Consider the following 72,089-nt stretch of genomic DNA (forward strand, 5'->3'; position numbering starts at 1 on the left):
CCCCCACATTCAAAGACTGCGGTGATATAGGAAAAACACAATACACAGGTAGATGACAGGATTAGCAAAAGGTGAGGCCCCCGCTGACTAAAATAGGAAAGGACTGGAAAGGGACTGATGGTGGCCAGAGAAAAACCCTGAAAAATACCAACTTCCTGATAGTACAAAAAGGCCCTCAGATCGCACGATCTGAACTCCGTCCTATACCAGGTGCCCTTGTCATACCAATGAACAGAAAACAAGAATCATAACAAAGTCAACAAGCCACAAACACATGGACCCAAAGGAGCTATACTCCACACAGAACTGCAGGGAGTTCCTCAACAATCCACTGAGGGGGAAAATCCCTGCATGCAAATAAACTGAAACCAACAACAGCAAATGACAAACCCAGATAAACAAAAGAGCCAGACAATAAATAAAGAGCAAGCACTTTTCTGGGGAAAATGTGGTGTAGAGCAGGATGAAGCAGGCTGGAGATACAAAGAACAACTGACATCCGGCAACAGCCTGCAATCAGACCAGAATTTAAATAAGCAGAGAATTAACAAAGGAAACACCCACTGCACAACACACCCGGTCCAAGTCCAAACCATTCCTGGCCACCAGAGGGAGCCTCCAAGCAGCCAAAACATAACTAACATTCACAACAGTACCCCCCCTTGAGGAGGGGTCTCCGAACCCTCACCCACGCCACCGGGTCGCTCGGGATGAGCATGATGGAAGGCGCGAACCAACCTGTCCGCATGAATGTCAGAAGCCACAACCTAAGAGTTATCCTCCTGCCCATAACCCTTCCATTTCACAAGGTACTGAAGCTGACGCCTACTGCGACGGGAATCCAGAATTTTTTCAACCTCATACTCCAGATCCCCTTGTACCAAAACAGGGTCAGGAGGCGCTGCTGCAGGAACTGCTGGCTCCACATGTTTCTTCAACAAGGACTTATGGAAGACATTGTGAATCTTAAATGACGCAGGCAGAGTCAAATGGAAAGATACAGGGTTAATAATCTCCTAAATCTTATAAGGTCCAATATATCTGGGCTTAAATTTAGGAGATGGAACTCTCATAGGAATATTTTTAGAGGACAACCAGACCATGTCCCCTACCTTAAACCGGGGACCAACAGTCCGACGCCGGTTGGCAAACTTTTGGGCAGTTTCTTGGGACTGAAACAATTTATCCACTACCTGCCCCCAAATCTGCTGCATTCTGTTGACCACCGAATCCACCCCCGGACAGTCAAACGCCTCAAGCTGCCCTGAGAGGAACCTAGGGTGATACCCAAAATTGCAGAAAAAGGGGACACCAATGTGGTAGAGCTAGCTCTATTGTTAAGGGCAAATTCAGCCAAAGGCAAAAACGAAACCCAGTCATCCTGATCCGCAGAAACAAAACACCGTAAATAGGTCTCCAGGGTCTGGTTAGCCCTTTCAGTCTGACCGTTGGTCTGAGGAAGAAACGCCGAGGAGAAAGACAGCTGAACACCCAATTTGGAGCAAAAAATCCTCCAAAACCTGGATACAAACTGCACCCCTTTGTCAGAAACAATGTTTTCGGGAATACCATGCAAACGAACAACATGTTGGAAAAACAAAGGCACCAACTCTGATGAAGATGGCAACTTAGATAGGGGATCCAAGTGGACCATCTTGGAGAATCTGTCACAGATCACCCAAATCACAGTCATTTTCTGAGAGACGGGAAGCTCTGAAATAAAATCCATAGAGATGTGCATCCAAGATTTCTTAGGTACAGGCTAAGGCAATAATAGCCCACTAGAACGTGAACAACAGGGCTTGGACCTAGAACAAACTCCACACGACTGCACAAAACGACGGACATCTCGGGACAGGGAAGGCCACCAAAAAGAGCGTCTCACAAGATCTCGAGTACCAAAAATGCCATGATGACCCGCCAAAACAGAGCAATGAACCTCAGAGACAACTCGGTCTCTCCATTGGTCTGGGACAAACAGTTTCCCTGTAGGACATCTCTCAGGTTTATCCCCCTGAAATTCCGCCAGTGCCAACCGCAGATCAGGCGAAATAGCCGAGAAAACTACACCATCATTCAGGATAGTAGACAGTTCGACAACCTCCAAAGAGTCAGCGCAGAATCTCCTGGAAAGGGCATCGGCCTTAACATTCTTGGTGCCCGGCAAAAAAGAGACCACAAAATTAAACCGGGTAAAAAACAAAGCCCACCTGGCCTGCCGAGGATTCAACCTCTTGGCCGATTCCAGATAGATGAGATTCTTGTGGTCCGTAAGCACCAACACTTGATGCCTAGTCCCCTCCAACCAATGCCTCCACTCTTCAAATGCGCACTTCATAGCCAATAATTCCCAGTTCCCCACATCATAATTCCGTTCAGAAGGAGCAAACTTCCAAGAGAAAAAGGCACAGGGCTTAAGTTTACCCGAAGTAGCGTCTCGTTGAGACAGAACAGCACCTGCTCCGATCTCCGAGGCATCGATCTCAACTTGAAATTGGCGAGACACATCAGGCTGCTGCAGAACTGGGGCAGAAGTGAATCGCCTTTTTAAGCTCCTGGGAGGCCACAATAGCCTCAGGGGTCCAATGCTCAGCTTCAGCTCCCTTCTTTGTCAAATCTGTCAGAGGTTTGACAATGGCAGAAAAATTGGCTATAAATTTACGGTAAAAATTAGCAAACCCCAAAAACTGCTGCAGGGATTTTAGAGAAGTCAGTTGCACCCAGTCGTAAATAGCCTGAACCTTAACTGGGTCCATTTCGATAGCGGAGGGAGACAGGATGAAGCCCAAAAAGGAAATTCTTTGCACCCCAAAGAGGCACTTTCACCCCTTAACGTACAGTGCATTATCCTTAAGTATCTGAAAAACATCCCGTACTTGCCCAATATGAGAGTCCCAATCATCAGAAAAAATCAAGATGTCATCCAAATACACAATCAAAAATTTACCAATAAGGTAAAAATATCATTCATGAAGGCCTGGAAGACGGAGGGTGCATTAGTGAGCCCAAAAGGCATCACTAGGTACTCAAAATGCCCCTCAGGAGTATTAAAAGCCATCTTCCATTCATCACCCTCCTTAATACGGATGAGATTATACGCACCCTTGAGATCCAGTTTCGTAAACCATTTGGCACTCTTCACTCTAGAGAACAGATCAGACATCAGAGGCAAAGGGTACTGATTTTTGACCGTAATTTTATTAAGAAGACGGTAATCAATACAAGGCCTCAACGAACCATCTTTCTTAGCAACAAAGAAGAAGCCGGCACCCAAAGGAGAAGATGAGGGCCGAATGTGCCCCTTCTCCAATGATTCCCTGATGTATGACCGCATGGCATCATGTTCGGGCACAGACAAGTTGAAAATCCGCCCCTTGGGAAATTTACAACCGGGCACCAACTCAATGGCACAGTCACAGTCCCGGTGTGGGGGCAGAGAATCAGATTCCTGGTCATTAAATACAGCACGGAAATCAGACATGCAGGCCGAAACATCAACTGCCTGAGCAGACGTGAATGACACGGAAAGGTCCTGATGCACACCTTGACAACCCCAACTAGCTACCGACAAGGATCCCCAGTCAAGAACCGGATTATGGGTCTGCAACCACGGAAATTCCAGTACCAAGGTATCCTGTAGATTATGCAATACTAAAATGTACAAGTTTCCTGATCCGCTGGTGCAACTCTCATAGGCACCTGGGTTCAAAATTGGGGTTTATGTTCTGCCAAAAGGATAGCATCAATGCCCCTTAAAGGAATAGGAGTTTGCAAAGGAACCATGGGGAAACCACAATCCCTAGCAAACCCAAAATCCATCAAATTGAGCGCTGCCCCCGAGTCCACAAAGGCAAATGCAGAAAAGGAAGACAATGAGCAAATCAATGTGACAGACAAAAGAAACTTTGGTTGCAAAGAACCCACAGTAACAGAAGTAGCCAATCTCCTTTCACGTTTAGGGCAGACAGAGATGTTAGGAGAAGCATCTCCACAATAGAAGCACAGTCTATTCTTCCATCTGAACCCCTGCCGACTAGCATTAGAAAGGACCCTATCACACTCCATAGGCTCCAAAGGCTGTTCCACAGGCACAAAACCAGCAGGTATCTTCCTGCGCTCACGTAAACGCCTATCAATCTGAATGGCCAAGGTCATAGAGGCATCAAGACCAGAAGGGACGGGAAATCCTACCATTACATCCTTCACAGCATCAGCAATACCCTTGCGAAAAAGAGCCGCAAGCATCATTCCATTTGGTAAGGACCGCCCACTTTCGAAATTTCTGACAAAACGTTTCTGCAGAATCCAAACCCTGAGTTAAGGACAACAAGACCTTTTCTGCTTGGTCCACAATATTGGGTTCGTCATACAATAAACCCAAGGCCTGAAAAAAGGAGTCCACATCACTGAGAATCGGATCATCAGACGCTAAAGAGAAGGCCCAGTCCTGAGGGTCACCATGCAGCAAGGAGATGACAATCTTAACCTGCTGTACGGGATTCCCTGAGGACTTAGGGCACAGGTCAAAAAAATAATTTACAATTATTTTTGAAGCTCAAAAATCTCGACCTATCTCCCGAAAAAAATTCAGGAACAGGAATCTTAGGCTCTGCAAGGGGAGTCTGTGCAAGATAAGACTCTATACGACAAACCTTAGCATCAAGATGAGCAACACGCTCACCCAATTTATCCATGCTAGAAAAAGTAATCTTCCACAGAACCCAAAGAAGAAGAGGAAAAATACCAAAAAAAAAAAAAATGTTTTCTCAGCAGCTTTTTTTCTTTTTTTTTTTTTTCCTTCTTAAGAGTACCCTTTAAATTTGTTGGCCGGATGTACTGTTATGATCCGGAACCATGGAAGACCACCACAAATCATTGGAAAAAGGGAACAAGAGCATTGGCAACTAATCTGGCCGCCATCCCCTTACTAACCATCACAACTAGAAGTAGCCGAGGGGTGAACTAACATCCTGTGCACCGCGAACCCAGCCGGAGAACTAACTATCCTAAAAGGTAGGAAAGATGAATAACTCTCTGCCTCAGAAAATAGACAAGAATAGCAAGCCCCCCACATTCAAAGACTGCGGTGATATAGGAAAAACACAATACACAGGTAGATGACAGGATTAGCAAAAGGTGAGGCCCCCGCTGACTAAAATAGGAAAGGACTGGAAAGGGACTGATGGTGGCCAGAGAAAAACCCTGCAAAATACCAACTTCCTGATAGTATAAAAAGGCCCTCAGATCGCACGATCTGAACTCCGTCCTATACCAGGTGCCCTTGTCATACCAATGAACAGAAAACAAGAATCATAACAAAGTCAACAAGCCACAAACACATGGACCCAAAGGAGCTATACTCCACACAGAACTGCAGGGAGTTCCTCAACAATCCACTGAGGGGGAAAACCCCTGCAAGCAAATAAACTGAAAACAACCACAGCAAATGACAAACCCAGATAAACAAAAGAACCAGACAATAAATAAAGAGCAAGCACTTATCTTGGAAAAATGTGGTGTAGAGCAGGATGAAGCAGGCTGGACATACAAAGAACAACTGACATCCGGCAACAGCCTGCAATCAGACCAGGATTTAAATAAGCAGAGAATTAACAAAGGAAACACCCACTGCACAACACACCCGGTCCAAGTCCAAACCATTTCTGGCCACCAGAGGGAGCCTCCAGGCAGCCAAAACATAACTAACATTCACAACACACTGGTGTGGGCCATCACCGAGCAATTCCGCCATTACCTAGCGGCAGCCAAGTTCATCGCTTATACGGACAATAACCCGCTAACCCATCTGGATACAGCTAAGCTGGGTGCATTGGAGCAGCGGTGGGTGGCCAGGTTTTCCAATTATGACTTCACCATCAAGTACCGAGCCGGCCGTAAAAATGCTAATGCAGACGCACTCTCCCGGATGCCCCACCTGTTGGGAGAAGGGCCGGATGATGATGACCTCAAAGAAATCGAGTTGCCTGCGTTCCACCGGCCGCCAGCCGAGAAGTTGCATGTCCATCAACAGCAAGTGAACTTAGATCCGCTACCCAGCCAGGGGTGGCAAGAAGCCCAGGACCAGGCACCTGCTGTCCGCTTGGTCAAGACCCTAGTGGAACAAGGCTCTGCCGGAATAGACCCTGCCGCCCCCGCCGAGGCCCAACGACTGTGTAGGGAACGAGCCCGGCTGTACCTGCACCAGGGGAAGCTGTATCGGGAATTGAGCAACCCGAAGACCCACGAGAAGGTTCGCCAGCTGGTGATTCCCCAGACTAACGTGCCCACTGTCCTGCGGGCATACCATGATGGTGCCGGGCACTTTGGGTGGAAGAACCTGGAGATGCTGTTGAGGGAGCGATTCTATTGGAGTGGGATGCGAGAGTCTGTGGAGGCCTGGTGCTGAGAATGTGGTCCTTGTGCACTGAGGAGAAGGGACGAGGCCAGCCAGAAGGCCCCTCTTACTCATCAGCTGCTGGAGCTGGTCGCCCTCGACCATGTGAAGCTTACCCCTAGCCGAAGTGGGTACACCTACGCTCTGACCATTGTAGACCACTATTCAAGATTCATGGTGGTTGTCCCAGTCAAGGACCTGACCGGCCTCACCGCCGCTAGAGCATTCCAGGCCTATTTCTGTCGACCGCATGGGTACCCGGAGAGGGTGCTTACCGACCGGGGCCCTGCTTTCGAAGCAGAGATGTTTCAAGAATTCTGCCAGTTGTACGGCTGCAAGAAAATTCGGACCACGCCTTACTATGCCCAGACCAATGGCATGTGTGAGAAGATGAACCATCTGGTCCTGGGTCTCCTCAAGACATTACCGCTAGAGGAGCGGAACCTGTGGCCAGAAAAGCTACCTGACCTGGTCGATATGTACAATAACATCCCTTCCAGCTCTACCAAATGTACACCGGCGTACCTGATGAGAGCTCGGCCCGGTCAGCTGCCAGTAGACCTAGAGATGGGTTTGGAAGCCCCAGAAGCCCTCCCTTCGACTGCTGGATGGGACACTCGGCGAAGGGCACAGTACCGACAGGTCCAAGAATACGTAGAAATGAACTTGAGTCGGAGTCGAGGACAGCAGGAGCAGTGCTTCAACAGGAAGGCTCCTGCAGGTCCCTTTCAGCCTGGGGATGTAGTACTGAAGCGAAAGAGAAGAACCCATCAGCTGGATGATTAATGGGAGAAGATCCCGTATGTCATACAACCCACTGAATGGGAGAATGGGAAGGCCTACCAGATCAGTCGTGACCAGGGGAAGACTTTGGCCATGGTTTCCAGGGACCACCTGAAGAGGTGCCCACCGCCATTGAGGGTGGCAACTGAAGCTCCGGTCCCCAGACCGGCTGGGGAGAAAGAGAAAGGGGTAATCCACACCATGATGGGCGATTTCCCGGCAGACTGGCCTACATAGAACGGCGCAGTGATTCTTCCGGTGATACTGTTCCCACAACCCATGGAGGAAAAAGAGATGGAAGTAGCTGACAACGAGCCAGTGCCCAGGGATGCGCCTGTGCCCAGTTCCCCTATGTCTCCGCCTGCCCCACACGATAGACGGGAAGAGGAACCAGTTGTTTTCTCTTCCCCACTGCTTGTCACCACTGACATTGGGCCCCGAAGGTCCACATGTCCCAACCTAGGTCGACCCCCGCTTAGGTACAGGGAAACTACCATTGAGGGACATTATGCGTTGAGTGTGTAAATAAGAGAACGAATGACTCAATGTGAATCAACCGAAGTTTTTACCTGATTGGCACTTTGATTGATCCGGCCGTTGCCGGCAAGTAGTCCCCGTAGGGACCGTTTGTACCGTTGCATAAGAAACTGCTTATGGACATGCCTGAGAACTTGCAGGGCACCCACAAACTGGTGGAAATGTAAATATGTTGGGCATGTTTCCGTTGCCGCCTCCGAAGAGGCTGATTTGGAGGATGGGCCTGGAGGAAAGAGATGGCCCAAGCCCGCCACTACCGCAACCGGTGGCGATCCTCCGGGGGTCAGGGGTCCCCCATGGACGTGGGGTCCCCTGAAGTGATAGTCGGGTGCGAGACACCGTACCCGTTCCCGCTCGGGCAGCCTGGATCTGGACTGGGGTCTAGGGGTGCTGCCCACTTCTTAGGGGCAGCATCAGGGCCAGGTTGTTTGGGTGGGAGAACGGAAGCCGACCATTATTAATAAAAATGTGTTTGTAACGTTAAAGTACCGTGCCTCCCGTTAAGGGAAGATTTATAAATATGCTTTGTTGAATGTTTTCACATGTTTTATATCTTTTGCAGTTGAAAAATAAAACCGGTGATGGACGGGCAGCCCGCGGACGGTCTGCATTTAACCAAGGGGGAATGTGGCGCCCTGGACTAGCCAGGTCATCACAGGTACTACAACATGCACCCCCACCCCGAGATAGCCAGACACAAAATCCTTGTTGCCTCCCTCCAGGGGCTGATGTCCACACCAGGTGGGGTGGAGCCAGGCGGTTGGCCCCACCCACTGAGGAATTCACAGTCCTGGAGGCGGGAAAAGGAAAGCAGATCAGTTAGGGAAGTGGAAGAGTGAGGAGTAAAGTGGTAGTAGAGGAGCAAACTGACTGTGTCCGGGTACGTGGCCCGGGCACCGAGAGCAAGGTTGGCAGACGGTGGTGGCCGTCTGCAGGAGAGGCAGATCCACGCGGAACCGTAGGACCGGGGACGGGTGGTGGCCTGCCGGTACCGAACAGGCTTGGAGTCACCGTTAAATAGGTCAAATCCATCAGTGACCGGAACCCCAGGGGTTTCCTAACAGCCAAGACCCGATTGAAGGCAACCGTTCAACCAGCAAAAGGAAATACAGCTACCGCCACAGCTAGAGTTCCAAGGGCCAGAGCCTTCGGGCAAAAGGGGCTCCTCCGGCACATATACACGCTGGGGAGTGGGTTACCGGTGAGAAGCCATCGGGACCGAACATACACAAAGGTGCAGGGAAAGGCAGCCACCACCAACCGTCCATGAGAAACCACAGCAGCCGGCTGCGGGACCCGTCCATCCAGCCGTTTGGTTTACCAGAGACTTTGCATCCATTTGTAGCTGAGTGAGTACTACCGTGCCATCCAGCACCGTGCTGCACAGTCCAAGCGACCCTGCACCTTGCCAACCCTGCCTCCCCGACACCTCACCAGGCCCCGGCACCACCAACCCCCTACTCACGGAGGGGAGAGAAACATCCCAGCTGCTCCCTACCATCGCTCCCAGGATCCCCGTCAATAGTAGCGGTGGTGCCCAACCTCACCACAACCTGTGGGTGGCGTCACGGACCAAATTCCCAAACCGAACTACCCCCCTTTCACTCACGGGCGAGGAGCGCCGCTCGAGTCCCCGGATCCGGCCCACCGCTCGAGCCACCGAGCAGCAGCAGCAGCGCCGGACCCGAGCATGGTGAGCGCAGCGCCCCGCCGCCCGCGACACCTAGATGCACAGCAGCTGGGACACAAGAGAGTTCAGGTGTTGTGTCCTTCAGATGTCCGTACGGGATATGGCTACTAGTCTAACGGTATCCGTGGGCAGGACGGATGACTGGAACCGGGTACGGGTGCCGAATGGTAGTAACCGACGGAGTCCGGGTCCAGCGAGGAGTGCAGGCTGATGTGGCCAGATGGACACCAGGACCGGTGATGAGTATAGGCTGGTGGAAGATGACGGGATCCATGGCTGATAGACACCTGGGCAACTCCTGGGAAACCAGCAGGCTGGGAACACTCAGGATGGCAGTCGGACACTGTGCACAGAGACAAGGTTAACCTGGGTACAAAGCACAGAGGGACCTGAATAACTAGCGCAAGAGGCAAACTACAAAAACACGTTGAACAGGCACCATTCACAAGAAAAAGGAAGTCTTATATACCCTATACCTGTAATCAGATATATCCTGTTTCAGCGACGCTGGCCCTTTAAGAAGAGGTGAGTGAGCGTGCCTGCACCCTAGTGCGCATGCGCGAGGCCCGAGCGCCGGAGATCAGCACAGGACACAGAGGAGAAGGCAGAGAAGATGCCAGGGAGCCAGAAGCTGAGTCCCAGTCCCAGACAAGGAGCACGGAGGACGCACAGGAGAGGGAGCAGGAGCAGCAGCAGCGGCCAGAGTGCCCGGGGATTAGATCGGTGAGTGACGAGTGGCGCTGGGATCCCGGGAGCGAAACAGTACGCCCTCTCTCACGCCCCCCTCCCTGCAACCTGGACAGGAATGTGCGAAGAAGAGGAGCAGCAATGTTCTCCCGGGGTTCCCAGGACCGTTCATTGGGACCGAATCCCTCCCAATCAACAAGAAGAACTGCTTACCCCTCACTCTCTTCATGGCCAAGATGTCTCTTACCTCATATGTGACACCCTGGACTAGCCAGGTAGTCACAGACACAACACCACACACACCCCTTCCCCGGACAGGTTACAACAATCAAACAAAAATCGTTGTTGCCACCCTCCACGGTCTGATGTCCACACCAGGTGGGGCGGAGCCAGGCGGTTGACTCCACCCACCGAGGAGTTCACAGTCCTGGAGGTGGGAAAACACATCAGTCAGAGTCGGAAAGAGAGAGTGGAGAGGAGAGGAGTAAGGACGTGGACAGGCAGACCTGGGACCCGGCCTGCCACAGACTGTCTAGGTGTCTGGGTCGGAGCCCAGGCACCTCTAGCAAGGTCGGCAGACGGTGGTGGCCGTCTGCAGGAGTTGGTGAACGGTCGGTGGAACAGTAGGACCGGGGTTGGGCGGTGGCCGGCCGATACCGAACCGGGGAGCCGATTGGAGCCAAGCACCAGGCAGGGTACTCAGACCCCGACTAGGCTAGAAGCCGCCCTGATAGTCGAAATTACTTAGGAGTCAAAAACTACATAACACAGGTGCAGGGAACTTTATCAATTCCACCAAACAATCACCCAAACCCCTGCGTGCACCGCCACTACTCCTTTCAGAGTGACGTGACCCCCGGGTCCATGAGAGGTTCGAGCCACCACCCACAGCACACGAGCACGGATCCGAGCGGCTCGAAGGCTGCAGCCAAGGCCGCGGGGCGGTACACATTGACTCTTCTGACATCACGAATAGGATCGATCCAGTCTACTTACCAGTAGAAGTGTGCCTTGCAGTTCCCGTCAGCGGCGTCCCGCTGAAAAATCTGAAGATCCGCCATTTTGGGCGTGAAAGTTTCTTCCCCGAGCAGTGAAGATGCAAAGGTGAAGCCCCGCCCCCAAAGAGAGAGGTGCTGTAGAAAGACCAAGGGGGGGAGGGGCGTGTGATGATCTGGCCCCATGTGACAACGGGGATAAGAAGAAGGGACGCCAAGACTCTGCATCCATCTTGTTCCTGGAACCCGAGCACTCTGCAAGATGTCCAACCCATCCAGCAACCCTGAAATCCTGCAGCCCTCGCCAGGAACAGTGGCGTGGGTGGAAGCCCGGACAGCGCAGATGTGCTGCCGTCTACAGGCCCAAGTCCAGTTCCTCATGGAAAGGTGGGTGGCCGAAATGGAGGAAGTATCTGCGGCCATGTGGAAACGCGAGGTGGAGGCAGTGTTAGAGGAGCGGGTAAGCGACCCACGTCCCTGTGTCCCTGAAGGACCGGCCGCTGCGGCTGAGAGGCTCGGCCTGCTCCTGCTCACCTTGGTGCTTCCCCTGCTACCCGCATCGGCTGCCGCCGCCCCGCCAGCTGGCCCGCTGCCCCCGACACCGGCCGCGGAAATCATCCCATCCGCCCATGAGGACGAGCCTGTGGACGCCGCCCTTGGATGACCGCTAGCCCGGTCGGCACCGATCCCGCTACCGTGGAAGGTGCCTGTAACCCGCAAAGAGCAGACGATCCCGGAAGTGACCATACCAATGGAGGTCCCGGCCCCGGCAGTCTGCCCGGCCAGGAAAAAGATGGATGCTGACCGGAAGGAGGCCCAGAAGGTAATGCTGGCCGCTCCCAGGTTCCAGGCCTTGGCTGAAGCAGTGGAATTTTTTCGCTGTGAGGCAGCAAGACAGGCCATGACACTGCGGGGTTCCCAAGCTAAGACACCGGTCGTGGCCGGTATGGGGGAGCTCCGGCAGGGCCCGACAGAGGGAGCATGCAGACGCTCCATACTGGGAGTGGCAGCTGAACCAGATGGGCCGGGAGATCGAGATCCGTGAGAAGCAGAAGGCCGCGGTACTGGCCCGCACCATCCGAGAGAAGGAGAATCTCCGGAATGCCACCTACCGGGTGCGGGGCCAGACCTATGAGGGCCAGGACCGGCAGTTTTGCCCCCGGCGTGGATGGGGGTTTATTTTCGAACCGGGCCTAGAGGCCGAAGTCTTCTTCTCCCGGCGGGACGTCTACCATCATCTTCCCCTGGGTCACCCGGATCGTGACCTGAAGGCCGGTGAGCTTGTCACCTACACCCGCTACTGTGGGGAGAGGGGCTGGTTCGCCCTTGATGTAAGGAGGAGGGTGAGCCACAGCGTTCTCAGGCAGCCCCAGTCCCCTCCCCTACCGTACGACTCCGAAGTACAAGTCGAGGAGGAGTACGAGGAAGGTGACCTCAAGTAAGGCAGCGGATTCCTGTTGCAAAAGATTTAGTCCCCGTTGGGACCCTACAGCAAGTCCCCGTTGGGACCTACAGTTTGTGTTATGGTAGCGGACCCGGCTACTGAAGCGCCCATCCCCGTTGGGACTGATGTTGTCCCTATCCCCCAAAGACAAGGCTGAGAACTAGCAAGCCACCCAATAACTGTTGGGCTTGTAAATAATGCCCCAATTGCCCTTCCCACAACTTCCAGTCTCCAGAGAGGCTGGTTGGAGGAGGGACCCATAGCAGAGCAGGCTGGGGTCCGGTCACTATTAGAACCGGTGGCCATCCTCCGGGTCAGGGGTCCCCTGGATGTGGGGCCTCTGAGTGACTGCAGGGTGTGAAGTACCATACCTGTTCCCGCTTGGGTAGCCTGGCCAGGTTCCTGTTTCCGGACTGGGGAAAAGGGGTGCTGCCCATTTCTTGGGGGCAGCATCAAGGTGCAGGTTGCTTGGGTGGGAAAGTGGAAGGACATGGCCCCTTTCCCTGTTATAAATAAAAATGTTCCTGTTGTAACGGTTCAAGTAATGTGCCCCCCGTAGGGGAAGAAATGAAAGGTGCTTGTTTGAATGTTTTTCAATTGTTTATATCTTTTTCATAATAATAAAACCAGTGATGGACGGGCAACCCGCGGACGGTCTGCGTTAAACCAAGGAGGAATGTGACGCCCTGGACTAGCCAGGTAGTCACAGACACAACACCACACACACCCCTTCCTCGGACAGGTGACAACAGTCAAACAAAAATCCTTGTTGCCACCCTCCAGGGTCTGATGTCCACACCAGGTGGGGCGGAGCCAGGTGGTTGACTCCGCCCAATGAGGAGTTCACAGTCCTGGAGGCGGGAAAACACATCAGTCAGAGTCGGAAAGAGAGAGTGGAGATTAGAGGAGTAAGGACGAGGACAGGCAGACCTGGGACCAGGCCTGCCACAGACTGTCTAGGTGTCTGGGTCGGAGCCCAGGCACCTCCAGCAAGGTCGGCAGACAGTGGTGGCCATCTGCAGGAGTTGGTGAATGGTCGGTGGAACCGTAGGACCGGGGTTGGGTGGTGGCCCGCCGATACCGAACCGGGGAGCCGATTGGAGCCAAGCACCAGGCAGGGTACTCAGACACCGACTAGGCTAGAAGCCGCCCTGATAGTCGAAATTACTGATTGCGGTCTGGACCTCAGGGGTTCATTCCCACCCAAGTCCCGATTGACGGCAACAGCCCAACCATCCCGGATAAGTGCCACCGCCAAAGGCAAGATATCCAAAGGGCCAGCGCCTGCGGGCAAACCGGCTCCTACGACACTTACACGCCGGGGAGCAGACTACCAGTGTCCAGGTACAGGAGTCAAAAACTACATAACACAGGTGCAGGGAACCGACAGCCATCACCAGCCTGTCCAGGGAGAACACCGCAGCTGGCTGTGGGCCCCGTCCATTCTACCGTTTGGTTTACCGGAGACTCCGTTATCTTGTGTCAGAGTGAGTACACCAGTGCCATCAGGCACCACACCGCGCTGCTCCGCGACCCTGCGCCCTGCACCCCGGCCCTCACCTTCCCGCGGGCTCCCGGGACCATCGCTCCCTTCCCACAGAGGGGTTAACATCAAGCTGCATAACATCGTCCCCGGGAGGCCTAGTCAACTGCAGCGGTGGTGTCCACCATACAATCACCACAACCCGTGGGTAGTGTCACGAACTTTATCAATTCCACCAATCACCCAAACCCCTGCGTGCCCCGCCACTACTCCTTTCAGAGCGACGTGACCCCCGTGTCCGTGAGAGGCTCGAGCCACCACCCGCAGCACACAAGCACGAATCCGAGCGGTTCGGCGGCCGCAGCCGAGGCCGCGGGCAGTACACATACACATCATCATCGGCAAGAGGAGGAGGAGAAGTACCGGTATCAGAGAAGTAGGGACTAAGGATGACTGGCTTGAGCAAAGAGATGTGGAAGGAGTTAGAGATGCGCATCGTGGCTGGAAGCTGAAGTTTGTACGAGACCTCGTTGATCCGGTTGATGATCTTGGAAGGACCGATGTATCGAGGTCTCAACTTGTAGGATGGAATCTTTAGCCGGAGGTACTTGGAGGAAAGGCACACCATACAGTATTCCCAGGAGAAAAGTGAGGAGGATCGAGGCGTCTCTTGTCAGCATGTTTCTGCATCCGAGCGAAATCACGTTCAAGAGAGGTTTTGACGGTACTCCATATTTTGGAAAAATCTCTGGACAGAGTGTCCGCAGTGGGAACACCAGAGGTAGAAGGTACCGCTAGTGGCACGGAAGGCTGAAGACCATAGACAATATGGAAGGGAGAGCTGGAGGAGGACTCATTGATGTGATGGTTGTAAGAGATCTCCGCTCAAGGCAGTAGCTTGGTCCAGTCGTTATGGTGGACATTGACGAAGTGCTGAAGAAATGAGTCAAGACCTGGTTGACGCGTTCGACCTGACCATTCAACTGGTGGTGGTAGGCCGAGGAGAAGTCCAGGGACACACCCAGGAGTGTACAGAGCGCCCTCCAGAAACGTGAGGTGAATTGACTCCCAGTGTCGGACACAATATGCAGAGGAAAGCCGTGAAGGCGGAAGATATGTTGAATGAAGACGTTGGCAAGGTCCGGAGCAGAGGGTAGTCCGACCAAGGGAATGAAATGGGCCATTTTTGAAAAACGATCCACCACAACCCAGATAACAGTACAGCCAGAAGACAAAGGCAAGTCCATGATAAAATCCATGGCTATGTGTTGCCATGGGACGGAGGGTTTGGGCATAGGCAAGAGACGACTGGTAGCCAGGTGCTTGGGAGACTTGTTGCGGGCACAGGACAGACAAGCTGCAACAAAAGAGATGACATCCTTACGAAGAGACAGCCACCAATAGTGACGGGAGATAAGGCCCCAAGTCTTCTTCTAACCCGCAGGTCTGGCCACCCTCGAGGAATGGCCCCAGTGAAGGACTTTTTGTCTGTCGACCTCCACAACGAAGGTCTTCCCAGGAGCTATCTGTGACAGAGTGACTGGAGCCAACGGAATGACCTTACTGGGGTAAATGATGAACTGAGCCCTCTCTTCCTCTTGTTCTGCAGGTATGAAGGACCGGGACAAGGCATCGGCCCGCACATTCTTGTCAGCGGGCCGGAAATGGGGCTAGAAATCGAAGCGGACAAAAAACAGGGATCACCGGGCTTGTCGAGGATTGAGGCTCCGGGCCGAATGCAGGTATGGTAAGTTCTTGTGATCAGTATAGATTAGGACCGGATATACCGCTCCCTCCAGCAAGTATCGCCACTCCTCCAAAGCCAACTTAATAGCCAAAAGCTCCCGATCACCGATGGTGTAGTTGTGTTCCAGAGCAGAGAAAGCCTTGGAGAAGAATCCACAGGTAACCATCTTTCCGGAAGACGAGATCTGCAGCAGCATGGCTCTGGCACCAATGGACGAGGCATCCACCTCCACCGTGAATTGTCTGTTCACTTCTGGTCAATGGAGAATGGGAGCGGAAGCAAATGCCTGCTTCAGGGAGCGGAAGGCATTTTCAGCCTCAGGAGACCATTCTTTCGGATTCGCCCCTTTTGTAGTCATGGCGGAGAGAGGGGCCGTCAGTGCGGAAAAGTGGGGAATAAATTGCCGGTAATAATTTGCGAATCCCAGGAAGCGTTGAATAGCTGTCAGTCCAGAAGGAGGAGGCCAGCTGAGAATGGAAGACACTTTCTCAGGATCCATCTGTAGGCCTCTGTCCAGAATGACGTAGCCAAGAAAGGGAAGAGACGTCTGTTCAAACAAGCATTTCTCGTACTTGGCGTACAGGCGATTCTCTCTAAGGGGCACTTTGCACACTACGACATTGCAAGCCAATGCTGCGATGCCGAGCGCGATAGTGCCCGCCCCCGTCGCAACTGCGATATCCTTGTGATAGCTGCTGTAGCGAACATTATCGCTACGGCAGCTTAGCTTCACATGGACTCACCTGTCCTGCGACCATCGCTCTGGCTGGCGACCCGCCTCCTTATTAAGGGGGCGGGTCGTATGGCGTCACTGCGACGTCACACGGCAGGCGGCCAATAGGAGCAGAGGGGCGGAGATGAGCGGGATGTAAACATCCTGCCTACCTCCTTCCTTCCGCATATCCTACGGAAGCCGCAGTGACGCCGGTAGGAGATGTTCCTCGCTCCTGCGGCTTCACACACAGCGATGTGTGCTGCCGCAGGAACGAGGAATAACATCGGACCGTCGCGTCAGCGTAATCATGGATTACGCCGACGCTGCACCGATGATACGATTACGACGCTTTTGCGCTCGTTAATCGTATCATCGAGCCTTTACACACTACGATGTCGCATGCGATGCCGGAAGTACGTCATTTTCAATTTGACCCCACCGACATCGCACCTGCGATGTCGTAGTGTGCAAAGCCCACCTAAGTCTTTGCAGGACGAGTCGTACGTTTCTTCTATGGGTCGGTAAGTCTGGAGAGAAGACCAGCATGTCATCTAGGTACATAACCACACAGACGTACAGTAGATTCCTGAAGACGTCATTCACCAGCTCCTGGAAGACAGCTGGGGCGTTACAGAGACCGAACGGCATCACATAATATTTGTAGTGCCCGTCCCGGGTGCTGAATGCCGTCTTCCATTCATCTCCCGGGCGAATACGGACCAAATTGTTAACTCCACAGAGATTCAGCTTGGTGAAGATGCGAGCCCCTCTCAGCCGATCGAACAGCTCCGGGATGAGAGGAAGAGGGTATTTGTTCTTAATGGTGATCTGGTTTAAACCCCTGTAGTCAATGCATGGCCGGAGAGATCCGTCCTTCTTCTTCACGAAGAAAAACCTGGCTCCTGCAGGGGATGATGATCTCCGGATGAATCCCCTTGCCAGGTTCTCAACAATGTAGTCTGACATGGCCTGGGTCTCGGCTGGTGACAAAGGATAGATATGTCCTCGGGGGAGAGTGGCCCCTGGCAGTAAGTCTATGGCACAGTCATATGGTCTGTGCAGCGGCAATACCTTTGCCTCCTTTATGTCGAAGACATCCACAAAGGACCAATATGTGGACAGCAGTCCCGGTAGAGACTCTGGTACCGGAGACTGATGGACGGGCCGGACAGACTGCAGACAGTTCTCATGACAAGACTGGCCCCAACGAGTAATCTCTCCAGAGCGCCAACTGACTACAGGTTCATGTGCTCGTAACCAGGGTAGCCCCAGAAGGATTGAGTGAGCCAGTTTCGGAAGAACGTATAAGCCAATCTTTTCAGTATGCAGTGCACCTATACCGAGTTCCACTGGGTTGGTGACAAACAACACGGGTTCGGAGAGAGGTCTCCCATCCACGGAAGCGATCACAAGGGGATTTGAGAGTGGCATGACAGGTATACGGTATTCATCCACCGTAGCCTGTTGGATAAAATTGCCTGCTGACCCCGAATCAAGGTACACCTCCGCCGTGAACCAGGTCTCCTCCATCGTCACTTGGATGGTCAGCGTTACCAGGGATGAGAGGGTTCCGGTGCCCAGGGTGGCCTCTCCTACCAACCCTAGGCCTTGGAGTTTCCCAACTTCTCAGGGCAGGAACGAATCAGGTGTGTATCACCTGCACAGTAGAGGCATAGACCCTGGGCTTGCATAGGTTCGGGAGTAGAGTAGCTGGGAAGCACCGACTGAGGAATGGCGGATCTCTGCAGAGTAGGGGCGTAACATGTTTGTCTCTTCTCCCGGAGCACTTCCTTGGACCGTTCCTGGAAACGGAGATCAATCCGGGTGGCAAGGGAGATCAGGCCGTCCAAGGTAGAAGGAACATCACGGCCGGCCAACTCGTCCTTGATGCAGCCGGATAGGCCCCCCCAGAAAGCTGCAGTCAATGCCTCGTTGTTCCATCCTCACTCAGAGGCAAGCGTACAAAAACGGATGGCATACTGGCCAACCATTAGGGATCCTGGACGTAGCCGAAGGAGCGAAGAGGCGGCCCTGGTGGTATGTCCAGGTTCATTAAAGGTGTTGCTAAAGACCTCTAGAAAACCCTGGATGTTGGTAGTCACCGGATCTTCTTTCTCCCACGAGGGATTTATCCAGGCCAATACTTCACCCTCCATATGGGACATCAGGAAGGCTATCTTTGCTTGATCAGAGACAAAGAATTGTGGGAGCAACTTAAAATGCAGCGAGCATTGATTCAGGAAGCCTCAACAGGTCTTAGGGTCCCCGGCGTAGCGGGGCACAGCAGCAAGGCAGAGTTTCGAGGCCGAAGAGGAAGCCACTACGGAAGCCTCTGTTGTGTTCTGATCCAACAGGGACGTCCCCTGAGGAAGAAGGTGAAACGCGCGTTGGGACAGGCAGGTGTTGCGGTATCCACTCTACTGGTCAGTACGGGTTCAGCTCTTTGACGTCTATATGATTTACAGGGATTACCTTCTAGTTGGTAGGCTGTTTGACTGTTTAAAGCCCCAATAGACCTTTGGTTTGTTCCTTGGTATTAAAGTTCAAAACTGTCTGCTTACAATATTATTGTCAAATGTTGTTGACCTGTTTCTGCATGAACTGTTTCCAATCACGTTTTGTTCTATGACACCAGCTCACCTATTTTTTTGAGGACCCACTGCTGTGAATCTTGCTATTGATAATGTTGTATGTTTTATATATGAAATAAAATTTATTGTTTTATTATATGGAGTTATACCACTCTTTTTCTCTGGCTCAATATATATATATATATACATATATATATATATATATATATATATATATATATATATATAAAATATATATATGTATATATGTATATTTTACACATGATTTGGAATTTTGGCTAGTTACACTATACATTATGTACTATATAACACTCCAGACTAAATACCTTATTTATTTCATATTTACTACTTATATATTTCACATGTTATGCACTTTTATTTATGTATAACGCATTCTATATGTATCGTTGTTCCTTCTCTTTCTGTCTGACCTATATATCATTCGTTCTTCCTATCTATTTGCACTGAGCCATGGATGACATTGTGCAGCCTCTTTCCCTGCACCTCTCCCTTTAATGGAGGGGGTCAGTGACTCACGCTGCACTCTGTATTTCCAGCGGTGTGCACTCTGGTCTGCGGTCCACGTGACCGTTACCATGCCTACGCGTCCTGCACTTGCTTCCCTCCCCTCTACATTGAGAGCGGGCGGAAGTGACATCGGACGCCACAGCATGAGTTTCCGGTCCGGGATCGCAGACACGAGCGCCGATGTTACTACCCAGGTGAGCACTATAAAAGCCCAGTTGCATGCATCCTCTGTTACCCTCACGAAGAAGCCGTAGGCGAAACGGCCGTCAGGGTATTTTCTCTTTCCATTCACTCTCAGCACGCTATCTGACAGCCAGGCACTTGCTCTTTTTTTGGCTGCTTGTGTATCCATTCCTGCTTATATCTACTTTTCAGGCTGGTATATCCTTGCACTTCATGGCTTGTACTACTATATTAGAAAGTATAATTTATTTTTAGCTGTGGCAGTCTTACTACCCTTCATAGACTTCTAATTTACTTTGGGCATTATATCCCTTCTAATGGGTAAGTGAGTATTAATTTTTGGTTCTAAATTTTTACTGTCTACTGTATCTATATCACCGTTGGTACTATTTTTATAACTTGTACTTGCCTTTAATTATTTTTACATTATTTTTACATTCACGGGAAGTGCAATATTTTTGTAATCTTCGCTTCAGGCTTTTATCCTCAATAAGCTATACCATTGCCCTATTTTATCTATCTGTGTATTGTGCAATAATTTTTCATACGGCCTTTTTACTTTTAGCATCTTCTTCTGGCCCTCATGATCTATTCAATTACCCTTGTGCACATCTTGAATAATATAACATACGTTTAGTAAACAATTTGTGCGTATTTGTTAATATCAACAAAAAATGTTTTTCAAGACACATTACTTGTACAGTTTATGTGATACACACGTGTAATAAGTGAAGTGGTTAATGGAAGGATTGTTCATTGGCAAAACTTTCCCCCCCTATCTTTTGTCTTTAAATGTCAAATAATATTTTCATCTTTTAAGACTTTATCAATAAAAATCTATTTTTTTATCTTGGCTATCTACTCTGGTTGCTTCTATTGGTATCTCCTGGGAAATCGGCAGGCTGGGCATACTCAGGATGGCAGTCAGACACTGTGGACAGAGACAGGGTTAACCTGGGTATGAAGCACAGAGGGACCTGAACAACTAGCGCAAGAGGCAAACTACAAGAACACGTTGAACAGGCACCGCCCACAAGAAAAAGGAAGTCTTATATACCCTATACCTGTAATCAGCTATATCCTGTTTCAGCGACGCTGGCCCTTTAACAAGAGGTGAGTGAGCATGCCTGCGCTCTAGTGCGCATGCGCGAGGCCCGAACGCCGGAGATCAGCACAGGACGCAGAGGAGAAGGCGGAGGAGATGCCAGGAAGCCAGAAGCTGAGTCCCGGACCGCAGCGGGACGCCGGGGCCAGCGGACAGGGAGCACGGAGGACACACAGGAGGGGGAGCAGTAGAAGCAGCCGTGGCCAGAGTGCCCGGGGACCAGATCGGTGAGGGACGGGCGGCGCCAGGATCCCATAAACGTGACAGTTACTGACTTTACTAAGGTCATCTGAAGTCAGGTTGCATGCGATCACAGGTGGTGGACCATGAGAACCTGCAGCTTTGACAGCAAATAAGCTGAGTAATGTGACCACTCATCGCAAGGTTCAGCCTCTGTCTGAAGCTCACAGCGGGTGGTCATTGTTCTATGGCCGCCCGTTGTCCCTTCAGATGTAGTAGAGCTGGAATCGTCATGGGACGTACTTCAAATTGGTGTTTTGGGGGTTAAATTAATGAAAGAGTAATTTTTAGTATTTTATTTCAAATCAAGAATTTTTTTCTGCTTATGACTTTTCACTTACAGATTAGTAATGGGGGGAGGTATCATAGACCCTTCCCATTACTAATCTAGCTCTTAATGGCAACTGTGGACTGTTATTAATCCCTCATTACCCCGATTACCACCACACAAGGGCAATCGAGATGAGCTTGGTAAAGTTTCGGGATTGTTGCATCTAATGGGGAAGCACTAAATACGTGTGAGGCTAATAAGCGGCCCCGGAAGAAGAATGTGCAACCCAGAAGCAGTTACAGCTGCAGTAAGACTCAGTAACTATAGCATTCTTGCTTTATTTTTCCTTAATTTTTTTGTTTCCTGAGTTGCCTGATCCAGATCATTAGACCCTGAGAATTCCAGCCTCAGCACTCGGATACTTTTAAAACTGCATGGATCTGAACTTTTATAGTCTGGGTCCACCCATAACTACTACTGACATTACTGTGGTTGACCTGCTGCATCTCATCATCAGGTCTTATATAAAACCTGGTGAGGAGATGCTCGACACACTGTCCTATGGAAGCAGTTCAGAGTACGAGGGGCGATCCAAAAGTAATGATGATCAATAATAAACACAATGAATATATTAAAAAGAATATATATTTTTCTACATAGTCTCCTAACAAGTCTATACAGTTAGTCCAACTCTTTTCTAAACTTAGAATTCACTTCGAAAAAAATTCTTGATCTTGACCCTCAAAAAAATCCCCAACAGCGGTTATCACGTCGCTATTGCTGTCAAATTTCTTACCCCTGAGGTGTTCCTTGAGGCGAGGAAAGAGAAAGAGGTAACTGGGGGCTAGATCTGGCGAATAGGGGGGGGTGTTCAAAGCCCGCTTCTTGAATGGTTGCCATGACAACTGCAGCTTTGTGAGCGGGCGCGCTATCTTGGTGAAACAGCACTCCAGCCTGCAGTTTGCCGCGTCTTTTCTCCTTGATAGCCTCCCGTAATCTACTTATTTGTTCTGCGTAGTAGGAGCCCGTAATAGTGGCTCCCTTCTCCAAATAGTCCACCATAATAATTCCTTCAGCGTCCCAAAAAACGGACGCCATAACCTTCCCTGCTGAGCTTGACACTTTTTGAATTTCTTCGGCGTCGGTTCGTTGGCTCGTTTCCATGTCATCGATTGTTGTTTCGTTTCGGGATCAAAGTGGTGGATCCAGGTCTCGTCCATGGTCAAAAAACGTGACAAAAAATTCTCCTTGTCTGCTTGGAACTTTTCGAGATTTGCTATTGAAATGTCAACTTGTTTCTTCTTTTGCTCGTCGGTTAACATTTTTGGCACCCAAGGCGCGGAGACCTTTCTCATATGTAATACTTTTGCAAGGATTCTTTGAATACTGCCATATGAGATCCCTGTGACCTCAGCTACATGCCTGATAGTCACTCTTCGATCTGCCAATACAACTTCTTCAACTTTTTTCACGTTTTCTTCATTGAGGGACGTGGATGGGCGTCCTTCACGATGTTCATCTTCCGTCGATGTTCTTCCCAGCTTAAATTCCTTGGCCCAGCGTGCAACTGTGGAATATGGAGGAGAAGAGTCCCCCAATGTTTCCACCAAGTCGCTGTGTATATCTTTGGTAGTCATTTTTTTCAAGCAGAGGTATTTGATGACAGCTCTGAGCTCGTTTTTTTCCATTTTGATGTTCACTCCTCGGCAGTTCATATTCAAATGAATGTAGCTCCCGGGAATCGTGGCCTATTTAAGTGATTTTTTTTTTCTGGACTAGTGGGTACCTAAGAGAGAAGAAAACATTTTATTTTAATTTTTGTGTGCAATAGAAATAACCGATTATCATTACTTTTGGATCGCCCCTCGTAGATATAGGGTCCCTTCACATGTTCATGTTTCCAGTACGTGTGATGTCTTTCGCCACACTTACTGGAGACTAGAGATGAGCGAACCGGCCGTAGTTCGGCTCGAGTTCGGTTCACCAAACGGAGGTCCCGTTCGAGTTCGGTCGGCGAACGTTCGACGAACCACTCGAACCGCATAGGAAACAATGGCAGGCAAAACACCTAGAAAACACCCTCAAAGGTGTCCAAAAGGTGACAAACAACTCACAACACAACACAAACACATGGGAAAGTGACAAGGACATATACTCATGTGAAAAAAAAGGAGCTGGACAAGGAAAAAGAGGAGGAGACACAGATATGAGTATATGCAAGGGAACGTCGATGCCATTACTGTGCAACTTGAGCCCTGCTCATTTTAGGCTTCAAATCTGGATAAATTGCCTGAGCTCACCACGTACGCCTTGGGGATCTTGTTGTGTCCCGCAGCCAGCGTTTTCTCGGAACGTGTCCTCAGTGCTGCTGGGGGTGTGCTGACAGCTAAGCACACGCATCTGTCCACTGACAATGTGGATAGACTAACGTTCACCAAGATGAACAAGTCATGGCTCTCATAGGACATTTCTTCCCCTGGGTCATCCAGGGGAGGTGAAAGGCACGCGTATTTTTGAGAGTGCTTCATGCAAAGCATCTTTTTCATCTTGAAAATGGGGGTCAACTGATGCCAGTCAAGTGGGGTGTGTGTGGCCCAATTAGTGGAAACGAGGGAGACTGTGGTTGGAGTCCCCTCACTTTTGAAAAAAGAACCAAGATGAACAAGTCATGGCTCTCAGAGGACTTTTCTTCCCCTGGGTCATCCAGAGGAGGTGAAAGGCACGCGTATTTTTGAGAGTGCTTCATGCAAAGGATCTTTTTGATCTTGAAAATGGGGGTCAACTGATGCCAGTCAAGTGGGGTGTGTGTGGCCCAATTAGTGGAAACGAGGGAGACTGCGGTTGGAGTCCCCTCGCTTTTGAAAAAAGAACCAAGATGAACAAGTCATGGCTCTCAGAGGACTTTTCTTCCCCTGGGTCATCCAGGGGAGGTGAAAGGCACGCGTATTTTTGAGAGTGCTTCATGCAAAGGATCTTTTTCATCTTGAAAATGGGGTCAACTGATGCCAGTCAAGTGGGGTGTGTGTGGCCCAATTGGTGTAAACGAGGGAGACTGTGGTTGGAGTCCCCTTGCTGTGTTTTACATGCTTTTAGAAGGGCATGACATGGCTTAGAGCTTGACTTTCAGCATCTGCAAACTGTTGGCTACCAAAATGCTTCCTTTCCAACCTTTTTAACCGAGGATTTTTGAGACCTTATGCCCATCGCAGTGCCCCAAGAGCCGATGCCCAGGCGCTACTCCTTCTCCAACAAAGGCGTGCACGCACTACACCAGCATGTCGCACCAAACATCACCGCTTCTTTGAGAAACTGTGTGACAGGGTGCATTTCACCACAGATACTTGGCCCAGTAAGCATGGACAGGGGCGTTACATGTCGCTGACTGGGCAATGGGTTACTATGGGGAGAGATGGAGAAGGGTCTGCTGTACAAGTCTTGCTGTCCCCACGAGTTGTATCAATCCTTCCTCTGTATGTAGAAGTTAATACACTGCTTCTGCCTCCTCAACCTCGTGTGGGTCCTTCACCTCAGCCCAAACCCTGTGTGGTCAGGGCACCCTTCCTTGTAACTGCGCACAAGGAAAACCACACACCTCCTCCTTACTATGCTGGCAGCAGAGCTCAATGCCATCATGCGGTAAAATGTTTACTTTGAAATGTATGGGAAATGTGAGTCACACCGCTGAGAAGTTGTGGACGGTTAGCTCTGGAGACCAAGTTTCATCAATGGTTGTCTCCACTCAACCAGCAGCCAGGGAAGGCCGGGTGTGACAATGATGCAAACATGGGTGCGGCCCTTCGCCGTGACAATGTGACACACGTGCCTTGTGTGGCTCACATGTTGAATCTAATTCTCCAGCAATTTTTAAAACACCATCCCGGCCTACATGGCCTTGTGCAGCGGGTACGCTCGCTATGTGCTCACTTCCATCGTTCGCACACAGCAGCTCAACAACTTTCGTCGCTCCAGAAGTCTTTAGGTCTGGTGGTTAAACTCCTAAAATGCGATGTGCCGACACGCAGGAATTTGAATCTGCACATGTTGCAGCATTTGTGGCAGCACCGCCGAACCCTGCTGCAATACGTTATGACATATAGCCTGGCCTAACTTGATCCAGAGGTGGTGCAGATCACGCTGCTGGAGTGGTGTCAGATCAAGGACCTATGTACCCTTCTACACAGTTTACGAATGTCGACGAAGATGTTTAGCACTGGCAATGCCATTCTCAGCGTGACAATTCTGGTCATCTACATGATGGAGCACACTGTAAGCATTATTCGGAGTCAGGTGTTGGGACAAGAGGAAGGGGAGGAAGTACAGGAGGAGTCATATGCGGAAGGGATAACAAGATCTACGAGGTCCAGATGGTCAGGGGCACCTAGGCGGCAGTCATGAAGGGGGAGAGGGATTAACAAGGGCGCATAGTATCAGCAAAAAGTGTTGAGGAAGGTGCAGGAGCCCATGAAGAAATGGAGGACAAACTGGCGATGGGCATAGAAGACTCAGCAGATGAGTGAGAGCTTGCTCACATTTCTGTTGTGCGAGGTTGGGGGGAGAGGGCAGAGGAAGGAGGCACGATTCTCACCTCTCTGCCACCAACACACCAAGGACTTGGTCCTCCTGGATGCACAAGACACATGAGCGCCTTCTTGCTGCACTACCTACAACATGACCATCGGATTGTACGAATTCGAAGTAATGCTAACTACTGGGTTGCAACACTGTTAGATCCCCGGTACAAGACAATATTTGGCAAAATAATTCCTGCCATAGAAAGGGACGCACGTATACAGGAGTATCGGCAGAAGGTGGTAAGCAATCTTAGATCTGCTTTTCCACTAAACACTAGTGCTGCACAGAGTGAATCTCAACGCTTTGTCATGGATAGGAGGAAATGGTCTTTTACTTGTCCACAGCTGAGGGACCGAGGGCTGGCTGCTGTGCTGAGATGGCATTGAGTACGGTGTCCCTGCAGAGTTGCACTTTTGGTCATATACAAAATGAGTTGAAAAAGGACAGATGCTGGTGGAAAGGGGAACAGGTGTGTTGGAAAGGGGAAAAAAGTTTTTGTCCGTGGGTTTGGTGGTTAAGCAAAAGTAACATTTGCTGAAGAAACACCATCTGTTACGGTGGGACTGGCAGATTTGGATAAGGTGGTGTATACTATGTTACCGCTATATAACGAAAATTAATAAGAAAAGAAAGAGAAAGGTATATATCCCCATCAGCAGTCAATGTCCACCGTGCTCCCAGATGGAAAAGGAGAGGTTGGCAACTGGAAGGTTAGGTGGAGGATACAGAGCTGTGTGGCTATGAAACTAATAGTAGCCTGAACCGAGTTAGATGCCACTCGGATCTGGAGACTGGAAGCCCTGTTAGCGTCACAGGGTCCACACGCCCACCCAACCCAGGAACTCCCTGTTAACATCACAGGGGCCATTGAGTACGCTGACCGTGTGCATTGGGGCCACACCTGTGGACAGCAGGCACATCAGCAGGAGCAGGCCTGTTAATGCCACTGGGCTGCACAAGCAGGACTGGTAGGACAGGAGCTGGTCTTAACCGTTCTGCGTTACCAACTGTGGTGGCGGCCTGCATCGACGCCCTATCCCTGCCTACCTCTGGCCTAAAGCCGCAATGGGTTCCACACATGGAGGTGTGCTCTTTCGGAGCATAATAGAAGACTGCGCACCTCCTTGTTGGCTCCAGCCCGTTTTATAACCTGGGTCCGCCACAAACCAGGGTGGACAACAATGCACCTCCTGGAGACAAAAGCAGAGTGACACGTCATGAGTGGCATAACTAGCGTCCTATTTGGAACCGCAACTTCAATAATGACCTCATGGCTGCCACGACACAAACACCTCACCAGTCATCGTCTGACCATCAATAATGAGGTGACAAGTCATAGGGGCGGGCCTCTGCAAGCCATTTGGGAGTGGCCTGGCCACATCGTCAGGACACCTGATGCCCTGTGGTCTATATGGGCCCCCCACATCAGGGGCAGGGCCAAAGAGTTCATTACCGGACCCAGTCTCTGATGCAGTAAGTGCCTGAGCATGCTCAGTAGCATGAAATACAGTCTCTGAAAAAAGACTATCAGCTTTAGCATGGTGTCTAGGCACAAAACAGGACTTAGACCCGGCACGGAGTGCAAGTACCTGTGCAAAGAGGCTTTTCGCACTAAGTGTGGGAGCATGCGCTGTATCCCGAAATGAAGACTTAGCCTCAGGAATGGCACAGTCAGGCTGAGCATACTCACTATGCGAAACACTGTAGTTAGGCTGTGGCTGCGGTAAATCGACACACGCATGCGCACTAGCTGCCTCTCCACACTTAGACGTGGAGGAGAAATTGCTCTTCGGGTGTGGACTTGGAGATGCTGTCTATGAACAGAAGGAAAAGCTAAAGGTGTGTGTTACAGCAAAGAGCCACCGTGGAAACACTTCGTTCAATTGTGAGGGGAGTCATTTTGGAGTTTGGTGAGGAGTACCATAACGCCAGTGAGCAGCATCCTGTGCCACAGACCAACATTCTTACAGTGCTGTCTATACTGCTTACCGTGAGAGGAGCGTAAAGTCTGTATTTCTGGCAACTGGACATCACAGTACCCGGGTACGGTAGGCTGTGCCCAGACAATAATGCGGGCACGCAACACTTTGTTTTATTAGCAAAACACATATCTGTTCTGGGTAGGCCGACTATTTATGGACAATAAGACTTGCTGCCTCTGCACTGTCAAATTGTTACGTACAGTTTAAATCATAGAGGGACAGCGACACATGTTTGTATTGACTGTTGATTTTCAAGATTTCCATGACTGTGTTGCAGAGCTGTGTGGTTTGCATTCACACTGTTATCATCTGCCTTATCTGTGAGGCTTCAGCTAACAAGGGTATTCAGGGGGGGTAATGTGTTTTGTCTATGTTTAGGTAGATAACTGGGAAGCTCTTGTGATGCGCCACTGGTAAGTCGTGTTCGCCCACACACACACACACTTTCACAAACACACAATTCCTGCTATGCAGAGGGATTAGCAGGTAGTAGGCAACAGAATAGATTGTTCAATTATTTAAATTGTATGCATGGTTCTTATTGTTTGTTTTGGTAAAGTTAAACAATCATTTATCAACCCAACTGACTAGAGTCCTTTTCCTATTGCCTGGTTTTGCTGCATACTGGGGAGCCCACCCTGTACACGACTTAAAATAAAGCATAAGTCGCAATGTGAATTTCACTGTGCTACAATGCGGCCTAGCGTGCCTGTGCAACCACCGCCTGCCCCATCAAGTGCATCTGCGTGCTCTTCATCCTCTGTGATTGTGGGGACAGCAGTCTCACATGGTTTTTCACACTGAACTTCCACCCCTTTACACGCAACAGGGAGTGTGATTGGCAGGTTATCACTTGTTTTGGAAGTGGAAACAGATGGTATTGTTGAGCTGTCAGACATCGAGAAAACCAACATTGGATGCAGGCTACATTATATCCACACCTGCACCTTCGTCACAGATTGGCTGGACTACCTGCAGTTAATAATTGCATTCCAAAAATGGAAAGGAGTGTAGAATGCACATGTGGTGTACCTTGCTTGGCAGCAAAGGAACACTAACTTAGTATTACAGAAAATTTTAGGAAGACAGAAAAAGAGTCAGCTCTTTGGGCAAATTAAATAGCGTGGCAAAAGTGGACAGGTGGGTACAGTGGCCGTGTTCTGTGGGTACCAGAACAGTAAAGGAAGCCTCACTTTCTATCCCTCCGAATGATCAAATGCAGCAAGGAATTCCCTGAGTTTGCTATAAAATTAGCGTAGCAAAATGTGCATGAGGGTGTCATGCAGAGCTGCTGCAAATAGCTTTTCACCAGTGGGATACTAATGGAAGTCCAACAGCCACTTTTAGGATGCCACTAAGTTTACTCAGTGTTTGCTAGTATAATGGTTTAGTAACAATGAGTTTGAGTGTGCAATGCAGAGGTGCTAGAAATAGATTTGCAATAGTGGGACACTAATGGACGTCCAACAGCCACTTTTTGTATGCCACTAAATGGCAGCATTTTTTGCTATTATTATAGTTTATTAAAAACAGAGCAGGAGGGTTTCATGCAGAGGTGCTAGAAATAGCTTGGTACCAGTGGGGCACTAATGGAAGTCCAACAGCCACTTCTTGTATGCCATTAAATGGCAGCATTTTTTGCTATTATTATAGCTTATTAAAAACAGAGCAGGAGGGTGTCATGCAGAGGTGCTAGAAATAGCTTGGCACCAGTGGGACACTAATGGAGTACAACAGCCACTTCTTGTATGCCACTAAATGGCAGCATTTTTTGCTATTATTATAGCTTATTAAAAACAGAGCAGGAGGGTGTCATGCAGAGGTGCTAGAAATAGCTTGGCACCAGTGGGACACTAATGGAGTACAACAGCCACTTCTTGTATGCCACTAAATGGCAGAATTTTTTGCTATTATTATAGCTTATTAAAAACAAAGCAGGAGGGTGTCATGCAGAGGTGCTAGAAATAGCTTGGCACCAGTGGGACACTAATGGAAGTCCAACAGTCATTTCTTGTATGCCACTAAATGGCAGCATTTTTTGCTATCATTATAGCTTATTAAAAACAGAGCAGGAGGGTGTCATGCAGAGGTGCTAGAAATAGCTTGGCACCAGTGGGACACTAATGGAGTACAACAGCCACTTCTTGTATGCCACTAAATGGCAGCATTTTTTGCTATCATTACAGCTTATTAAAAACAGAGCAGGAGGGTGTCATGCAGAGGTGCTAGAAATAGCTTGGCACCAGTGGGGCACTAATGGAAGTCCAACAGCCACTTCTTGTATGCCACTAAATGGCGGCATTTTTTGCTATTATTATAGCTTATTAAAAACAGAGCAGGAGGGTGTCATGCAGAGGTGCTAGAAATAGCTTGGCACCAGTGGGGCACTAATGGAGTACAACAGCCACTTCTTGCATGCCACTAAATTGCAGAATTTTTTGCTATTATTATAGCTTATTAAAAACAGAGCAGGAGGGTGTCATGCAGAGGTGCTAGAAATAGCTTGGCACCAGTGGGGCACTAATGGAAGTCCAACAGCCACTTCTTGTATGCCACTAAATGGCAGCATTTTTTGCTATTATTATAGCTTATTAAAAACAGAGCAGGAGGGTGTCATGCAGAGGTGCTAGAAATAGCTTGGCACCAGTGGGGCACTAATGGAAGTCCAACAGCCACTTCTTGTATGCCACTAAATGGCAGCATTTTTTGCTATTATTATAGCTTATTAAAAACAGAGCAGGAGGGTGTCATGCAGAGGTGCTAGAAATAGGTTGGCACCAGTGGGACACTAATGGAGTACAACAGCCACTTCTTGTATGCCACTAAGTGGCAGCATTTTTTGCTATTATTATAGCTTATTAAAAACAGAGCAGGAGGGTGTCATGCAGAGGTGCTAGAAATAGCTTGGCACCAGTGGGACACTAATGGAGTTCAACAGCCACTTTTAGGATGCCACTAAGTTTCCTCAGTGTTGGCTAGTATAATGGCATAGTAAAAATGAGTTACAGTGTGCAATGCAGTGGTGCTGCAAATAGCTTTGCACTAGTTGGACAATAATGAAGTCCAACAGCCACTTTTAGGATGCCACTAAGTTTCCTCAGTGTTTGCTAGTATAATGGCTTAGTAACAATGAGTTTGAGTGTGCAATGCAGTGGTGCTGCAAATAGCTTTGCACCAGTGGGACAATAATGAAGTCCAACAGCCACTTTTAGGATGCCACTAAGTTTCCTCAGTGTTTGCTAATATAATGGCTTAGTAACAATGAGTTTGAGTGTGCAATGCAGTGGTGCTGCAAATAGCTTTGCACCAGTGGGACACTAATGGAAGTCCAACAGCCACTTTTAGGATTTCACTAAGTTTACTCAGTGTTTGCTAGTATAATAGCTTAGTAACAATGAGTTTGAGTGTGCAATGCAGAGGTGCTGCACATAGATTTGCACCAGTGGGACACTAATGGAAGTCCAACAGCCACGTTTAGGATGCCACTAAGTTTCCTCAGTGTTTGCTAGTATAATGGCTTAGTAACAATGAGTTTGAGTGTGCAAAGGGCAGGAGGGTACAGTGGCAGGGTTGTGGGTCTGGTTAGAGGAAAGGAAGCCTCCCTTTCTATCCCTCCTAATGGGGAAATGCAGCGAGGAAATCCCTGACCTTAGCTACACAGACGCTGTCATCTTGTGTAGCTGTTAAAATCTGTTTTCACTGACCTGACTGTCCCCTATGGCTCTGACCCTGCCGGTATTAGCCCTTACAAGGGCTGAAAGAACCTTCTATCCCTATTCTGTATAGCGGTGTGTATAGAGCGTACACAGCAGTATCGGAAACAGGAGCTACGCCAGCGGTGACAGACACCAAGACGCAGAAGGCAGATAATGGCGTGCTGGAGGAAAATGTCCGTTTTTATAATGCAGGGACATGTGACATGGACATCCTATCATACATGCCGTTGCTTCTCTGGCTAAAAGTCCACTTAGCTGTGTTGTCTGGGATTGGCTGACATGCTGGCCCGCCCCACTACACGTGCGCGCTTAGGGAAGGAAGACAAGGAAAAGAAAAAAATGGCGATCGCCATTATCCAAACAGCAGTGATCTGAATGCGCTGTTCCCGCACACTATACGCTGAAATTTCATAATAGTGTGAGTCACAGAGTGACTTACACTATTACAGCGGAAAGCCAGCTAGTAATTAGCTTGTCTTTTTGCTGCTAGAACCGTTCTCGAACGTATCTAGAACTATCGAGCTTTAGCAAAAAGCTCGAGTTCTAGTTCGATCTAGAACAGTTCCCAAAATCACTCGAGCCGCGAACTGGAGAACCTCGAACCGCGAACCGCGCTCAACTCTACTGGAGACACATTCACACACATATTCAATAAAATAGGTGTTGGCTTTCATACCGTGTGTCCATGTGAACCACACATGTGTCCTTCTGGTCTACACAATAACCATGGACCTTCCCAGCCTGATAATAGCCATAATTTATTTATTTTAATTATTTATTTATTTGGTTAGCATTTTTTAAAATCTAATCAATCTATCTCTTAAACTATCAGCTTTGCACATCTTTAAGGCTGGGTTCACACATAGCGACAGCGACGTCGCTGTTACGTCACCATTTTCTGTGATGTAACAGCGACCTTGTAAGTCGCTGTTATGATCGCTGCTTAGCTGTCAAACACTGCGACGCAGCAGCGATCATAACGTCGCTACATGTGCAGAGAGCAGGGAGCCGCGCACACTGCTTAGCACTAGCTCCTTGCTCTCCTAGCCACAGTACACATCGTGTTAATTAACCCGATGTGTACTGCAGCTACATGTGCAGAGAGCAGGGAGCTGCGCACACTGCTTAGCGCTGGCTCCTTGCTCTCCTAGCTACAGTACACATCGGGTTAATTAACCCGATGTGTACTGCAGCTACATGTGCAAAGAGCAGGGAGCCGCGCACACTGCTTAGCGCTGGCTCCTTGCTCTCCTAGCTACAGTACACATCGGGTTAATTAACCCGATGTGTACTGCAGCTACATGTGCAGGGAACCACGCACACTGCTTAGCGCTGGCTCCCTGCACTCCTAGCTACAGTACACATCGGGTTATTTACCTGATGTGTACTGCAGCTACATGTGCAGAGAGCAATGAAGGTAAATATCGGGTAACCAGGGAAAGGGCTTCCCTTGGTTACCCGATGTTTATCTTGGTTACAGATTACCGCAGCTGACAGATGCCGGCTCCTGCTCCCTGCTCGCTTCATTTCGTCGCTCTCTCGCTGTCACACACAGCGATGTGTGCATCACAGCGGGAGAGCGCCTTTGAAGAAAACGAACCAAGGCTGTGTGTAACGAGCAGCGATCTCACAGCAGGGGCCAGATCGCTGCTCAGTGTCACACACAGCGAGATCGCTAATGAGGTCACTGTTGCGTCACCAAAACCGTGACGTAGCAGCGATTTTGGTAGCGATCTCGCTATGTGTGAAGCACCCCTAACATTTAAAAGTTTGTAATTCTTTGAAAGTATTTAATTCTGGTCCTTGTCACACGGATGGCACAAAAGTGTCACATGGATGTCATCTGGGTGCTGTACATGTTTTTCATGGACCCATAGACTTTTATTGACCCTTTTCATACATGCTGATGATAAAAAACAGACATGCCTTCATGTGGATCACAGGAACACATGATCCATGTGAAAATGAACACATATTTTAATGAGTATGTGTGGGAAAGTGTCACCAGTACATGTGAAAGCAGACACCACATGTCCTGGAAAAATGGACATGTGAAGGGGGCCTAATTCAGAGTGTATCGGAGTCCCTCTTCCTTCTAATTTTCTTGTATTGTCCGCATAGACTTTGTGAGTTTCAGAGTCCCTCCTTCATAAATTAAACAAGATGTTTCTAACCATGTTACACCCAACACATGCCCACATAAGGTAGTAAAATATTAAAATTACATTTACCGGTGAGTGTAATTTTATTTCCCCCTCTACTATGTCATCTACTACAGTACGAGGAAATATGGTGAGAGATGACCCGGCTATTAAGGGGTGGAGGAGGCATTAAGGCATTAAGGCTCCCATACACAGTAGACTAAAGTTGTCCGATCCTGTTGATATCTATGGGATTGCCCAACATTCTAATTTGTATGGGGAACTGGCCGACTGATAGTCAGGGAAGATGTAGATTGCGCACACCGATTTTGGACTAACGGTCGCATTGTTCTACCAAAGATAAACCACCAGCCAACCTCTTAGTCAGTCCCAGCGTGGTATCCCCATGCATCCCTGCTCCCAGGCCCCAGCTGGGGTGCCCTTTGTCTCACCTGCCAAGTCCCAGTGCAGTATACCCACAAGTCTCCGCTCCCAGGCTCCATCGGGGCATCCAACCTCTCACCTGCATGGTGGCTCCACTGCCTCCTCTCCTTCCCTGGGGTCTGCCTCATCCTCTTCCTGCTTTCAACCACGCGTCGGCTGCTGTAAATGCCCATAGGGTGTGTGCGTGGCCATGTCCCCTTTCTTCAAGGGTTGGTGTCCCATTACCTGGAAGGGATCCCAGAGCTCACCTATTGCTAAAAGGTATTTAAGACTGCCTCCCCCTACAGGAGGCGCATGAGCATTTGTTGCCTGTTAGTGCGATGCTAGTTCTCAGGTCCCTGCACGTTACTGTATCTAGCCCCACTGTTGTGTCCTAGTATCAGTTTTATGTTCCTAACCTCTGTCTCGCCTTAAGGTACCATCACACTAAGCAACATCGCTAGCAACATCGCTGCTGAGGCACAACTTGCTAGAGATGTTGCTGTGTGTGACATCCAGCAACAACCTGGCCCCTGCTGTGAGGTCGCTGGTTGTTGCTGAATGTCCTGGACCATTTTTTAGTTGTTGCTCTCCCGCTATGAAGCACACATCGCTGTGTGTGACAGCAAGAGAGCAACAACTGAATGTGCAGTGAGCAGGGAGCTGGCTTCTGCGGATGCTGGTAACCAATGTAAATATCGGGTAACCAAGAAGCCCTTTCCTTGGCTACCCGATATTTACCTTCATTACCAGTGTCCGCCGCTCTCACGCTGTCAGTGCCGGCTCCCTGCTCCCTGCACACATAGCCAGACTACACATCGAGTAATTAACCTGATGTGTACTCTGGCTAGGAGTGCAGGGAGCCAGCGCTAAGCGGTGTGCACTGGTAACCAAGGTAAATATCAGGTTGGTTACCCGATATTTACCTTAGTTACCAAGCGCAGCATCGCTTCCACGTGTTGCTGCTGGCTGGGGGCTGGTCACTGGTTGCTGGTGAGATCTGCCTGTGTGACAGCTCACCAGCAACCCATGTAGTGACGCTCCAGTGATCCCTGCCAGGTCAGGTTGCTGGTGGGATCGCTGGAGCGTCGCTTAGTGTGACGGTACCTTTAGAGCCTGCTCTCTACCATTACCTCTGTGCCGTCACGTCTGAGCCATCACCAGAGTGCTGCCATGTCTGAGCCATCACCAGAATGCCACTGCGGCTGAGCAATTATCACAGTGCTGTCATGTCTGAGTCCCCACAGTGACATCACATCTGAGCAATTATCTCTGTGCTGCCATATCTGTGCACTCCTGCACTGGACATTGAGACTATACCTGTCCGTAAGAGACTATCTCCTTTGGTCCCTGGCTGCCGTGAATTTAAGCCTTCTTTTAAAGCGCCACATAGTCCCTGTATAGGGGGTTCACTGCTGGGTGCTCCTTCAGGGGAGTCCGGTGCTCAGTCCAATAGGTCCACCCGCGGACAGTAGCCACACCTCGGTGACTGTAACACTTTCTCATAGAGAAAACAGGAGCACTCAGCTGAGCAAGCACTCCTCTCTATGGGAGTGTTGGTTAAGATGTCTGTCGGCCGAACAATTGGTCGAATCATCATTCGGCAAACAGCCATCTAAAATCTAAAATGTATGGTGAGCTTTAGTTTAAAAATCCGCAGGATAATTTTAGAGAAAATATGCTTTATGTAGCGCCTGGTCCCGCCAGATCACGAGGAGGGCGCTCTCACTCACATCTGCCCAACCCCAGCATGGCCCCCACGTGCACTCCCGGTCCCAGTCCCCGGCAGCGATGTGCTTCCTCTTACCAGTCACATGGCTCTGCAGGCTCTGCTCACTTCCGGGTCAGGCGTCCTGTTCCTGGAGCTGCTGCAGTCTCTTCCTGTCTCCCATCCACACACAATTCTGCAGTGAGCAACTCTAGACTGTGCGCAAGGCCACGCCCCCTTTCTTAAAGCAGTAGTGCCTCATTTTCTGGAAGTGACCTCAGAGGCCACCTGTTACCTAAAGACTATTTAGGTTCACCTCCCCTGGCAGCAGGCGCCCAAGCAACGCTCCTACTAGAGCTCTGCTAGTGTTCAGGCCCCTTTGTACTGCTGTTATCTGTGTGTCACCTGCCCGTTACTAATACTCTATCTCACCGTAGTGCCGTCTGTACCTTCCGGCTATACCCGCTGTGGACGTCACCGGCCATACCCGCAGTGGACGTCACCGGCCATACCCGCAGTGGATGTCACCGGCCATACCCGCAGTGGACGTCACCGGCCATACCCACAGTGGACGTCACCGGCCATACCCGCAGTGGACGTCACCGGCCATACCCGCAGTTGACGTCACCGGCTATACCCGCAGTGAACGTCTCCGTGCCACCTGCTGTGAACATCTCCGGTGCCACATCTGTGTTCTGCCTGCTGCGGACGTCGTACCCGAGCTACGGCTGGTCGTGCTTCTAGGCATTCTGGGGAGGCACCGCACAGTCCCTATATAGGGGTTCGCAGCTGGTTGTGAGTCCACCTCCGGCCGCTCGCCGCTCCTCGGTGAGCGTAACACTTTATATTCTTTTATCAATTGAGGTGCTTGGAGAATTGTGGAGAGCCATAAATGATGTAACAGCCTTCCTATAAGCATTTTGCTGGATAGCTCGCCCCTCACTGCATTGATTGATTGTGTCGCGGGCGGAGGAAGGGACGCTGCACTCACCCACTGCTCGGGTCCGGCTGCTGCTGCTACTGCTCGGTGGTGGCTCTCTGTCCTCTGTCACAGTAAGGGGCTACTGCGGGCCCCGGCGCACGGGTCGGGCCCCGCGAGACCTCCTTCACGCTGCCCAGGACTGGCATTCTGGGGGGAAGGTCCCGCTGTGTCATGGCCTGGGGTGCTGCCCTGCAGCGTCAACCCGGCGCAGGCTCAGCCGAGGCGTGGGGAATGGGCACAGGGATCGGCTCCCGCTGGACCTCCTGCACGGAGCGGTCTGTCGGCACCGGTTCGGGGGAAGTCTCCACAGGTGCCTCCGGTTCGGACTTCGGCACCTTCCACGGGAGCGGCTCCGAGCGGTCACGGGCCCCGGCTGCAGGTCGGTCCGCTTGGTGATGGTAGCGGGCCTAGTGGCGGGGCAGCAGCAGCCAACACGGGTAGCGGGGGAGGTAGCAGGGCGAGCGGGTGTAGACCGGGCCCCTCGGCCGCGATGACCGACCCACTAGGGGTACAGGGGCATGGGTAACTTACCCTCTCTTCCAAGACTCCCTCCACCTCATGTCTCCGTATGGCCGCTACCACTTCCGCGATGTCAGCCTCCCACTCCTCCAAGAGGAGTTGCATCCTGATCTGCAGCCGCTGTTGGAGCTGGGCGGTCCGGACCACCACCCACGCCGCGGTTCCAGGCGCGGGGGCTACAGTGCTGCGGAACGGCTGGTACATTGCGGCGGCGGCCTCTTCCAGGAACCAACAAAAAGATGGCCGCAGGGTCCTGGCTCCCTGCTTTTATAGCCGCGGGCTACACGCGGCCAGACGCCATCCGTCCCCCTTAGTCTTTTTCCGGCTCCTCCTCTACAGGGGCGGGGTTTCGGCTTTTGCGCCTCCACTACTCGAGGAGACGCTCAAGCGGGGACTTTTCGCGCTCAAAATGGCGGCTTCTAAAAATTTTTCGGCCGTACACCTCCGGCGGTCACAAGGTGCACCTCTACCAGACGGCAGAGCGGTAAGATCCTGTTCGTGACGCCAAGTTGTCGCGGGCGGAGGAGGGGACGCTGCTCTCACCCACTGCTCAGGTCCGGCTGCTGCTGCTACTGCTCGGTGGTGGATCGAGCGGTGGGCCGGATCCCGGGGTCTCGAGCGGCGCTCCTCGCCCATGAGTGAAAGGGGGGTGGTTTGGTTTAGGGATATTGTCCGTGACGCCACCCACGGTTGTGGTGAGATTGGTGACACCACCGCTGCTCTGGACGGGGATCCCGGAGCGATGACAGGGAGCAGCTTGGATGTTGGTCCTTCCCTCCGTGGGTAGGGGTTTGGTTGTCCCGGGGCCAGGTGAGGGGAGGTAGGGATGTATGGCAGGCGAGTTACGGGGCCTGGTGAGGTGCAGGGCAGCGCTGTGCCGCACGACACGGTGGTACTCACTCAGCCAATGATGAATGCAAAGTCTCCGGTAAAACAAAAGGCTGGATGGACGGGTCCCACAGACGGCTGCGGTGTTTTTCCTCCCGGCAGGTTGATGGTGACTGCCTTTCCCTGCACCTGTGTTGTGTTACGGTTCCAATGGCGTCCCACCGGTAACCCGCTCCCCAGCTTGGATGGATGCTGAGGGAGCCCCTTTTTCCCGCAGGCTCTGGCCCTGGGAACTGTAGCGTTGGCGGTGACTGTGTTTCCCTTTACGGTTTGAGCGGCTGCCTTCAATCGGGACTTGAGTGCTGGGAAACCCCGGAGGTTCCCTTCGCTAACGGATTTGACAAATTCAACGGCGACTCCTAGCCTTGTCGGGGTCCCTAAGCCCTGCCAGATTGTGCTGGCTTCTCTTTGCTCGCCGATCCAGTACCACCGGGCCACTGCCCGTCCACGGTCCTTTCGGTTTGCTCCAATAAGCCTCTCCTGTAGACGGTCACCACCGTCTGCCAACCTTGCTGTTCCGTCCGGGCCACACACCCGGATCACCTTCATACTGCTCCTCTACCACTTTACGTCCTCTCACTTTCACTTCAAAACTCATCTGACTGTCTTCCTTTTCCCGCCTCCAGGACTGTGAACTCCTCAGTGGGCGGGACCAACCGCCTGGCCCACCCCCTGATGTGGACATCAGCCCCTGGAGGAAGGCAACAAGGATTTTGTGTTTGGCTTTGGTGTGCCTAACCGGGGTGTGGGGTGTGTTGGTGTAGTTCTGTGACGACCTGGCTTGTCCAGGGTGCCACATTCCCCCTTAGTAAAATGAAGACTGTCCGCGGGCTGCCCGTCCATCACCGGTTTTATTTTAACTGTAAAAGATAAAACGGTAAAAACATTTAAAACACAAGCATTTTTCATTCTTCCCACATCGGGAGGCACATTTCCTAAACGGTACTAAATGGTTGTCTTTATTAACGGTACGGCTTCCGCTCTTCTCCCACCCAAGCAACCTGGCCCTGATGCTGCCCCTAAGCAAATGGGCAGCACCCCTTGACCCCAGTCCAGCACCAAGTTGCCCGAGCGGGTTCTATCCCTTTCAGGGGAGCCGCGTCCATGGGGAACCCCTGAACCCCCGGAGGATCGCCACCGGTTATGGTAGTGGCGTGCCTGGGCCATCACTTTCCTCCAGGCCCATCCTCCCAAATCAGCCTCTCTGGAGGCGGTCACGGTTTCAAGCCAACATTTTTATTTACATACCACAAGTTCGTGGTTGCCCTGCTAGTTCTCGGGCTTGTCCGTAGCAGTTTCTACGCATGGTTTAAGGACAGTCCCTACGGGGACAACAGTGCCGGCAACGACCGGTTCAATCACGGTTGTTAATCAGGTGAACTTTCGGTTAATCATTTTCTCTTATCATTCAAACTTTCTACAGCACAGGTGGTCCCAACGGGGGACAACTTCTGACAACGTTGGACCACTGACTCACTCCGGATCCACGGTGGCGGCCAGGGGAGGGGGCTCGGTAGATACTCAGGCTTCTTGACTGCCCCTCATCTTCGCATCCAACGCGAACCACCCCCTCTCCCCGCAGTGCCTGGTGTACTGCACCAAGTCTCCCGGCATGAGGTTGCGGCCCGGATGATTTTCTGGCAAATGGGCATTGACGTCCCATCGGGCCACAAAAACTTCGGCCTCCAGGCCCGGCTCATAGATAAAACCATAGCCCCGACGGACGTCAAACCTCCTCACTTGCCCTTCATAGAGCGGGCCCCGGAAACGGAAGGTCGCTTGGCGGAGGCTTTCTTTCTCCTGAATCGTGCGGGCCACCAGCTCCGCCTTCCTTCGCTCCCTCTCGGCAATTTCTTGGCCCAGCGGGGTCTGTCCTCTGTCCCAGTAAGGGGCTACTGTGGGCCTTGGCGCACGGGTCGGGCCCCACGAGACTTCCTTCACGCTGCCCAGCACTGGCATTCTGGGGGGAAGGTCCCGCGGTGTCATGGCCTGGGGTGCTGCCCTGCAGCGTCAACCCGGCGCAGCCTCAGCCGAGGAGTGGGGAATGGGCACAGGGATTGGCTCCCGCTGGACCTCCTGCACGGAGCGGTCTGTCGGCACCGGTTCGGGGGAAGTCACCACAGGTGCCTCCGGTTCGGACTTCAGCACCTTCCACGGGAGCGGCTCCGAGCGGTCACGGGCCCCGGCTGCAGGTCGGTCCGCTTGGGCGGATGGTCGGGGTACCGCTACCGTTGGTGATGGTAGCGGGCCTAGTGGCTGGGCAGCAGCAGCCAACACTGGTAGCGGGGGAGGTAGCAGGGTGAGCGGGTGTAGACCGGGCCCCTCGGCCGAGATGACTGACCCACTAGGGGTACAGGGCCGTGGGTCACTTACCCTCTCTTCCAAGACTCCCTCCACCTCGCGTCTCCGTATGGCCACTACCACTTCCGCCATGTCGGCCTCCCACTCCTCCAAGAGGAGTTGCATCCTGATCTGCAGCTGCTGTTTGAGCTGGGCGGTCCGGATCTCCACCCACGCCGCGGTTCCAGGCGCGGGGGCTACAGTGCTGCGGGACGGCTGGTAAATTGCGGCGGTGGCCTCTTCCAGGAACCAACAAAAAGATGGCCGCAGGGGCCTTGCGTCACTGCTTTTATAGCCACGGGCTACATGCGGCCAGACGCCATCCGTCCCCCTTAGTATTTTTCCAGCTCCTCCTCTACAGGGGCGGAGTTTCGGCTTTCGCGCCTCCACTACTCGAGGAGACGCTCAAGCGGGGACTTTTCGAGCCCAAAATGGCGGCTTCTCCAATTTTTCGTCCGGACACCTCCGGCGGTCACAAGGCGCACCTCTACCAGACGGCAGAGCGGTAAGATCCTGTTCGTGACGCCAAGTTGTCGTGGGCGGAGGAGGGGACGCTGTGCTCACCCACTGCTCAGGTCCGGCTGCTGCTGCTACTGCTCGGTGGTGGATCGAGCGGTGGGCCGGATCCCGGGGTCTCGAGCGGCGCTCCTCGCCCGTGAGTGAAAGGGGGGTGGTTTGGTTTAGGGATATTGTCTGTGACGCCACCCACGGTTGTGGTGAGATTGGTGACACCACCGCTGCTCTGGACGAGGATCCCGGGAGCGATGACAGGGAGCAGCTTGGATGTTGATTCTTCCCTCCGTGGGTTGGGGGTTTGGTTGTCCCGGGGCCCGGTGAGGGGAGGTAGAGATGTATGGCAGGCGGGTTACGGGGCCTGGTGAGGTGCAGGGTCGCGGGGGCAGCGCTCTGCCGCACGGCACGGTGGTACTCACTCAGCCAATGATGAATGCAAAGTCTCTGGTAAAACAAACAGCTGGATGGACGGGTCCAACAGATGGCTGCGGTGTTTTTCCTCCCGGCAGGTTGATGGTGACTGCCTTTCCCTGCACCTGTGTTGTGTTACGGTTCCAATGGCTTCACACCGGTAACCCGCTCCCCAGCTTGGATGGATGCTGAGGGAGCCCCTTTTGCCCGCAGGCTCTGGCCCTGGGAACTGTAGCGTTGGCGGTGACTGTGTTTCCCTTTACGGTTTGAGCGGTTGCCTTCAATCGGGACTTGAGTGCTGGGAAACCCTGGAGGTTCCCTTCGCTAACGGATTTGACAAATTCAACGGCGACTCCTAGCCTTGTCGGGGTCCGTAAGCCCTGCCGGATGGTGCTGGCTTCTGTTTGCTCGCCGATCCGGTACCGCCGGGCCACCGCCCGTCCACGGTCCTTTCGGTTTGCTCCAATAAGCCTCTCCTGCAGACGGTCACCACCGTCTGCCAACCTTGCTGTTCCGTCCGGGCCACTCACCCAGACCACCTTCAGACTGCTCCTCTACCAATTTCGTCCTCTCACTTTCACTTCAAAACTCATCTGACTGTCTTCCTTTTCCTGCCTCCAGGACTGTAAACTCCTCGGTGGGCAGGACCAACCGCCTGGCCCACCCCCTGGTGTGGACATCAGCCCCTGGAGGAAGGCAACAAGGATTTTGTGTTTGGCTTTGGTGTGCCTAACCGGGGTGTGGGGTGTGTTGGTGTAGTTCTGTGACGACCTGGCTTGTCCAGGGCGCCACAATTGCGTTAAGCTAGTTGCAGAATTAAAAAACATGGCTAATAGAGGGTAGTCTCAATCAGATGACATCAAGTAGCGCATATGGACAGGGGTTGTGATCAGAATTAGTAGAATGGGAAATAGTACAATGTTACTGAGAAAGAATTCCATTTCTATCTTCATTTTTGATCTAATGCCATCTTTCTTTGCATGACAACATTCATATCCAGATAATTCTGAATCACTGTTTGCATGCACCATAAATTGATGTGCTGTGTATTGCTGACAGGGCTCACATTCCATCATTTGTAATGGATAGTTTAGCTTGCTTTTTGTTAGCACATTCAAAAGCAGTATGTCATCATGAGTTCATGTCAAATGGAAAAACACATTCTTTGCATTGTCATTTTTGGAGGACATTTTCACACAGTTCTTAAAAAGAGTTGTACAATATCCTGTTTTTTCAGCGATTACTTCACCAAGAAGGATATCGTAAAAAGAGACAGTTGAGAGAGCCCGGTATCCTGGAAGTGGCAGAGCTGGCCTTGAGACTCCCTGGAGAGGAGATGTCAGACAACATCAATGGAATCTATTGTCCCAGAACTTCTGTTGAAGGGGATTTACATGATAATGATACAAGTCAATTGCTGTCTTTAACTTAACTTTCTGCCTTCAATTAAAAAGCCAACTTTAAAGCTATGATCTGCTTATATAAACCTAGTGCCTTTTATGTTTACATTATATATTCAGTATTGCAGTATTATGTTAATATCGCAGCTTTATCATATGGATTTTCATGACCATAAAAGTAATGCCCATTATGTATTAAATATCTAAAAGATAAGAAAACTATAGAATACTACATTTCCTTCTATCTGCTGCATAACACTCACTGTTTCCTGCTGCTGGCATGTATTTTTTATCACAGCAGTGCGATGAAGTGTCAGATCTGACTGCACACAGTGAGCGCTAACAATGATAGGAACCGCTAGGAATAATCCAATAATTACATGAATACAAAAGGCAAAAAACTGACCAGCAGCTCCAAACAGAATAAAGCCAGTGTGAACAGGTGCAAGCTGCTATGACTGCATAATATATAAAAGAATACAGCAGCCACAGCAAAGTTTGCTTCTTTGACGGGACCCTAATGCCTCTACCAGGCTAAAAGCCTGCAAATTCATGGTCAGGATTGCAGCATTAATCAAAAAATAGGCTTAGGCTCTTTGGAGGAAGGCTCAGTCAGAAGAGAAGGAAGCAACATCCCTCCAACTCCAATAGCTAATAAAAAAAACTGACCAGCACCTCTAAGCTCATAATTCACTGCAGAACTTTATAATTCCCACCTTAACTGCTGCAGAACCTCATAATATATACCACAGCAATTGCAGTAACTTATAGTTCAGAGTTCAGCTGCTGCAGAACCTCATTCTATAGTGATATGTGTGCATAACTCATAAATAGAGATGAGCGAGCCTCTAGAGGCTCAAGTTCGGTTCGTCGAACGGAGGCCGCGTTTGAGTTCGGTTCCGCGAGCCGTTCGACCAACCTCTCGAACCCCATAGAAAACACTGGGAGGCAATCACAAACACATAAAACACATAGAAAACACCTTCAAAGGTGTCCAAAAGGTGACAAACAACTCTCAAGATACCACAAACACATGGGAAAGTAAAAAGGACATAAACTCATGCGAAAACAAAACAGCTGGACGAGGAAAAAGAGGGGGAGACACAGATATAGGCATGGCATGCCCTTCTAAAATCATGTAAAACACCGCAAGAGGACTCCAAGCAGAGTCTCTCTTTTTTCAAAAATTGGGCCACACAGACACCCCTTCAGTGGCATCACTTGTGCCCCTGTTGCAAACTTGACAGGTAGATTTGCATCAAGCACACTCCAAAATACGCCAGCCTTAACTGTCCCCAGGATGACACCGGGGTATGTAGCAAAGTCTCTGCTGAACCATGACTTGTTCATCTTGGCTCATTTTTAAAAACACAGCAAGGGGACTGCAAGCAGAGTCTCTCTTTTTTCAAAAATTGGGCCACACAGACACCCCTTCAGTGGCATCATTTGTGCCCCAGTTGCAAACTTGACAGGTAGATTTGCATCAAGCACACTCCAAAATATGCCAGCCTTAACTGTCCCCAGGATGAAACCGGGGTAGGTAGCAAAGTCTTTTCTGAACCATGACTTGTTCATCTTGGCTCATTTTTAAAAACACAGCAAGGGGACTCCAAGCAGAGTCTCCTTTTTTTCCAAAAATTGGGCCACACAGACACCCCTTCAGTGGCATCACTTCTGCCCCAGTTGCAAACTTGACAGGTAGATTTGCATCAAGCTCATTCCAAAATACGCCAGCCTTAACTGTCCCCAGGATGAAACCGGGGTAGGTAGCAAAGTCTTTTCTGAACCATGACTTGTTCATCTTGGCTCATTTTTAAAAACACAGCAAGGGGACTCCAAGCAGAGTCTCCCTTTTTTCCAAAAATTGGGCCAAACAGACACCCCTTCAGTGGCATCACTTGTGCCCCAGTTGCAAACTTGACAGGTAGATTTGCATCAAGCACATTCCTAAATACACCAGCCTTAACTGTCCCCAGGATGAAACCGGGGTAGGTAGCAAAGTCTTTGCTGAACCATGACTTGTTCATCTTGGCTCATTTTTAAAAACACAGCAAGGGGACTCCAAGCAGAGTCTCCCTTTTTTCCCAAAATTGGGCCACAAAGACACTCCTTCAGTGGCATCACTTGTGCCCCATTTGCAAACTTGACAGGTAGATTTGCATCAAGCACATTCCAAAATACGCCAGCCTTAACTGTCCCCGGGATGAAACCGGGGTAGGTAGCAAAGTCTTTGCTGAACCATGACTTGTTCATCTTGGCTCATTTTTAAAAACACAACAAGGGGACTCCAAGCAGAGTCTCCCTTTTTTCAAAAATTGGGCCACACAGACACGCCTTAAGTGGCATCACTTGTGCCCCTGTTGCAAACTTGACAGGTACATTTGCATCAAGCACACTCCAAAATACGCCAGCCTTAACTGTCCCCAGGATGACACCAGGGTAAGTAGCAAAGTCTCTGCTGAACCATGACTTGTTCATCTTGGCTCATTTTTAAAAACACAGCAAGGGGACTCCAAGCAGAGTCTCCATTTTTTCCCAAAATTGGGCCACACAGACACCCCTTCAGTGGCATCACTTGTGCCCCAGTTGCAAACTTGACAGGTAGATTTGCATCAAGCACATTCCAAAATACGCCAGCCTTAACTGTCCCCAGGATGACACCGGGGTAGGTAGCAAAGTCTTTGCTGAACCATGACTTGTTCATCTTGGCTCATTTTTAAAAACACAGCAAGGGGACTCCAAGCAGAGTCTCCATTTTTCCCCAAAATTGGGCCACACAGACACTCCTTCAGTGGCATCACAGACACTCCTTCAGTGGCATCACTTGTGCCCCAGTTGCAAACTTGACAGGTAGATTTGCATCAAGCACATTCCAAAATACACCAGCCTTAACTGTCCCCAGGATGAAACCGGGGTAGGTAGCAAAGTCTTTGCTGAACCATGACTTGTTCATCTTGGCTCATTTTTAAAAACACAGCAAGGGGACTCCAAGCAGAGAGTCCCTTTTTTCCCAAAATTGGGCCACAAAGACACTCCTTCAGTGGCATCACTTGTGCCCCATTTGCAAACTTGACAGGTAGATTTGCATCAAGCACATTCCAAAATACACCAGCCTTAACTGTCCCCAGGATGACACCGGGGTAGGTAGCAAAGTCTTTGCTGAACCATGACTTGTTCATCTTGGCTCATTTTTAAAAACACAGCAAGGGGACTCCAAGCAGAGTCTCCATTTTTTCCCAAAATTGGGCCACACAGACACTCCTTCAGTGGCATCACTTGTGCCCCAGTTGCAAACTTGACAGGTACATTTGCATCAAGCTCATTCCAAAATACGCCAGCCTTAACTGTCCCCAGGATGAAACCGGGGTAGGTAGCAAAGTCTTTTCTAAACCATGACTTGTTCATCTTGGCTCATTTTTAAAAACACAGGAAGGGGACTCCAAGCAGAGTCTCCCTTTTTTCCAAACATTGGGCCACACAGACACCCCTTCAGTGGCATCACTTGTGCCCCAGTTGCAAACTTGACAGGTAGATTTGCATCAAGCACATTCCAAAATACGCCAGCCTTAACTGTCCCCAGGATGAAACCGGGGTAGGTAGCAAAGTCTTTGCTGAACCATGACTTGTTCATCTTGGCTCATTTTTAAAAACACAGCAAGGGGACTCCAAGCAGAGTCTCCCTTTTTTCCCAAAATTGGGCCACAAAGACACTCCTTCAGTGGCATCACTTGTGCCCCATTTGCAAACTTGACAGGTAGATTTGCATCAAGCACATTCCAAAATACGCCAGCCTTAACTGTCCCCGGGATGAAACCGGGGTAGGTAGCAAAGTTTTTGCTGAACCATGACTTGTTCATCTTGGCTCATTTTTAAAAACACAGCAAGGGGACTCCAAGCAGAGTCTCCCTTTTTTCAAAAATTGGGCCACACAGACACGCCTTAAGTGGCATCACTTGTGCCCCTGTTGCAAACTTGACAGGTACATTTGCATCAAGCACACTCCAAAATACGCCAGCCTTAACTGTCCCCAGGATGACACCGGGGTAAGTAGCAAAGTCTCTGCTGAACCATGACTTGTTCATCTTGGCTCATTTTTAAAAACACAGCAAGGGGACTCCAAGCAGAGTCTCCATTTTTTCCCAAAATTGGGCCACACAGACACTCCTTCAGTGGCATCACTTGTGCCCCAGTTGCAAACTTGACAGGTAGATTTGCATCAAGCACATTCCAAAATACGCCAGCCTTAACTGTCCCCAGGATGACACCGGGGTAGGTAGCAAAGTCTTTGCTGAACCATGACTTGTTCATCTTGGCTCATTTTTAAAAACACAGCAAGGGGACTCCAAGCAGAGTCTCCATTTTTCCCCAAAATTGGGCCACACAGACACTCCTTCAGTGGCATCACAGACACTCCTTCAGTGGCATCACTTGTGCCCCAGTTGCAAACTTGACAGGTAGATTTGCATCAAGCACATTCCAAAATACACCAGCCTTAACTGTCCCCAGGATGAAACCGGGGTAGGTAGCAAAGTCTTTGCTGAACCATGACTTGTTCATCTTGGCTCATTTTTAAAAACACAGCAAGGGGACTCCAAGCAGAGTCTCCCTTTTTTCCCAAAATTGGGCCACAAAGACACTCCTTCAGTGGCATCACTTGTGCCCCATTTGCAAACTTGACAGGTAGATTTGCATCAAGCACATTACAAAATACGCCAGCCTTAACTGTCCCCGGGATGAAACCGGGGTAGGTAGCAAAGTCTTTGCTGAACCATGACTTGTTCATCTTGGCTCATTTTTAAAACACAACAAGGGGACTCCAAGCAGAGTCTCCCTTTTTTCAAAAATTGGGCCACACAGACACGCCTTAAGTGGCATCACTTGTGCCCCTGTTGCAAACTTGACAGATACATTTGCATCAAGCACACTCCAAAATACGCCAGCCTTAACTGTCCCCAGGATGACACCGGGGTAAGTAGCAAAGTCTCTGCTGAACCATGACTTGTTCATCTTGGCTCATTTTTAAAAACACAGCAAGGGGACTCCAAGCAGAGTCTCCATTTTTTCCCAAAATTGGGCCACACAGACACCCCTTCAGTGGCATCACTTGTGCCCCAGTTGCAAACTTGACAGGTAGATTTGCATCAAGCACATTCCAAAATACGCCAGCCTTAACTGTCCCCAGGATGACACCGGGGTAGGTAGCAAAGTCTTTGCTGAACCATGACTTGTTCATCTTGGCTCATTTTTAAAAACACAGCAAGGGGACTCCAAGCAGAGTCTCCATTTTTTCCCAAAATTGGGCCACACAGACACTCCTTCAGTGGCATCACAGACACTCCTTCAGTGGCATCACTTGTGCCCCAGTTGCAAACTTGACAGGTAGATTTGCATCAAGCTCATTCCAAAATACGCCAGCCTTAACTGTCCCCAGGATGAAACCGGGGTAGGTAGCAAAGTCTTTTCTGAACCATGACTTGTTCATCTTGGCTCATTTTTAAAAACACAGCAAAGGGACTCCAAGCAGAGTCTCCCTTTTTTCCAAAAATGGGGCCACACAGACACCCCTTCAGTGGCATCACTTGTGCCCCAGTTGCAAACTTGACAGGTAGATTTGCATGAAGCACATTCCAAAATACACCAGCCTTAACTGTCCCCAGGATGACACCGGGGTAGGTAGCAAAGTCTTTGCTGAACCATGACTTGTTCATCTTGGCTCATTTTTAAAAACACAGCAAGGGGACTCCAAGCAGAGTCTCCATTTTTTCCAAAAATTGGGCCACACAGACACTCCTTCAGTGGCATCACTTGTGCCCCAGTTGCAAACTTGACAGGTACATTTGCATCAAGCTCATTCCAAAATACGCCAGCCTTAACTGTCCCCAGGATGAAACCGGGGTAGGTAGCAAAGTCTTTTCTGAACCATGACTTGTTCATCTTGGCTCATTTTTAAAAACACAGGAAGGGGACTCCAAGCAGAGTCTCCCTTTTTTCCAAACATTGGGCCACATAGACACCCCTTCAGTGGCATCACTTGTGCCCCAGTTGCAAACTTGACAGGTAGATTTGCATCAAGCACATTCCAAAATACGCCAGCCTTAACTGTCCCCAGGATGAAACCGGGGTAGGTAGCAAAGTCTTTGCTGAACCATGACTTGTTCATCTTGGCTCATTTTTAAAAACACAGCAAGGGGACTCCAAGCAGAGTCTCCCTTTTTTCCCAAAATTGGGCCACACAGACACTCCTTCAGTGGCATCACTTGTGCCCCATTTGCAAACTTGACAGGTAGATTTGCATCAAGCACATTCCAAAATACGCCAGCCTTAACTGTCCCCGGGATGAAACCGGGGTAGGTAGCAAAGTCTTTGCTGAACCATGACTTGTTCATCTTGGCTCATTTTTAAAAACACAGCAAGGGGACTCCAAGCAGAGTCTCCCTTTTTTCCAAAAATTGGGCAACACAGACATTCCTTTAGTGGCATCACTTGTGCCCCAGTTGCAAACTTGACAGGTAGATTTGCATCAAGCACATTCCAAAATATGCTAGCCTTAACTGTCCCCAGGATGACACCGGGGTAGGTAACAAAGTCTTTGCTGAACCATGACTTGTTCATCTTGGCTCATTTTTAAAAACACAGCAAGGGGACTCCAAGCAGAGTCTCCATTTTTCCCCAAAATTGGGCCACACAGACACCCCTTCAGTGGCATCACTTGTGCCCCATTTGCAAACTTGACAGGTAGATTTTCATCAAGCACACTCCAAAATACGCCAGCCTTAACTGTCCCCAGGATGAAACCGGGGTAGGTAGCAAAGTCTTTTCTGAACCATGACTTGTTCATCTTGGCTCATTTTTAAAAACACAGCAAGGGGACTCCAAGCAGAGTCTCCCTTTTTTCCAAAGATTGGGCCACACAGACACCCCTTCAGTGGCATCACTTGTGCCCCAGTTGCAAACTTGACAGGTAGATTTGCATCAAGCACATTCCAAAATACGCCAGCCTTAACTGTCCCCAGGATGACACCGGGGTAGGTAGCAAAGTCTTTGCTGAACTATGACTTGTTCATCTTGGCTCATTTTTAAAAACACAGCAAGGGGACTCCAAGCAGAGTCTCCCTTTTTACCAAAAATTGGGCCACACACACCACTTCAGTGGCATCACTTGTGCCCCAGTTCTAAACTTCACAGGTACATTTGCATCAAGCACATTGCAAAATACGACAGCCTTAACTCTCCACAGGATGACACAGGGGTAGTAAAGTCCTTGCGGATCCATGACTTGTTCATCTTGATGAATGTTAGTCTGCCCCTGGACAGACGCATGCACTTATCTTTCAGCACACACCCAACAGCACTGAAGACACATTCCGAGACAACGCTGGCTGTGGGAGACGACAAGATCTCCAAGGCGTAAGTGGCGAGCTCAGGCCATTTTTCAAGATTGGAAGCCCAAAATGTGCAAGGCTCCAGTTGCAAAGTCATGGCATCGATGTTCATTTGGAGATACTCCTGTATCATCCTCTCCAGCCGTTGACTATGTGTCAGACTTCTTGTCTCTTGTGGCCTTGCATTGGATGGTCTAAAAAATTATGAAACGATTCCATAAAATTGCTGTTACCAGCACCAGATATGATGTTGCTGGTACGGTTTGACTGATAATGACGAGATAGTCCCATGCTTGGCAAGTGACAACTGGGAGATTCACTCCGTGCACCACTGGTGTTTGGTGGAAAAGCCGAGCTAAGATTGAGTAACAGCTTCTGCTGATACTCCTGCATACGTGCATCCCTTTTTAAGGCTGGAATTATTTCGCCAAATTTGAACTTGTATCGGGGATCTAATAGTGTGACAAACCAGTAGTCATCATTACTTCTAATTTTGACAATCCGAGGGTCATGTTGTAGGTAGTGCAGCAAGAAGGCGCCCATGTGTCTTGCGCATCCATGCGGACCAAGTCCTCGCTGTGTTTGTGGCGGAGAGGTGATAACCGTTCTTTCTTCCTCTGACATCTCCCCCCAACCTCGTTCAACCGAAATTTGACCAAGGTCTCCCTCATCTGCTGAGTCTTCCATGTCCATCGAGAGTTCGTCCTCCATTTCTTTTTGGTCTCCTGCACCTTCCTCAACATTTTGGCTGCTACCATGCGCCCTTGTTAATCCCTCTCCCCCACCGTGCCATGCCTGCCGCCTTGGTGATGATGAACATCTGGACCTTGTAGATGTTGGTATGCCTTGCGCATATGAGTCCTCCTGTACTTCCTCCCCTTCCTCTTGTCCCACCCCCTGGCTCCGAATAGTGTTTAGCGTGTGCTCCAGCATGTAAATGACTGGAATTGTCATGCTGATAATGGCATTGTCAGCGCTAAACATAAACGTCGCCATGTCGAAACTGTGCAGAAGGATGCATAGGTCCTTGATCTGAGACCACTCCATCAGCGTGATCTGGCCCACTTCTGCATCTCGTTGGCCCAGGCTATACGTCATAACGTATTGCACCAGTTCTCGGCGGTGCTGCTACAGTCACTGTAACATGTGTAGAGTCGAATTCCAGCGTGTCGCCACATCGCATTTCAGGCGATGAACTGGCAGGCCGAAAGACTTCTGGAGCGATGCAAGTCGGTAAGCTGCGGTGTTTGAACAGCGGAAGTGAGCAGAGAGTGACCGTGCCCCGTGCAGAAGCCCATCTAGGCCGGGATAGTGGGTTAAAAATTGCTGGACAACAAGGTTCAACACATGAGCCATACAAGGCACGTGTGTCACCTTGCTCCGGCGAAGGGCCGCACCCAGGTTTGCAGCATTGTCACACACGGCCTTCCCTGGCTGCAGGTTGAGTGGAGACAACCATTTACAAAACTCGCTCTCAAGAGCTGACCACAACTCCTCCGCTGTGTGACTCTTATTTCCAAGACATTTCAAGGTAAAGACCACCTGATGCTGTTGAGCTCTGCCTCCAGCATAGTAAGGAGATGTGCGGGATTCCTTGTGCACAGTTACAACGTGGGTGGCCTGACCAGGCAGGCTTGGGGCAGAGGTGCAGGACCCAAACGAGGTCGAGGAGGCAGAAGTAGTGGAGGAACTTCGACATACAGAGGATTGACGCACAAGTCTTGGGGATGGCTAGACTTGTTCAGGAGACCCTTCTCCATCTATCACCATAGTTACCCAGTGCCCAGTCAGCGACATGTAACGCCCCTCTCCATGCTTACTGGTCCAAGTATCGGTGGTGAAATGCACCCAGTCACACACAGAGTTTCTCAAGGAAGCGGTGATGTTCTGTGCGACATGCAGGTGTTGCACAGGCACACCTTTCTTGGAGAAGTAGTGGCGACTGGGCATCTGGTACTGGGGCACTGTGACGGACATAAGCTCTTGAAAATCCTCTGTGACCACCAGGCGGAAATGCAGCAATTCGGTAGCCAAGAGCTTACAGAGGGATAAAGTCAACCTCTTAGCTTTGTCATGGCTCGGAGGAAATGGCCTTTTATTTGTCCACATCTGCGGGACAGAGATCTGGCTGCTGAGTGGAGACAGTGGTGAGTAGGGTGTCCCTGGAAAACTGTAGGTCTGTAAAGAAAGTGCAGGCGGAGACATGATGTTGCCTTCATCCAAAGTTGGTGCTCTCGATGACTGAGAGAGCTCTACACCAGCACTTGTTTCCCCTTCCAAACCAACTGATGACCTGCTAAGCAAACTGTCTGTTGCGGTTAAAGTGGTGGAAGGTCTGCGTGGAAAAATAGGTGTGACAGCTGTCCCCACAGTCATAGAAGATGAAGAGCGCGTGGAGGAACTTGAAGAGACAGACGGTGTTTGGCCCGCTCCGCTAGGACGCATTGCAGCACGGTGAGCTTCCCACTGGCACTTATGCTTGTTATTCATGTGATGATTCATGGAAAACGTTGTCAAACTGGTGAGGGTTTGGCCTCTACTTATAGGTTGCCGACATATTTTACAGATCACATTATTTGGGAGATCCTTTGCAAGGTCAAATAAGGACCAGGCTAGGCAAGGCTTAGAGGCCATGCGAACTGAAGAGCCACCCCGACTTGTGCTCAGAGGCAGAGTTATGGCTGAGGATGCAGTTGTAGACGTGCTTCCAGTACTCCTACTCTGTCCTGGAAGGCGCAAGATAACTTTGTTGTCAGTTGCATCCTCCTCCACCGCCTCTGGTGACCTCCTCGAGTGCCTGACTGTGGATTGACAGTAAGTGGGATCTAGAACTTCATCATCAAGCGTGTTTGCACTCCCCTCGCCCTCAGACCTAACCTCTTCCTGCCCTGACTGAATAGTTAAGTTGGCATCCCAATCTGGTATCTGCGTCTCATCGTCATCAGTATGTTTCTCATTGTCGCCACCAACAGGTGTTACAGTTTGGGAATGAGGGTCTACATTATGCTCAGTAACTTAGTCATCAGGGCCTGAATCTGACTCACAAAGCTTCTGGGCATCACTGCAGACCATTTCCTGGTCTGTACTCACTGTAGCTTGGGAGCAAACCTCTGATTCCCAGGGTATAGTGTGATTGAACAGCTCTGCAGACTCAGCCATCTCTATTACACCATACTCTGCAGGGTGGTTGTAGACTTGAGAGCTGGGAGAAAGCAAGTGTGATTGTCATGACAACTCAGAGGACTGTTGTTTTTTGGATGTTGAAGTTGAGGTGGAGGAGAGGGCACTTGTTGGAGCACTTGCAATCCATTCAAGCATGTGCTTTTTTTGTGCATTATCTACCTTTGTTACAGTTGTTTGGTTCCATAAAAAAGGGAATACATCGGATTGTCCACGGAAAGTAGTAGACATCTTACTTTTGCTGGAAGATGGCCTATCTTCAGCAGATGTTAATGTAACTTTCCCACCTTCCCTACGGATACAAACTTTTTCTCCTTTTCCAACACGCCTGTTCCCCTTTCCACCAGCATCTGTCCTTTTGCCACTCATTTTGTTAGCGACAAGATTGGCCACTTAAAATGTGGTAGCAAAAATTGAGAGGTGGTGTAGATTGCAGAGGTGGTCTAGCTTTATTGACAGCTGAAGAAACAACACTGACTATCACAGACAATTTTTGTATGCCCCTAACAGTGGCAGCACAGTTTGCAAATAAAATAGCGTGGCAAAACTGGGCAGGTGGATAGAGTGCCCGGGTTCTGTGGGTACCAGGACAGGAAAGGAACACTAAGTTAGTATTCCAGACACTTTTAGGATGGCGCAAAAAGTGTCAGCTCTTTGGGCAAATATAAAAGCGTGACAAAACTGGGCAGGTGGGTAGAGTGCCCGGGTTCTGTGGGTACCAGGACAGGAAAGGAAGCCTCACTTTTTATCCCTGCTAATGAAAAAATGCAGCAAGGAATTTACTGAGCTGAGGTAGCCAGACGGTGTTATCTAAAGCTGTACACAGCATTTGCACGGACCTGCCTAGCAGCTCTGGCTATGAACACCTGGAAATCAGCCCTGAAAAGGGCTGAAATAACCAGCAGTCCCTAATCCCTACAGCGCGGTGTAGATGGCACTATGTCTATAGCGCAAACAGCAGGAGCGGGAGCAGCAGCGTGAGCGGTGACTGTCACCCACACACAGAAGGCAGATAATGGCGGTGATGGGGAAAATGGATGTATCTTATAAGGCAAGGACATGTGACATGCACAGCCTATGACACATGCCCTTGCTTGTCTGGCAAAAATCCATTTAGCTGTGTGTGTGTCTGTGATTAGCTGACATCCTGGCCTGCCCCACTGCACGCGCGGTTAGGAAAAAAAAAAAATAACGATCGGCATTATATCAGCACTCAGCAGCAGCACAGATCTAAACCGCGCCCCCCCCCCGCACACTATACGTTGAAATTTGATAATAGCAGTTAATCACAGTGACTCACACTATTACAGTGAAAAGCCAGCTAGTACCTAGCTAGGCTTTTTGGTGATCGAATCGTTCTCGAACTTAACTCGAATTGTTGAGCTTTTAGCTAAAAGCTCGAGTTCGAGTTCGATCTCGAGCACCCCCCAAAATCACTCGAACATGAAATTGGCGACCCTCGAACCTCGAACATTGCTCAACTCTACTCATAAATAACCTTCAGCTGGTGCAGAATATCATAATTCTCACACCAGCTACTGCAAAACTTCATAATTTATGCCAACCCTGCTGTAGAACCTTATAATTCATATCTCAGCTGCTGCAGAACCTTATACTTTATTTATTTTACTCACTTATATAGCACCATTAGTTCCACAGCACTTTTACATATGTTATCATCCACAACGGGGCTCACAATCTAAATTCCTTATCAGTATGTATTAAGAGTGTCAGAGGAAACCCAACACAAACATGGGGAGAACATACAAGCTCCTTGCAGATGTTGTCCTTAGTGGAATATGAACCCAGGAACCCAATCATTCATTTCTCTTGATCAGAGCTGCACAGCTCAGAAATGCTTGTCTTCTGTAATAGCCAGCGCTCTGCCGGGTGTAACAGGAAGTGAGTCATAATAGCACAGGAGTCATCACATGACCCTGTGCTACCATGGCAACCATTGGCCCCCGTGATCATGTCACGGGGCTTCCGATGGCATTGGGTAAGTGTGTGTTATATAATATACAGCTTTGAAGGGTTGTGGTAAGACATGGCACCAAGTGCTTACTGAAGTGGTGCTGATCTGTTTTCTTTTTGTCTATAAATAGAAAGATGCACCATGTTCCAAATTATTATGAAAATTATATTTTTCTCAGATTTTCCTAAATGATCGGTGCAAATGACAGTCAGTCTAAAAAAAGTCATCAACCGTTAGAGTATACATCGAATTTTATTGAAGAAACCTCCCAAAGATAACAGCATAATCTTCAAAATTTAAAAAAACTCAAAATGCACTGTTCCAAATTATTAGGCACAGTAGCGTTTCTAAATATTTTATCTGTGTTAAAGAACTGAAAATGCTCATTTGTGGAATTTGCAGCATTAGGAAGTCACATTAGCTGAAATAAAAAGCTATTTAAATCCACGACATCCTAACAGGCCAAGTTACATGTTAACATAGGAACCCTTCTTTGATATCACCTTCACAATTCTTGCATCCATTGAACTTGTGAGCTTTTGGAGAGTTTCTGCTTAAATATCTTTACATGATGTCAGAATAGCCTCCCAGAGCTGCTGTTTAAATGTGAACTGCCTCCCACCATCATAGATCTTTTGCTTGATGATACTCCAAAGGTTCCCCATAGGGTTGAGGTCAGGGGAAGATGGTGGCCACACCAAGAATTTATCTCCTTTTATGCCCATAGCAGCCAATGACACTGAGGTAATCTTTGCAGCATGAGATGGTGCATTGTCATGCATGAAGATGATTTTGCTCCTGAAGGCATGTTTCTGCTTTTTGTACCATGGAAGAAAGTTGTCAGTCAGAAACTCTATATACTTTGCAGAGGTCATTTTCACACCTTCAGGAACCCTAAAGGGGTCTACCAGATGTCTCTCCATGATTCAGGCCCAAAACATGACTCCTCTACCTCCTTGCTGACAGCGCAGCCTTTTTGGGATATGGTAGCCATTCACCAACCATCCACTACTCCATCCATCTGGACCATCCAGGGTTGCTCGACACTCATCAGTAAACAAGACTGTTTGAAAATTATTCTTCATGTATGTTTGGGCCCACTGCAACCGTTTTTGCTTGTGAGCACTGGTTAAGGGTGGCCGAATAGTAGGTTTATGCAGCAAACCAAGCCTTTGAAGGATCCTATACCTTGAGGTTCGAGGGACTCCAGAGGCACCAGCAGCTTCAAATATCTGTTTGCTGGTTTGTAATGGCTTTTTAGCAGCTGCTCTCTTAATCCGATGAACTTGCCTGGCAGAAACCTTCCTCATTCTGCCTTTATCAGCACGAACACGTATGTGCTCTGAATCAACCACAAATCTTTTCACAGTATGATGATCACGCTTAAGTTTTCATGAAATATCTAATGTTTTCATCCCTTGTCCAAGGCATTGCACTATTTGATGCTTTTCGCCAGCAGAGGGATCCTTTTTCTTTCTCATGTTACTTGATAATTGTGGCCTGCTTAATATTGTGGAACATCCAGTTTTACTTTTATTGGGCTTACCTGGCAAACTAATTATCACAGGTATGTGAGATTGATTTCAGTGATCCAAAGAACCCTGAGACACAATACCATCAATAAGTTTTATTGAAAAAAAAATAAAAAAAATTAATCGCTATGACACAAATCCAATTTGCATAATAATTTGAAACATGGTGTAGATAGATAGATAAATAGATAGACGGAGTGATTTTGGTGCTAACGATGTTTGAATGGTTTTATATTTATATTAAGTTTATGGTACAGATTAAGAATATGACTTTGGTTTTGCCAGGTGGGCTCTAGTTTCTGAGATATTTAATAATTAATTCATTAATGCAATACATTTGAAAAGCATTCAGAAGTTCAAGAATATTATTTTTGTTACAACTAGTAAGTAAACAGGATAAAATAAAAAAAAAGACATTAAAAACATATTTAACAGTGACAGAAGAAAGTTATATATGATTTGATTAATTAATACAATATTAGTTATTAATGCCAATGCTTCAAAAATGCTGTTTATGTAATTTCCTTATGTGTGTCATCAGGACAATCACATTTGAGAAACTCCAACAGTAGTTTGCCATCATGTGTACGTCTCATCTGCCATTGGGTTACCCAGAGTAGACACTACTAGAATGCCCCTGATGGGCCATGTGTTTTTCTATAATATTGGACATTGTCTGTGCCTTCTGAAGCCTTGCTCTGAGAGTTGTAACATTTCTAATCCTACACTGACCTCTGCTGGCCTTTCTCAAAACTACTTTTGCCTTATATGGTACAATTAAGTGAAGCAGCAGTGAAGAAATTTTTGGATTCCTTCTGACAGAAAAAAAAGAAAGATGTCTGTTTTCTGAGGACTCAGGAGGTTAAGACTGAGTTTGGTGAGGAGGTGTATGAATGCTGGAGTTGGTGGACCTACTTTCAGTCACTCCCATCGTCTAGTTACTGTGTCTGGTAAGAAGAATGAAACTCTGTGTGTAAAGGAAAAAATCCAGACTGCCATATATTCTAAATGAAGGTAGGCCACAAACATAGTATGGCGCCCCTGCGGTGTTAGGCGCCACAGGGTATTGTGCCTCACCCGAGGTGCAGTATTCATCTCGGATATGGAGGAGGTCAACATTGGTAAACCACCAACAACACACTCATTCAACACATAACACTGGAGCTCTTCCACTGGGACTGGGCTAGGGTAGGTGCTGGGGTGGCCATCACGAGGTATGGGACCTCTTGCACACTAGTTCAGGAACTCGGGAGGCGGGGTACCAACAGGGGAAGTGAGGAGCCATCTCACACACACGTCAGTTAGGAGTTAGCTCCGGGCACAGCAAGCGCCAGGTCACACTCAGGAAGAGACAACAGTTAGAAGTGACAAGAACAGACAATTCGGGGCCCGTGGTCTGGAGCTGAGGTCTCGACCTGGGTTCTTAGGAAGAAGAGGAATCCCTGGGTTCGTGGGGAGTGTGGAAGGTACCCGTTAGCCGTTCCATGGCCCAGGAGCTGGGGTGGAGGGAAACCGTCGAAAGGTGATGCACAGAAGGAAACACCGGCCACGACCTCCGAAGTATCCAGGATCGGCTGAAGCCCATCACAGCGTAACCCGGTACTCCAACGGCGGAGTGCTTCCCGTTAGTAAAGAACTTAAACTGCACTCCCTGTGTCATCCCATCACTGCCGGCGCTCTCAAAATTGCGCCCCTGTGCCATAGGCGACTACTACCACCATCATACTCCATGGGGCCTGAGCTCTGCCTGTGGAGAGCTGTACCATCTGAGCTGCGTCATCATCCGCCCAAGAAGAGAGACTCCCGCAGCGGTGGATCCCATATTAGCCATATACCACAGGTGGTGTCACGAATAACTACTCCCATAAGCCCCATCCCCATCTTGATTGACACCGCTGGGGTCACGAAACCGGGCCACACCGCTTTCACAACCCAAACCGACCAGGCCCGATGACGAGTAACCCCTGAGACCCCGCGGGCAAGTCAATAGCAAGATCCAGAAAGCCCACAAACTGCTCAAAGCCAAGAAAGTTATAAATGCCGGATGCTAAGATACTCTCAGAGCTTGGATGAGGTAAAGTTAACCCTACTGATAAGGAAAGAACTGTAATATAGGTTTTGGAAACAGTGCTTACTGTGTGCATTGTCTACACTGCAGTTTATATGGAGTAAAAGTTCCCAAATGGTGTCTGTGTTTCTGGTGGGATTGCATTCACCCTGGCTACTACTTCATGCCATATGATCTGGATGTTTGCACATGCCAGCAACCACATGAAAGTCAAATCAGGCCATGCAGCTTAGACACTATCCATATCTGGAGTACTGAATCGGTCCCTGCGATCCACCTTCTTACCTTCACCTACGATTGTACTCTCTTTTACATTTGCCTACCAACCTGTGGTTTGCCGGAGCCGTCAGAGGTACTGTGACAGGATTACGCTCCGAGTTCTGAGGCCCTGCATTCTTGTTGGAGGTTTCAGCAAAATCATGTGTATATACCATCTGCCTTCTTGTCTTGACTCCATCACCTTCATATCCTGGTGATATCCTCAATGAAGTCTCCAAAGCTGAAAATCTGTTACAATGGCTATGGAAATAATGCATCCTTATGCTCATATTAACTACCAAATTTCTGAAGTTAGCAGCATATCTTGCACCAATTTTTCATAATTCTATGCTCTGTGATTACTCAAATAGTTCTTCGTACCAGAGACAAAACTCTTTTAGGTCTGTGTCATTCATACATGTGGTAAAATTGGAATCGTTTATGAGTGTACAAATATGAAGACCATCAAAGCTTAATATGATGCGGTGAGAGAGTGATTTTTGTTCTTGTCCACTATCGGCTTGTTGATGACATTTGCTGTGCCAACAATCATTTCTTCCTATGTATGCCATGACATTTTGTCCATTGCTCTTGCTTTACCCTGCTATTCCAGATTTGCATACGTAAAGTATCAGCTCTCCGAACCCGAACTCTGTTTTTTTTCTTTTAAAGTCTGTGTTTGGTACAAACAACGAACCTCGGGATCGCTCAAAGATAAAGTAGAACAGCTGTGAACTGCTATTATCAGGCTGGGAAGCTCCATGGTTATTGGGCCTCAGGCTAACCATACCAGTCTGCAGCCACCGCAGAAATGGAGCATCATGCTCAGTGGTTAATACTGCAGTCTTGCAGCACTGAGGTCCTGAGTTCAAACCCCACCAGCCACAACATCTAGAAGGTTTGTATGTTCTTCCCATGTTTGCATGGGTTTCCTCTCGGTACTCTGGTTTCCTCTCACTAAAGACATACTGATAGGATGTTTATATTGTGAGTCCCAATGAGGAAAGTGTTGCTGATGTATGTAAAGCACTGCAGAATATGTTAGCGCTACATAAAAATAAAGACTATTTATTGATGATAGCCAATGTTATGGATATGGTTGCAAATTGCAAATCTGTAAGACATCGTCACATAATTTTTATAATGAATCTTGCACTCTAATACCTCTATATGACCCCTATGCAGATGACCCGATCCTATGGAAACAGGCAATTGAAAAAAATCTTCTAAGGGTAAGTTCACACAGTGCGTTTTTCGCGGCGTTTTTGCGCAGTTTTCAGGTGCGTTTTTGCTCAGAAAAGAGCATGACTTTGCTTCCCCAGGAAAGTCTATGAGTTTTCATTTTTGCTGTCTGCACACAGCGTTTTTTTTCAGCTGCGTTTTTGTGGTGCCACAAAAACGCAGCATGTCAATTATTCCCGCGTTTTTCACTGCGCTTTTCATCCATTGAGTGCAATGGGATGTTGAAAGACGCAATGAGAAACACAAATAGGTGCGTTTTGGTGTGTTTTGGTGCGTTTCTAAGACCAAAAACGCAGCTATAAACGCAGGAGGTGGGTAGTAAAGTAACATGTACAACAAGAGGATTCCTTCTGTCAGTAAACACAGAAGCGTGAATCCTCCCGGTACCGTCACCGCTGCGTCCACCTCCCATCCTGTGCATGTCGGCTGCCGTGCAGCGTCATGTCTGCGCGGGAGGTGGAAGCGGCTACAAAATCAAAAGTGAACAGTAGAAAAAAAAATGTCATACTCACCTGTCTGCAGACTCCCGGTGCCATGCCCGCTCCCATCTCCTCCCCGTACCGCCGCTCCGGGTGTGTGCAGTCTCCCCGGGTACGTATGCCTGCAGGATGCAGGACCTGGCGATGGATCACCTGATGCAGTCACCTGACGCGTCAGCTGATCGTAAGTCTCGGGGTGACGCGGGCACCTGGCCATTTTAACCTATCAGCGGATGCGTCAGGAGACTTCATCCCTGATTACCGCCAGCTCCTGGAGCGATCGGACGGGATCAGACTCGCTCCAGGAGCTGCCGGTAATCAGCACATAAGTGAGTATTTTTTTTTTTAATTTTTTTTTTACACCGATGCATCATCTGATTGTATAAACGGCTTTTATACAATCAGTTGCTGTGTCATGTGATTCAGGCACTTGAACCTGACACATCATCTGATCGCTTTGCCTTCCAGCAAACCGATCAGATGATATTGGATCCGGATTGGACGGCGCGGGACCCTTGACCAAGCATTACTGCGGAGGGGGTGCTTTATTTCAATAAAGATGGAGTCACTAATTGTGTTGTGTTTTATTTCTAATAAAAATATTTTTCTGTGTGTTGTGTTTTTTTTATCTTTACTAGAATCTCATGGTGGCCATGCCTAATATTGGCGTGACACCATGAATTTCGGGTTAGGGCCAGCTGATAATATACAGCTAGCCCTAACCCCATTATTACCCAGCGAGCCACCCGACATCAGGGCAGCTGAAAGAGTTGGATACAGCGCCAGAAGATGGCACTTCTATGAAAGCGCCATTTTCTGGGGTGGCTGCGGACTGCAATTCGCAGCGGGGGTGCCCAGAAAGCATGGGCACCCTGCACTGTGGATTCCAATCCCCAGCTGCCTAGTTGTACCCGGCTGGACACAAAAATTAGGCGAAGCTCACGTCATTTTTTTTTTAATATTTCATGAAATTCATGAAATAATTTAAAAAAAAAAGGGCTTCTCTATATTTTTGGTTCCCAGCCGGGTACAAATAGGCAGCTGGGGGTTGGGGGCAGCCCGTACCTTCCTGCTGTACCTGGCTAGCATACAAAAATATGGCGAAGCCCACGTCATTTTTTTTGTTTGGGGGGGCAAAGAAATCCTGCATACAGTCCTGGAAGGAGGATGCTGAGCCTTGTAGTTTGACAGCTGCTGTCTGCTCTCCTGCATACACTATTGGATGGAGGATGCTGAGCCTTGTAGTTCGACAGCTGCTGTCTGCTCTCCTGCATACACTATTGGATGGAGGATGCTGAGCCTTGTAGGTCTGCTCCCCCTGACTCTCCCTTCAGCATACAGTCCTGGATGGAACATGCTGAGCCTTGTAGTTCTGCAGCTGCTGTCTGCTCTCCTGCATACACTATTGGATGGAGTATGCTGAGCCTTGTAGTTCTGCAGCTGTCGGCTCTCCTGCATACACTAGTGGAGAATGAAGAACATATTGAAGAAGGAAATTACATCAGACCTTTTATTTTTGTTCACTGATAAAAAACGCATAAAGACGCAGTGAGCAAAAACGCAGCAAAACGCAGCAAAAAACGCACCAAATCGCGGCAAAACGCGGGTGCGCTTTTGTGCGTTTTGTGCCGCAAAAAACGCACAAAAACGCAGCGTCAAAAAACTGCAATGTGTGAACCTAGCCTAACAGGTAACAGATGCAAGCCGAATCTTATCTTAAATGCAAAAGACTGTGGCGTACAGTAGAGATAAGAACATCAGCTTGACCAGAAAACTAGCAGAGTACATTAGAATCCTTTTATTTCCCTAATAGAAATTATGAATTGTGGTTTCATGAATTGTGTAGATATAATAAATAGAAAAGTCATATTTTCAGAATCGCGATGAGGTTGTGAATGCAAAATATCATTTTGCATTGTTGGATGATGGCTGGTAAAAAGGGACACTTTATTAATACCTATCCTTTTGTGCCTAAGAGAGATTGGCCATCTGGAAACTGTTAGGTCCACGGGGATTGGCAACTTGGACCTACATATTTCTTCCACCATGGTTTCTTAGTGTTTGTTACCTGCCAAGATTAAAATTAGGGGCCAAGAGGTCTCTTTTAAGGTTTTTCTTGATAGTGGCTCAGGGGCAAACATGATCGATGAACAGTTTGCTTGCTCCTCAGGTTAAGAGGTATAAATATATCCAGTCCTGTCTGGATTTTTGCAATTGACTCATCACCTCTCTCCCAAAGGATCTTTAGGGAATGTATATCAGGGTAGGAGCTCCACATAGGGGTTCTCCATTCATAGCGCATTACTTGTCATGTACTCAAAGACCTTCCTGCACAAATTGTGTTAAGGGAAGGGGGCTTTTCACGCAACGACACCACTAACGAGATGTCGTTGGGGCCACGGAATTCGTGACGCACATCCGGCCTCGTTAGTGACGTTGTTGCGTGTGAAACGCACGAACGACCGCTAATGATCAAAATTACTCACCATATCGTTGATCGTTGACACGTCGTTCTAATCTCAAATATCGATATATAAACACAAAAAAAGGAGTATTTGCATGCAAATAATTGATCATTTTAATATAAATAGTTACAAATACATGTAAGAAACATTAAGAAGCATGGATCAGGGAAAAATACATAAGGTCCCCGTGAATCACCCTAACTGTTGGTATAAACATTAACAGGAAAGAGTATCAGTATGCAAAAAAGTATGGCAAATGGCTGCGGCTATATAAAGTGTGGTGCAGTAGAGGATAGAGAATAAGAGGCTATATCAGAAAGGATCATAAATGAGTATATTAATTATGATAGCCACCTTTTCTGACAAATATATATATATATAACCGCCAGAGGAAAGCACTATGAGTACAAGTACAGAGCCACATTGGGAACAGGAAGGTGGGAAGGTAGAAAAAAATCAACCCCATACAATTAGACCAAGACGGACGGAGCCAGCAGGATTTGCTTACCGACAGGTAGGTGGTTCAGGGGGACCAGCCATAGGGGACCTCCGATGGCCGTTTCGCGGTACAAGACCGCTTCTTCCGGGAGGAAAAGAGTGTGTATTTTTCCCTGATCCATGCTTCTTAATGTTTCTTACATGTATTTGTAACTATTTATATTAAATTTATCAATTATTTGCATGCAAATACTCCGTTTTTTGTGTTTATATATCAGTCCTTTGGAGTGTGCTGTCTCTGGGACATTCTGGTGGGTTAAATCATACCCTTTACCAGTATGACCCTTTTGAGACCATAAGGTTTAACCATGGGGCTCTTTGTTTGGATAATCTCAAATATCGTTGCTGTTGCAGGAAGCAGGTTGGTCGTCGTTCCTGCGGCAGCACACATCGCTATGTATGACATCACAGGAACGAGGAACAACATCGTACCTGCGGCCGCCGGCAATGAGGAAGGAAGGAGGTGGGCGGGATGTTCCGGCCGCTCATCTCTGCCCCTCCGCTTCTATTGGGCGGCCGCTTAGTGACGCCGCTGTGACGCCGAACGAACCTCCCCCTTAGAAAGGAGGCGGTTTGCCGGCCAGAGCGACGTCGCAAGGCAGGTAAGTATGTGTGACGGGGACTAACAATGTTGTGCGCCAAAGGCAGCGATTTGCCCGTGACGCACAATCGACGGGGGGCGGGTGCTTTCACCAGCGACATCGCTAGCAATGTCGCTGTGTGTAAAGTGGCCTTTAGGCTTCCCTTGGTTAACATTTCATAATCTGGTTGTAGATAACATAATATAATAATAATATAGCATAACCATAATAATATAATAACATAACAAAATGGAGCTCTTTTTGTAAGGCCCCCATCACACCTCTGTGCAAAAAACGAACGTTTTGCATGGTCTGTGTTGTAAGTACTTACTGCATATGGTAATACATGGCAGTATTTTACATTTTATCTTCAACATCATCTCACAAGATTACAGTTTTACAATAGCAAAATCCTTCTGTGTTATTGTCTGCACACTGGTGGTAGCAGCTACCTTTCCACATGAGGCAAGACATTGTATTCCTTCTCTAAGGCTGGGGCCACATGAGCATTAATGCGAGTACATCGGATGACACTCAGCTCCCGCTCTGCTGCGAGTGTAAGCTGAGTGTCATGCCACTGTGATGCAATCCTGCTATTGGATCACAGCTGCGGAGGGGAAGGCAGGCACTGCAGAGGAGAGTGAGGAACTAATCTCTCTATCTCCTCCATTATCAGCTGATGTGTATATCACACTACACTCAGCTGTAATGCGAGTGCAATTCGATATTTCTCTCACACCCATAGACTTGTATGGTTGCGAGTGAAAATTAATCGGATTCCACCTGCAGCATGCTGTGATTGTTTTCTCATCCGATTAGGGCTGAGAAAAAAATCGCAGATGGGTGGAATGGCTGATCCAAGTGGAATGCGATTTTTTTTTTATCGCATTCCACTCCTTCCGTTTTACTCGCAGTGTGTCCTTAGCCTAAATCTTCTACACTAGGTTGGCAACTTGCAATCAACCACTGTTTCAGGGCGATCTTGTCCAGCACACAGCAGTCTCAGGACTACCAACTGCTCTTCTCCACCATTGTTCCCAATTATGCACCCATTTTGGGGTGAAAGTACCGTAGTTTTTGGTTATAAGACAAACTTTGAGTCTCAAAAATTTGGGAGATAAATGAGGGGTGCATCTTAAAATCTGAACATAGCTTACCAGGAGGTGCAGAATTGTCGTGGGGGCTGTGCGGGCGGTTGTCTGTGCGGCTGGCCGATTGTCTGTGCGGGCGGCCGGCTGCTTCTCTGTGTGGAAAGCTGTCTATGGGTGACCAGCTGTTTGTGCGAGCAGCCGGTTGCCTCACTGTTTGGGCGGCTCTCTGTGAGACCGGCACTCTGGGTGTGCGGCCGGTAGCCTCTCTGTGTGGGCAACTGGCTGTGCGGGAGGCCGCTGGCTGCCTCTCTATGCAGACGGCCAACCGGCTGGCTACACTGGCTGTCTGTCTTTGCAGTCTGCGGTGGCTGTGTGGAACCGGGTGTGTGTCCCAGATGCTCTGGCTTGAAATGATGGCGCTCGGAGTTGACGCATGCGCTGATAGAGCTCTCAGCTCAAGATCTTGTCATTCAGCTGAGAGCTTAATTTGCTCATGCGCCACTCCGGGTGCCATTTCTTTGAAACCTGCACCGCCGACAGAGCATCTGGGACACTGGCTGAACCGGCCGGCTCCACAGAGCCAGCACAGCTTCCGCTGCTAGCACAGCATGACCGCTGCCAGTACAGCACGACCGCTGCCAGCACAGACCCCACCGCTGCCAGCACAGACCCACCACTGCCAGCACAGACCCCACCACTGCCAGCAGAGTATCCACCAGCACCGCCCCTGCCTCCTATGACTTCGCTCCGCCACTGGTGCCACCCCCCTCCGGTAAGACAACACCGGAGTATAAGGACGGATCCCATTTTTGTTTCTCACCTTTTTTTATCTCTAAATTTGGGGTGCGTTTTATAAAGTGAAAAATACGGTATATCCTGTTTAGTTATGTTGAATTATTGAGGGAATTGTTCCTGCTACAACTGAAAAGGAACAAACAATATGTGAAAGCACAATCATTATACTATTTTTACATAATGTTATGTAGGATTGGGCTATTAATAGTATTGCATCCCCCCAGGGTTTAATGTAAAGTTGGAGCCCTCACTCCTAAAACCACTGGCGGTCATAGACAGAGGAGCAACCCTATGCAAGAACAATATATATGCCCCTTGCAGCCTTAGAGCTCATCAAAAAGCACAATTCCACCTTCTTTGGAGGTGGAAGTGAGCCCCCTTATCTATTTGTGGCCCCTGTTGCACAGGTTGCATTTATGATATGTCCGCCCCTTCTTGATACTTTTTCTCCTCCCTGTTCAGTGTCTGCAGCATCTTGCCCCCTTTCCTGTACCCACACTCTATGCACATCAGAGGTTTATGCTACTCCATGACTGTGACTCGATCTAGAGATGAGCTAATTGAACCACGTAGGATTATGCTAGAGACGAATTTTCTGAAATTTGTGATTTTGTGCAAATTCAAACACTTTGAGATTTGTTTCGCGGTATGAAAGTGAAAAACAAACGTTGCCCAGCCCCATTTTCCAAATTTCTGAAGCATCAGAGTGTGGGCTAATGTCTTTTTGTGTGGCCACACATTACCAGCAATACAGTATGGAGATTCACATGAATTTTTCACTGCAAACCATCTTTGGGGGAGAATGTGAAGAAGACAGCGAATTCAAATTTTAAAAGATCTGCTCATGTGCCATCCACACAGTGCCTGCAAAGAAGGTTTTTCCCTACACGAGTGATTCTGCTGCACTGGGTAATCACTGTGTCTATTCTAACGTCTTTTTGTTTCTACCTTCTCTTAGAAGTTCACTTTTTTAATACCCTGAAAAGGGAAAAAAAAAGACTTTTGGAAGAAGATTGGAATTAGTGTTTTATCAATAAGAATTTCATATTGATCTGTTAGTCATGAGCGGAAGTCGGGTTTTCTGACCACAATTTATAAACGGCAGGTAACAGGCTTGTGTCGTTTTTTCCATTCGGGTCTCTTGATCTGAGTTATGAAGAGCCTGTGCGAGCCATCTGGTTAACAGGAGGCATGAAAGCACAAAATCAATTAGAGCCATATGCAAGAAACAGAAGCGAGATGCAAAATCTGAAATATCTAATCCACTTACAATATGCATTAGAGGCATAACAGGAGAAAATAGTCACTTGATCATATGATCACTAAATTATACCTTGAAAACCAAGCTCTAATTAGGGAAAGGATTTGGATTTTCTATAAATATATTGTTACAGGTCAGGACTTTAAACAAGATTATATCACCATTTAGTGGTGCTGAGGACAGGCTTGTGACAACCTGTTATTCAATGCTCAAGAAAAAGAGCAAATACTGCCTAAGGCTATGTGCGCACTTTGCGTTTTTTTCTGCGTTTTGGCTGCGTTTACAACTGCACTGTGTCATTGTCAAAATGCATGCGTTCTGCTTCCCCAGCAGAGAATCAGAATTCTATGAGAATCAATAGAATAGAATCAATTCTATGAGAATCATGTAAAATCTGTGCACACTATGCTTTTTGAAAAGCAGCGTTTTGATTGTCAAAAACCCATGCGTTTGAAGAAGCAACATGTCAATTGTTTTTGCCATTTTGGCAGCGTTCTACACCCATTAAAATCAATGAGTTGTCGAAAATCGCTGCCAAAATGTGAAGCAGTGCGCTTAAATTGCATTATTGTTGTGATCCGCATGTTTTTTTAACATAACAAAGGCAGGTCTTTCGTCTTTCTCTCTCTGTCGGTCGGACTCTCTTTATCTCTATAGGCCCTGTCACACACAAAGATAAATCTTTGGCAGATCTGTGGTTGCAGTGAAATTGTGGACAATCAGTGCCAGGTTTGTGGCTGTGTACAAATGGAACAATATGTCCATGATTTCACTGCAACCACAGATCTGCCAAAGATTTATCTCTGTGTGTGACGGGGCCTTATGTCTCTATAGGCCCCTTTACACACTGAAACTTTCTAGCGATCCCACCAGCGATCCCAACCTGGCCGGGATCGCTACAAAGTCTCTGGTGAGCTGTCAAACAGGCAAACCTGGCCAACGACGCAACAGCGATCCGGACCTGCAGAACGACCTAGCTAGTCATTGGGGACGTTGTAAAGCAGCTTTTTGAAAGGGAAGTCGCTAACGAAGTCGCTGTAAAGTCCCCTTTACACAATAAAACTTTGCTGCACAGCGGGAAACAAAGGACCAAAGAATGGTCCTGAACGATTTGTAGCGATCACAACTTCACAGCAGCGGCCAGGTCGCTGATGTGTTTCACACACTGCAATGTTGCTGGGGAGGTCACTATAATGTCACAAAACTGGTGACGTTACAGCGATGTCGTTTGCGATGTTGCAGTGTGTAAAGCCACCTTATCTCTCTCTCTGTCCATGTCAGTCTCTCCCTCTCACCCCCTCTCTCATACTCACCCATCCACGATCACCGGCGCGGCGCTGCACGGCGTTCACACTGTGGCGGCTTCTCTTTTGAAAATGCTGGCCGCTCATTAATCCATTACGTATTCCCTGCTTCACCCACCCTCCGGCGCCTATGATTGGTTCCAGTCAGACGCGTCCCCATGCTGAGTGACAGCTGTCTCACTGCAACCAATCACAGCCGCCGGTGGGCATGTCTATATCGAGCAGTAAAAAAAATAAATAAATAATTGAAAAAAAAATGACGTGCGGTCCCCCCAATTTGGATACCAGCCAGGGTAAAGCCACATGGCTGAAGGCTGGTATTCTCAGGATGGGGAGCTCCACGTTATGGGGAGCTCCCCAGCCTAACAATATCAGCCAGCAGCCGCCCGGAATTGCCGCATCTATTAGATGCGACAGTCCCGGGACTTTAGCCAGCTCATCCCGAATCGCCCTGGTGCGGTGGCAAACCGTATAATAAGGAGTTAATGGCAGAAGCCCATAGCTGCCACTAAGTCCTAGGTTACTCATGGCAGGCGTCTCCCCGAGATACCTTCCATGATTAACCTGTAAGTTAAAGAAAATAAACACACACATCCAAAAAATCCTTTATTTGGAATGATAGACAAAAAAACACCCTCTTTCACTACTTTAATAACCCCTCAAAAACACCTCCAGGTTCGACATAATCCACGCAAGGTCCCACGATGCTTTCAGCTCTGCTACATCGGATGCCGACAGAAGCGGCAGTAGAACACCGCCGCTCCTGTCAGCTCCATGCAGCAACTGAAGTGAGTAGCGCGATCAGCTGTGCTTTCACTCAGGTTACTCGCGGCCACAGCTGCAGTCCTCCACCTGAGAGCGGTGACCGCGAGTAACCACAGTGACAGCACAGCTGATTGCACTACTCACTTCAGTTGCTGCATGGAGCTGACAGGAGCGGCGGTATTCTATCAGCTTCCGATGTAGCCGCGCAATCACAATGAAGTCGGGTGAATTTCATTTGAGTTCATTCTGATCGCGCGGAACTGTGTCGCAGCCAGCCATGCTCTTTTTGACAGTTCGGTCCCACTCAGCTCTTCTGCAAGTCTATGGGGATGCTGCAGAGCCGAGTGGGACCGCACTGTCAAAAATGTGCATTCTGGATGCTTTTTCCACTCTGTCTATGACAGACAAAGCATCCAGAATGCATTAATTCTCCAGGAATGTGCGCACGTTGCGTTCTGCTGAATGTGTCTCAGAACGCAGCTTTTTTGGCTGCGTTCTGAGACACACAGGCAGTGACTTACAAGCAGCGGAATTGAACGCAAAGTGCGCACATAGCTTAATACTGTAAAAATTTGTAATGAATGAACAAATGCACAATGGATCAGTTAACCTTTACAAATAGGCAAATTTATTTGCTTTTGCCTTATTACACGTGGATAGCCTTAACTTTTTGTTTTTCTACCTAGGTAACTTAAAGGGGTTATCCGGCTTATTTTGCTTTTTTTATTATTTACACTATTGGGCTACATTGGGGCAGGTAAGTAGATAGTGACCACTTACCTGCCCTGCTGTCAGCCCCTCTCCCCCGGCTCAGAGTGGTCATGTGACCGCTCCTGCCGCGATTTTGCTGCTTCTGGTCATTTCATGTCAACATGGGCAGGGCCATGTTGACATGCAAATCTGGAAACAGCATGTCGCCGCCCTACTGGGCGGGTACAGTGTGATGAGCCCCACCCCCTTCCCTGCACCCACCCACACATTCCCCCGTACCCCGTACTCTGCCCACAACCTCCCCCTGCACTTCTGTGGGACCCGTGCCCTGGGGGCGGGGCCTGGCTGCGGCTGCCATGGTGTCAGCGCCAGCACTGGACCCCCTGCTCCGGATCGCACATTCAAATGTACCAGCATCACAGATCACAGATGCCGGTACATTTGAAAGCGCTGATGAGAAGCAGCGCAGCGCTGCTTCTCATCACTGTCTCGCTGTCTGTGCTCACTTCAGCACAGCGGTGATGTCACTACTGTGCTGATATAGCCAGAGCACAGACAGCGTGCGAACGTGCAGGAGCGGCAGGGACCGAGGACGGGTGAGTATGTACTCCCTATGGGGGGGGGGTCGGTGCACAGCCCGATGTGTGTGTGTGTGTGTGTGTATATGCGGTGCACAGCCCGATGTGTGTGTGTGTGTATGCGGTGCACAGCCTGATGTGTGTGTGTATGCGGTGCACAGCCTGATGTGTGTGTGTATGCGGTGCACAGCCTGATGTCTGTGTGTGTGTATGCGGTGCACAGCCTGATGTGTGTGTATGCGGTGCACAGCCTGATGTGTGTGTGTGTATGCGGTGCACAGCCCGATGTGTGTATGTGTGTGTGTTTGCGGTGCACAGCCCGATGTGTGTGTGTGTGTATGCGGTGCACAGTCTGATGTGTGTGTGTATGCGGTGCACAGCCTGATGTGTGTGTGTGTGTGTATGCGGTGCACAGCCCGATGTGTGTGTGAGTGTGTATGCGGTGCACAGCCCGATGTGTGTGTGTGTATGCGGTGCACAGCCCGATGTGTGTGAGTGTGTATGCGGTGCACAGCCTGATGTGTGTGTGTGTATGCGGTGCACAGCCTGATGTGTGTGTATGCGGTGCACAGCCTGATGTGTGTGTGTGTATACGGTGCACAGCCCGATGTGTGTGTGTGTGTATGCGGTGCACAGCCCGATGTGTGTGTGTGTATGCGGTGCACAGCCTGATGTGTGTGTATGCGGTGCACAGCCTGATGTGTGTGCGTGTGTGTGTATGCGGTGCACAGCCTGATGTGTGTGTGTGTGTGTGTGTGTCTGCGGTGCACAGCCCGATGTGTGTGTGTATGCGATGCACAGCCCGATGTGTGTGTGTGTATGCGGTGCACAGCCCGATGTGTGTGTGTGTGTATGCGGTGCACAGCCTGATGTGTGTGTGTGTGTGTATGCGGTGCACAGCCTGATGTGTGTGTGTGTGTATGTGTGTGTGTATGC

Source organism: Anomaloglossus baeobatrachus, chromosome 3 (assembly GCF_048569485.1).
Source record: "Anomaloglossus baeobatrachus isolate aAnoBae1 chromosome 3, aAnoBae1.hap1, whole genome shotgun sequence".
Taxonomy (NCBI): Eukaryota; Metazoa; Chordata; class Amphibia; order Anura; family Aromobatidae; genus Anomaloglossus; species Anomaloglossus baeobatrachus.